Below are 65,684 nucleotides of genomic sequence, written 5' to 3'. Positions count from 1 at the left end.
CTCGGTTCTTCAATGAGATGACTAGAGAGGCAGAACCTCTAGAGAGAAGTCAAAGAAGCCAGACTCGTTTATAACAATTATATTTATACTAAAATCTTTTAATATTAAAATAATTGAGTCTCACTATTTCTAAAAAGCATTCATAAAAAAATAATTATAAAAACAATTTTTTTATATTTTTTTATAATATAAGTTATCTTTTAATTATAAATAATTACTTTAATTCAAAAGATTAGTACCTACAAGATAAAGTTATAATAATTTATATATATAATTATGTATCTGTAATTATCTATATCCATGTAAAAAGAGATATCTTATTTTGTTTTGGTGTTCAATATTTAATTTTCAATTTTACCTTATAATATATAGTTGTTTTCTTATCTTAAAATAATTATTTTATTATTTTTATCTTTTAAGTAATCATTTTATTAGATTTAACTGTTTCATTCATTTAATTTTTCTTTTAAATTAATTGTTTTTTAACAAAATAAAGATCTTAAATAAAATTAATTATCTACAAAATAAATAAAAATATTTATAAAAAATTTAAAAAATTATTCGTATTTATTTTTAAAATTAAAAACTAGTTATATATATAAAAATACTTCTCTTTAGTGTCTTCTTCTATTTTTTCAATTTTAACCTCCTAATTTCTACTTATTAAATTTAAATAACTATTAATAAAAAAAATATTTTTCAGTTTTATCATTATAGTAATTCTGTTTTTAATTTAAATAATTACATAATAATTTAAAATATTTATAAAAGAATTATTCACTCTTTTATGAATTTATTAAATAATTTTTGAAATTTAAATAATATTTTATATATATATATATATATATATAGATATAGATAATTTATTTTTCCAATTTTACTCTTTGTACTATTTTTAAAATTTAAATAATTTTTAAATATTTTAAAAAATACATACACGATGCTTGTGTTTATATTTCTCTTTTTTTTTGTACACATTTCCTTTAAGTAAAAGTTAATTTAAATTAAAAAACTTATTTTATCAATTTTATTATTTATGTGACTGTTTCTTTAAATTTAACCGTTTTCTATTTATTTATTTTTAAACTTAATAATTTTTAATTAAAAATTATATACAAAATAAAAAAATTGTAATAAAATTATAAAGATTATGTATACTTAATTTTATAATTATAATGATAACAGTAATAATAATTTTTATTTTTTATTTAAAATAACAATGTGTGGTGCATATAAAAAAATAATTAAAACAAAAATCCTTCCATAAATGTTATAGATAAAATAATATTTTTTTATGCACTAAATTCTATAAAATAAATTTATGAGAGTCAAATAAATAGCTATATTAAATTGTTTTTATTTTAAGAAAATAAAACGTTATATATATAAAAAACAAATATAACTTCGGTAGAAAAAAATCTAATAAATAGTCTAAAGTTAAGAAAGGAATAAGTATTAAAAAAAATGGTTATAAGTTAAAAACTAGCGTTTTGAAAAATAGATTTCCAAGTAAAAGTAACGTGTTGGAAAACACCACACGCTAGTCAAATTAGACGTTATATATAGAAAGTCTTGTTAAACATAACTATCTAGTTTTAGTTAGTTTCTTGTGTATATTTTAACTAGTTTTCAGTTTTTGAGATAGTTTTTTAAACCACTCTTTACTAAAAATAACCTAATTTGATTGACAAAAAAACAATTGTAGGGCTCATTTCATTATTATTATTCTTTTTCATGATATATATAGAAATCAATTTGACAACACATAAAATGAAATCTGGTGATCTACTTTTAATTTGATATTTTTGTTAATTGTTACTTATTTTCCACTCTCCCACATGGCAGGACCTACTTGTTGGAAAAGAAGACCTTTGACCTCTAATTTCTAAAGGTCACCAATGTGATCCATTAATTGTGCAATGAATGACCAGAATCTAATGCATTTCAGATATCAATAATCAACCTTCTACCCCCTCTTTCATACCACTCCTAATAAGAAAAATATTATAGATGAGGCTAAATTGTATATACTTTTATATAAATAATATATTTTATTTAATAGTTTTATGTTATATTTGTCTACCTTAATATTTTATATTTATTAGTGGGAATTAAATTTAAGGTTAATTATTTTTCACTAAATTGATTTAATTATTAAAGTTTGTCTCATTTATATATTATTATATTTATATATTATCATTGTCTAGTATAATATTTAATCGATGTAAGATTTTTAATATATTTGTTCATGTTGAGGACGTCATGTGTTCAGAACGATAGTGTTGAATATAAAAATCAAGAAAAACTCATAGCAAATGACATAATAGGTATTGTGTAAACAAAATATTGCAAAATGATATTTCTATAATGTGTTCATTCTTTTCTAGAATCGGAAAATCCATACATAAAATATCGATATTGGTTGTGCCTCTTTTCTAAAATGGCTCGACTCCTTTTTTGCTTCCTCCTTTAGTTAGGGAGTTTCCTTCCCAAGTCATGGAGTTTTCTTAATAAATAATGGGGTTTATTACCTAATCCACCACATATATAAATAGGGGTTTTTTCTTTTCTTCAAAATACACATTCACTTACTTACTTGCTAGTTTTAAGTTTTTTAATGTCACTTAAGAAGTTCATGTTTATTATTGGGAAGTTTGTACAATACACCATCAATAAATCCTTAACCTTGTGTGTTGGATAAAGAATTTTAACAATTTTAAATTTGAAATACATGGTATTTAAATTACTTACAATTGGATTCTTTTCATTTTTTAAATAGTTTGTTTGGATAAAGAATTTTAACAATTTCAAGAAATTGAAATACATGGTATTTAAATTACTTACAATTGGATTCTTTTTTATTTTTTAAATAGTTTGTTTGGATAGAGTAATTGATATATCTTGAATTTCAATTTTCTTGTTTGAAGGAAACAAATTAATTTATCTTTTAAGGTAAGATTCTATTTTAAAAATATTTGGTCGACCTTTGGATCGGACAGATTCGACTCGACCTTTGACTTAAACTGTCTCGTTTCGACCTTTTGACCACAATAACTCGTGTAGACCCTCAACCATGATCGACTCACTCATCTTCGTCTTGAACTGAATTGGTTCGACCTTTAGTGTTAAAGGTTGAGCTAAGTTAGTCCAAGTCAAAGGGTTGAGCCAAGTCGACTAGGGTGGAAGGTCGAGTTGAGTTGACCAGTTAGAAGACCGAGATGAGCCAACTTTGATTAAAGATCGTGTTAACTCAAACCGAGTTAGATGTCAAGACAACTTGATTTGAGCTAAAAGTTAATATGAGTCGACTTTTTGGACATGTGAACTTTTTTATCGTAACCAATGAAGAATTCCACAATTTGTGGAATTTCAATTTTCTTATTTTTCGAGAAAATTTCAAAATATTTTATGTTAGTTATTTGAAATACCTTATTAAATTTTTTTCAATTTCAATTTTCTTGTCCAAACAAATCATTTTACTTCAAAAAAATTTAAATTCTCCAAATAAATGAAACTAATCTCATAAATATCTCATCTAAACACAAAAATAAAGAGTAATAATTTAATTATATCTTAGGAACTCAATCTTCTTTGTGTTCTCAATTGAACTTTACTACAATAAGTCAAATTTTATTTTAATATACTAAACCAATTTAATAAGTTAAATTATTCTAAAATTGTACCACCTTATATTATATGTAAAAAAGAAAAAAAACTATATTTTCAATGTAAAATCTTGAAAAACATTACAAGAAAATGTCTCATTAACAACAAATTTTAGTGTAAAAAAGTTGTTAGTCACTATAGTGACCAAATTTAGATACCAATTAATAAAATAAAAAATTATTGGTTACTAAAATTGTCACTATTATGAATAAAAAATTATAGTTGGAGATTAATTTAGAAACCAATTCATTTGGTCGCAAAAACATTGGTATCTAATATTTAGTGACTAATTTTCTTTAGTAGCTAAATTTTAGAAACCAATTCAGAGATCAATTACAATGACTATAGTGACTATTTTACCAACCAATAATTTTTTATTTTGTAAATTAATGTCTAAATTGGTCGGGATCAATTTCCAGTCGCATAGCCTCATAATAATTCTATAAAGCTTCTGCATAATTTCCTTCAGATTGAGCTAACATCTGTTACGATCGTCATTCGGTTCAAAGAATCTCCATTCCAGAACTGTATGTGAGATTTACATCGCATACGACTCCTCCCTTATGTATGTAATGAAAAAAATCCATAAAATCAAAAAATATTCCAGTATTCTCATTTTCAACTGAACAAAGCTAGTGTTTTACAATGAATCTCTAGCCAACCTTCTTGTCAAAAATTATTTCTTAACATTAAGTATGACTAACAACTTTAACTCATTAAAATTAATTGTTAATAAGACATTTTCTAATAGTAAAATAAATTTGTTCATATAAGATATTTAAAATAAGGATTTTGTTATTCTTCTTCAATTTTTAGATTGTGTGTAATTCAAATTTAGAACAGGAGGAAGCTGTATACAAATACTTTCATTTTGTTATGAATTAATGGTCGTCCATTGATTTATACAATTACTCATATGATTGATAATCATATTATTCATTACTCTTTATGATGTAATATTTTGTATTTACTATTTGATTTTATATCCTTTCTGGGTTACCATATTGTACCTATAAATAGGACTCGTCCTATCAGTAATTAGACACACATAAAACCAGAAGTTGCTCCCTACTCTCTCATTCTCTATTCTTCCTCTCCTTTGTCTCTCTTATTACCTTTATTTTATAACACGTTATCAGCACGAGGGTTATCCAACTGAGCGTGAAGGCATATTTTTTTTTCTTTCTCCCTAAGAACAACGCTCTATATTCCTTAATCGAGGTTCTTTCTAATCTTTTTCTCATTCACAAACTTTATCTCATTTTTTTTTTGTGTAATGATAATTGTTTGATTTATTTTTCTCTGTCATATTATTATTATTATTATTATTATTTGATTTTAATAATTTCATACATGAAATTTGATTATATTAATATTTTATGTGCTAGTTCTAAAACATGTCAAATCTTGCAAAGCTTGAATTTGCGGCCCTTGATATTTCGGGGGACAATTATTTATCATGGATTTTAGATGCTGAGATTCATCTAGATGCAATGGGTCTGGGTGATGCTATTAAAGAAGGAAATAAAGCATCTGAACAAGATAAAGCTAAAGCTATGATTTTCCTTCGTCGCCATCTTCATGAAGGGTTGAAAATTGAATACCTTACTATAAAAGACCCTTCTGTACTATGGAAAAATTTAAAAGAAAGATATGACCATCAAAAGACCGTGATTTTGCCAAAAGCTCGTTATGATTGGATGCATTTACGGTTGCAAGATTTTAAAACTGTAAGTGAATATAATTCTGCAATGTTTAGAATTACTTCTCAATTGACTCTATGTGGAGAAAGAATTACTGATGAAGATATGTTGGAAAAAACATTCTCAACTTTTCATGCAACTAATTTGCTTTTGCAACAACAGTATCGTGAAAAAGGTTTTCACAAATATTCTGAATTGATTTCATGCCTTCTTGTGGCTGAACAAAATAATGAGCTCTTGATGAAAAATCATGAGGCCCGACCAACTGGTTCTGCTCCATTCCCAGAAGTGAATGCAGCAACATCTGATCCATATAATCATGGACGAGGTCAAGACCATAATAATAATCGTGGTCGTAATTTTGGCCGTGGTCGTAGCCATGGTCGTGGTCGTGGTCGTGCTATTAATCATGGTCGTGGACATGGTTATAAAGGAAATTTCAAAGAGAAACTTCATCAACAGAAGTGGAACAAGAATGCGAAAAAGGAAAAAGAAAGGGGTGAAAATAATGGCAAAAAGGCTGAAAATATATGTTACCGTTGTGGTAGTAAAGGTCATTGGACCCGTGCCTGTTATACACCAAAGCATCTTGTTGAACTCTACCAAGAATCACTTAAAAAGAAGAATGTAGAAACACACTTTGCTTATGAAGATGGTGATTCTGATTATGGTCATATGGATACTACTCATCTTGATATTGGTGATTTCTTTTCTAAACCCGATGGAAGCATTGATCACCTTATTGGTGATGGGAGTGTTAGAAAATAATTTTATTTTATGATTAATTTTTAAGACAATGTTTTATATTTAATTCATGTTGCTTTTATATGTACAAGTTTTTATGTTTTTATGAATAAAATCCTCTATTTTATTTTATTTTTTTTTCTTTCTCTCCTCTTACAAAGTAATCTCTAATATTGATATTTATGTTTATATGAAGAATGAATATTGGCATTAACACCAATGATGAGGATCTGTGCCTTGCTGATAGTGCAACAACTCATACAATTCTCAAGAGTAATAAATTTTTCTCTACTTTGGTAATGCGAGAAGTCAATGTTAGTACTATTTCTGGTACTACAAATATAATTGAAGGCTCTGGAAGAGCTACAGTACTTCTGCCAAGAGGTACAAGATTGCATATTAAAAATGCATTTTATTCTCCTAAGTCCAATAGAAACTTATTAAGTTTCAAGGATATTCGTCTAAATGGATATCATATTGAGACAAATAATGAAGGAGATGTTGAATATCTTTATATCACTCAAATTGAGTCAAATAAAAAATGTGTATTGGAGAAATTATCAGCCTTCTCTTATGGCTTGTACTACACATATATTAATGCGATTGAGACGCATGTTATTGTAAGCCAGAAGCTTACAAATAAGAATGAATTTCTTGTTTGGCATGATCGGTTGGGTCATCCTGGATATATCATGATGCGAAAAATAGCTGAAAACTCATGTGGACATCCACTTAAAAGTCAAAAGCTTCTTCAGTCCAATGATTTCTCATGTACTGCATGTTCGCAGGGAAAATTGATAATAAGACCATCACCAGAAAAAATTAGAAATGAGTCAATCTCATTTTTAGAACGAATACAAGGTGATATTTGTGGTCCAATACACCCACCATGTGGATCATTTAGATATTTCATGGTATTAATTGATGCGTCCACTAGATGGTCACATATTTGTTTACTATCAACTCGAAATCAAGCATTTGCTAAGTTATTAGCACAATTGATCAAGTTAAGAGCCCACTTCCCAGATTATCCAATTAAGAAAATTCGTCTTGATAATGCTGGTGAATTTACATCTCATGCTTTTAATGAGTATTGTATGTCAATTGGAATTGAAGTTGAACATCCAGTAGCACATGTTCATACTCAAAATGGACTTGCAGAATCATTGATAAAACGTCTAAAATTGATTGCACGACCTTTACTTATGAAAGCTAATCTTCCAATGACTACTTGGGGATATGCAATTCTGCATGCTGCAGTATTGATTCGCATCAGACCAACAAGTTATCACAAATACTCTCCTTTACAGTTGGTTTTTGGTCAACAACCAAATATTTCTCATTTAAGAATTTTTGGGTGTGCTGTATATGTCCCAATTTCCCCACCAAAAAGGACTATGATGGGTCCTCAAAGACGTTTGGGAATATATGTTGGATATGATTCTCCATCGATAATAAAATATCTTGAACCATCAACAGGTGACTTATTTACAGCTCGATTTGCTGATAGTCATTTTGATGAATCAATTTTTCCAACGTTAGGGGGAGAAAGAAAGAAACTGGAAAAAGATATTGGTTGGAATGAATTATCATTATCTCATCTTGATCCTCGTACAAAAGAGTGTGAACTAGAAGTTCAACGGATAATTCATTTACAAAAATTGGCCAACCAATTACCAGATGCTTTTACTGACACAAAAAGGGTAACTAAGTCGCATATACCCGCTGCTAATACTCCAATCAGAATTGATATTCCTGTTGGACAATCTAATATAGCAAATGAATCTCAAACACGCCTAAAGCGTGGTAGGCCTTTGGGTTCCAAAGATAAAAATCCTCGTGTGAGAAAAAGGGAAAAAAGGCAAGATGGCCTAATCGAGGGGGTAAAAGTCCCAAAAGATTCTTTTGACATAATCAATGATTCGGTTCCAGAAGAACCTCAGGTACCTGAAATTGTTGAAAATGATGAGATCTCAATAAATTATGTCATGAATCATAAAATATGGAATCGAAATAAAGTCAATATTGACGAGGTTTTTGCATATAATGTAGCAAAGGATGTCATAAGTGACAATGATGATCAAGAACCAATGACAATTGAAGATTGTCGGCAAAGAAATGATTGGCCAAAATGGAAAGATGCAATCCAAGCAGAATTAGATTCGCTTGCTAAACGAAAGGTTTTTGGACCTGTAGTTCGCACACCTGAGGGTGTAAAACCTATTGGGTACAGATGGGTTTTTGTACAAAAACGAAATGAGAATGGTGAAATTGTTAGATACAAAGCACGGTTAGTTGCTCAAGGTTTTTCACAAAGACCTGGTATTGATTTTGAGGAGACATATTCTCCAGTATTGGATGCAACAACATTTAGATATTTAATTAGCCTTGTTGCACAAGAAGGTTTGAATCTGCACCTCATGGATGTTGTTACAGCCTATTTGTATGGCTCTTTGGAAAATGATATTTATATGAAACTCCCTGAAGGATTTAATGTGCCCAACAAAGCAAATTCTAAAAAGGATTATTCAATAAAATTGAATAAGTCCCTTTATGGATTGAAACAATCAGAACGTATGTGGTATAACCGTCTAAGTGAGTACTTATTAAAGGAAGGGTATAAAAATGACCCTATTTGTCCTTGTATTTATATGAAAAGATCCGAGAATGAATTTGCCATAATTGCTGTTTATGTAGATGACATAAACATAGTTGGAACTCCTAATGAGCTCACAAAGGCAATTGATTGTTTAAAGAAAGAATTTGAGATGAAGGATCTTGGAAGGACAAAGTTTTGTTTGGGATTACAAATTGAGTATTTAAACAAAGGTGTTCTTGTACATCAAGAAGCTTATATAACGAAAGTGCTTAAAAAGTTCTATATGGACAAATCACATTCACTATGCACTCCAATGGTGGTGAGGTCATTAGATGTTGATAAAGACCCTTTTAGACCTCAAGAAAAAGATGAAGAACTACTTGGTCCTGAAGTACCATATCTTAGTGCTATAGGAGCACTAATGTATCTTGCTAATTATACTCGACCCGATATAGCATTTGCTGTAAATTTGTTAGCAAGATATAGTTCTTCACCTACAAGAAGACATTGGAATGGAGTAAAACAAATACTCCGTTACCTTAAAGGCACTATGAATATGGGCTTGTTTTACCCAAATGATTCAAAATTAGATCTAATGGGTTATGCAGATGCAGGTTATTTATCAGATCCTCATAATGGTCGATCACAAACAGGATATTTGTTCACATGTGGTGGCACAGCGATTTCATGGCGATCTGTGAAACAAACAATAACAGCAACATCGTCAAATCATGCAGAAATTTTAGCATTACATGAGGCAAGTCGTGAATGCGTTTGGTTAAGGTCTATAATTCAACATGTGCGACAAACTTGTGGTTTATCCTTGGGAAAAATGAAACCAACAACGATATATGAAGACAATAGTGCATGCATTGCTCAATTGAAAGAAGGATATATTAAAGGAGACAGAACAAAACATATTCTTCCAAAATTCTTTTTCACTCATGATCTTCAAAGAAATGGTGATGTAGAGATCCAAAAGATTCGCTCATGTGAAAATCTAGCAGATTTATTTACAAAGTCTTTGCCAAGGAGAACTTTTGAGCAATTGGTTCATAGGATTGGACTCCGCCATCTTAATGATGTAAGTTTACATGAGGGGGAGAAATTAGAAGATGCAAAGAACAATATTATATAGAATGATGTACTCTTTTTCCTTCACTAGGTTTTTATCCCAAAGGGTTTTTCCTAGTAAGGTTTTAACGAGGCACATTCTTTTATCAATGGACACCCAAGGGGGAGTGTTATGAATTAATGGTCGTCCATTGATTTATACAATTACTCATATGATTGATAATCATATTATTCATTACTCTTTATGATGTAATATTTTGTATTTACTATTTGATTTTATATCCTTTCTGGGTTACCATATTGTACCTATAAATAGGACTCGTCCTATCAGTAATTAGACACACATAAAACCAGAAGTTGCTCCCTACTCTCTCATTCTCTATTCTTCCTCTCCTTTGTCTCTCTTATTACCTTTATTTTATAACACATTTATGTTTATTGCGTTTTAGGAATGGAACATAATAAAAACTTGAAATTGAAAAACAGCCCTTTTACTGAAAAGGGATGAAACCAAAGATAGTGAAATACGTAAGGTTTGTTTGGTTTAATTAACTTTTTTTTTTAAATTATTTTGATGCGTGAGAGTTTGTGTCAAATTTCCTCTTAAAGTAGGAGTGATTCATATATTTTCATCTTTTTGTTGAAGAATAATTTAGAAAATAGAGTTGAATTTAGAAAAAATGCATTATAACACGCATAGCCACACAAAGAATGATGAGATTGTGCATTCACACCAAACCAAACAGTGTACACACAAATTCACCACATTAAGCGCGTGCGTGCGCGGACACGCAAAAACGACTTAGTGGGCATGGGAACACGTATAAGATTTACTATAAATACTTTATATTTAAGTAGCATACAAAGGCGCGACTGTTTGTAACTATTTTTTAAATATATAATATTATATTAATAAGTAATAATAATATAGTAGTGCTAAGTTAATATATAAAATAAAATTTATTTATTAAAAATAAAGTAAAATATATAAAAGAATTAGAAAATAATTGTTGATAAATAAAAAAAGAGTTTGTAAAAATAATGGTCATTTTTCAAAAATTTAATAAATAATTATATTTTAAAGGATATAATTAGTATTTTGAAAATAGTTAGTATAATATAATTATTTATTAAACTTTTCAATTTATCCTTTAAAATATAATTATTTATTAAATTTTTGAAAATTGATTGTTATTTTTATAAACTTTTTAAAACAAAATCGTCTATCTTTGCTTGTTTTCTTTTTCTTTATTTATCAACAATTATTCTCTCATCTTTTTTGATATATTTCATTTTATTTTTAATAAATATAATTTTATTTTATATATTAACTTAAAAACGTTACATTATCATCATCTACTAATATAATATCAGACATATTTAAAAAATGCGTACACACAGGTGCGACAACGCATGTGTGTACACTAGTTAGTATATTAAGAAAATAATTTATAAAATAAATTTTAAAAAATAATTTAGTATAAAAAAAAATTTAAATTAAAATCAAATTTAAATTAGAATAAAAATATATTAAAATAAATTTAAAATATTTAAATCAATTAATTATATTTCATTATTTTAGTTATTTATTTAAAATATAATTATAAATAAAATCTCCATTATATAGAAACTTTGATCAAATCTTGTCATTGATGGATAAAGTTCATTATGATTTTCTTTTCGTTTTTCATAATTTTCTATGTCGTTTTTTGTGCGTTGGGGCTTATTTTCTTTATAAACAATAAATTCAGGCATGTTTAAGCTTATCAATAAATAGCATTATTAACAATTTAACTTTGTTCTCTATTTTTGTTCCCCATTTGAGAAAAAATAGACTTGGTGTGAATTATTTGATGTTTAAGAAAAATTGAAATATAGAAAAGTTTAGGGATATTTTAAATTGTGTTAAAAAATATTACTCAAATAATACTACTAGTAATAATCAAAATATGAAATAATATAATAATAATTATTAGAGCAATAATAATAATGACATGTATCTGAATCAAAGAATATTAATTAGATATATAATACTATTAATAATAAAATAATAATAATAATAATAATAATAATAATAATAATAAATAATAGATAAAAAATAAATGAGGTGAGAAGTAGAAATAGCCTCGGTTGAGACATCCATAACATTATCCTTATAGAGAAAACACTCCTATTGTACAAGGCTAAATAAATACATAATTATATGTGTTTCAAATCATATGTGTTTCTCTCCCAAGATACAACAACCCATCAGATCGATCAAATGCAACGAATGATCTTCGAACCTTATGAACACCAATGTCTTAAAGATAACATAAAGATAATATAAAGAAGAAAAGAAGAACACATAGGATAAAACTCTAGTGTTTGTTATTCTTTGTCGTTGTGTATTTCCCATGCACCTAGGTGGTATTTATAGGTAGAAAAGGTAGACAAAGGAATAAATCGCAATAAAAATGTAGTCGTCAGCCATAAAAAACATTAACCCATAAATTAACGGTCTATAAAAACATAAGTAACAATAAGTTTTTTTATTTTAATTATTTATTTTTTAAATTGTATTAAAATATATCTAACACTACGTGATTTAGTCATTTTAACCAAAATTTGTTATGTTTATTTGACGTTTCAAATGCGTCTCATGATAGTTTTTTAGTTAAAACTAAAGCAAAAATGTGTCAAACACTGTAAATATCTCAAATACTATCATGAAATGTGTTTGAAGCGTTAAATAAACTTAATAAAGTTGGGTTAAAAGGAATAAATCCATGCAGTTCTAAAGTTGGAGGAATAAATTGTGTCAAAGTTTCGAAGATGAACTAATTCCAATTTTGACTAAAAATTGAGGGACCAAAAACATATTTAACCCTTTAAATTAGACATAGACAAACAGTAGAATTGGTCTAACATGTCAAATGATATATAGTAAAATGAATTCTATAAACTAAACTTTATTGGTATTAGGAATGTATTTGAAAATCAAATTGTAAATATTATACGAAACATCTTCACATATTAAAATAGATATACGGTAAATATAAAACTCTTATCCAAGCTAATTTAACATAGAAGTTTAAATTTAATTATCAAACTTAACAATATTCTCACTCAATTGCAAACCCTTCTAGATATAAGAATAATCTAATTGAAGAATTCAACAAGTCTAACGACTAAAATTTAAATATCATACTGGTTGTGTATATAAAAAAAAATCTTCAAATTAACTTTGATTCAACGGTTTAACATCATCAAAGGAAAAACACATCAAGTTCAATATTAGACCATTCTCTACTTTAAGTTTCCATCTCCAAAATGTTAGAATGAAATAACGTAACAAGACAAAAAGAAAATGTAAGTATAAACCTTAGAGTTTTACGTCAAACAAAAATACAATTATGATAACCATCACTGTTAACTTCTTATAAAACTCCTTGATAGAGAAATTTATAATTCTCACAAATAAAAAAGATAAAAGAATAATATGTCGTCTATTTTGTTCTTAAAAACCAACTTTATAGAACCTAACCTAACGGTTCTGGTGGATCGGTGTAGCACATGTCTAGACTAATCTCATTAATATCAAGTCAAATGACACACCATATCCCCCAAACCCCGCTAGGATAGTTACTTATATGATATTAAGAAGTGAAATTAAACATAAGCCATTCCTATAAAGTTGGTTCATAGTGTAAAAGTTTCTCTCACTTATATACCCAAAACTAACATTATTTATAAGCAATGTGGGACTTCCAAATACAATATATCAATTAGATGAAAACTTGATCATATAATACGTGAAAGATGGAGTTAAAATTAAAAATGGTAGTGTTTGGCGATGGCCCCGGATACTACATATTGATTAAAATTGGTAATTTTTCTTATCAGATTTCCTACTTTTTGTCTTCTGTAATTTCTAATTTCTAATTACTGTTTTTGTTTTTTTTTTAAAATTAAGTGTGTTTAATTAGTTCATGAATTGATTATTTATTGAGTAGAGGAGAACGTGTTCTCTACCTAGTAAATTTATGACATGGACATTCGTAAAAAGTGAAAGTTTCAAATGGAGCTGTAAATTATCAAGGCAGTGATTTTGAATGAGAACCTTTTTTTTTTATCACAGGAAGATAATTTATTTTCATAAAGAATTGAGGTTTCGTATTAATACGAGTAATTTTTTTTTTAATTTATTAAGATTAATTTTTTTGTTATAATTTATTTTTATTTTTATTCGATATTAATTAGTTTTCTCTATCAATTAATGTTATGAAGATAAATTTTTTCAAATAGATTTTTTCGATATTAGTCGTGGTCATGTTTTTGTTGATGTATGTCAATAATTTTTAGGATTTTTTTTATCTAATGTTGATTGAGAAAATTTTCAAGAAATATTAACTAGGATTGTTTTTGGGCAATATCAACAAAAGAAATCTTTTAACTGTCATTAACCAAAAAGTCGACAAAATAGACTCAACAACATGAAAATATCTCAATTGATGTTACTGTAAATAATTATTGTTAAGATCAATTGAAAACATTTCGAATCAATGTCAATGTAAAAAAAAGCTTCACTAATATCAATGGAAAAAATCTTGACAAATTTTAACTAAAAAATAGCATCAATTAAAATTGACTAAAAAAAATTATCAAAAATATTGATATTTTTGAACTATTAGCAATTTTTGGATATTTAAATAATTTTTACATTTAGTAATAATTATATCATTTTATAAAAATAAAAATAAATTAAAATTTAATACACTAAAAGAAAATTAATTTAAATTAAACATATATGAATTTACTATCTAAATGCAAGGCTAAGCATGAAGGTGTAGCTAATGTTTAATGTAATTGAAAATAAATATACATCTTTTCTTACAAAGAGAAAATATATTATTATTATTATTGGACACCAGAAACCATACATGTTATCGAATTAATGTTGTGAAAGTTACATTATTTAATTAGCCCCATAGAAATAAAAACAACAACATGAACTAACATAAATTCCAACCAAATCCCTGTCCCTACTTATGAATATCATTATTATGTCCATCAAAACTTAATGTAAAATTTCAAAGCTACCTATGAAAACAAAGTATGAAAACCATGATGGATTCATTCTTGATCCTCGACACTCTCCACTGCCACAGTTCAAGAATTCGTTCCAAACAAGGACACAATCACAATCACATCATTGTCTACTTCTTTTTAACTCTACAACACTTTTTATTTTTTCAGAAGAACCTCAAACGATAGTTAAATAGAGACAATACTACTTATGGGATATTAGTTTACATAGTGACTTTCTCTTGAAACTAAACATTAGGAGAAAAAAAAAACATTACTTTTGAATAATATATACACATTAACTTCAGAAAAATAGGACTATAACGTTCTTCTGTTGAAAATAAAAAAAATATATGATGATGATCTTCAACATGAATGATAATTTGGTCTGGTCCTAATTAAAATGTTTTCCATGTTAGTTGTGCATCCATCTTCAATTATATCAAGTTCTGTTAAATTTTGTTAAAGATTTCACATTAATTAGAAATAAAATAAATTTATAATAAATTAAAATTTAATTAATATGATTGGATTTCATCAAACTTACGTGTGTCTTGAAAATTTCATATTAACTAAAACAACGAAGTTATAGTATATGTTAATTTCACCTTATAATCTAGTTTTATAAAATTAAATTAAATTTAAAGTCTGAGTTTTTTTCGTATTTTTATTAATGTGAAAGATATTTATATATGTAAAAAGAGAAATTGACGAAGACATGAAACAGAAGTGATAGAGATGGAGGGAGAGAAAGAAGGGAAAGACGTTGAAAGTTCAAACTTCAAATATGTTGAATATGACTTTCATGGTTTATAAGAGATTTTGTAGTACGTTGTACACTCTGCACAGAATGAAAAGGAAAGGTAATTACTTGGTGATTTTTCTGAGTTGATTTGTTTGAAAACTTTTGACTCAAAAGTGTTTGAAAAAATAGCAGAGATGCACATAATTATGAGACTGGGTCCGAGAATGCAAATGATTATAATGATTTGGAATCACAAGCACAGGCAAAATTAGTGACAATCATGGAAGCAAATTCCACCATCCTCGCCAAAAGGAAACACACAACACTTATTATTATACCTTGTGTCTTTGTGTTGTGTGGCTCCAAAAGCAAAAGAAAAAAAAAAACAGACACAAAGGTAGACATTGATGCATGCTAGAAAATGAAAAAGGCTTAAGTAGGGTTTTGGAGGAGCTGGAGTTTGTGTTATTATAAGTGGTTTCATTGTCAACCGGCAACTTCCCATAATCATTCATGGGAAAGGTTCAAAGGTTCAAAGGTTCTTGTTGTGTATTTTATTCTTCAAATTATGTGGCTTAGTTCTTCATTTTCAAACCATGCATGAGTAGATGATGGTGATGATGTATTAGTTTGATGATAGGTCCATTTTTATTACTTTACATATTATATTAAAACACATTTTACAATAAGCTTTCCAACTAGAGAGATACAAAGAGAAAGGGAGAAGTGTGGGATAGAATAGTTTAAAAGTTATTAAGTATTTGATTATTTTAATCATTTTTTCTTACAAAAGTTTTTTATTTTATTTTTAGAATTGAGATGTGGTCCATTGCACTCACCAAATGATGATATCGAAAACTTTATCGGTCTCATTCTCTTTTGTGCAAGTTTAAATTTAATCGGTGATTTCTGAAATTCAAGAATAATGTTATTTGAGAGGCATATTATGACCGTTACATAGTTGTCAAATGTTTTTGAAAAAAATAAAAAGAAATGTGTCCCTTAAATTTTGTCAAACTATCCCTATTGTTGAATTCTAATTTGTGTGATTTTGTGATAATCTATTTTATCCCAAATAATGTAGTTGCTAAATATTATGAACTATTTTCTTTTTCGGTGGAAATAATCATATAAATCTTTAGTTATGTAATGAACCAAAATGTTGTACATGTTTTTGTTTTTTATGACTTTATCTCAATTTAACAATAAATGGAGGATTTTCTCTTTTTTTTTTATCAGTAAAATAGAGTTATTTAAATGTGAAGCATTTACGATTGCATAAATGTTTAAACGGTTACAACTCAGAACACTTATGATCAAGGATAGGAATGATAGAGTTTGGTAGGTAGTATTTTTTTTTTTGTGTTTAACAGAAAAAGAATGTTTGTTTTTGTAATTTGAAGAGAAATTAAATATATTGGTGGAAATTACCTTTAACTATACGACACAATATTTATTTTTTTGTAATTTTTTTTTATAATTTAATCATTAAACTATAATTATATATTAACTTCAAGTATCTAAAATATAATTTGAAGTATATATACTATATATTTCTTTTTATGTTATATCTCTCTTAACTATCTTTATAAAGACTTATATATATAAAAAAATACTATAATCATGAAGAATATACGAAACCACCTATCTATTTGTGAATATCTATAATACTCAACCTTTGGAAAACCATGTATTATATTTTCTCTAGTGTTTTTGCTAAAAAACATAAGTTCATATTTCATATTTGTTTATCTTATATGAATTGGGTATTAACATATTCTCTTTATTTATTGGGAGTGTGTACAAAGCCTAAAGAAACTATCATAAAAAGAATATTTGGGATTGTTGTTTAGAAAAAGAAGTAAAAACAGTCTCAATAGTTGAGACAAACCAATATAGTCTATTTTCTTTCTCTTGCTTCTTCAAGGAAAATTACCTTTAAAGAAAAAGAAAAAGTTATTTTGTTTTATCTTATTAAAGAACTAAGTAGATGAAATGTAATAAATGTTATTTAATAGATAATTTGTGAATAAGTTGGCAATATCACCTTTCTCAACATCTCAAAATAACTATTTTTTATGACTAATATAAAACACTTAAAAGACACGAAGAATAAATGTTTGTAGTATTCTTTGTTTGATAAGTCATGTTATGCAAGGTGTGGAAGTTTCCAATGATAATGTGATGTACTATGGGCTCGAAAGAGTGCTATGGCCCTTAAGCTTAGTAAGGATTTACGAGTCATGGTTTTGGTCTTTTTTCACTTGGTTGGGCTTAGTGATGTACTATGGGCTCGACTAAAAATATAACAATAAGGACAAGAGAACATAGTACACCAAAATAAGGGGCAGCTTCTTTTTGCACCTCCATATTTTCAATTGGGACTCCCTATAAATTTCAAAATTTCAAATCTATTTTCTAGTTTAGGGTTTTTATTTGTAATTGGGAATAATTTGTGAATAAACATATAAAAGAAGATAAAGAATAGGGCAGGGGACTGGTGTAGGAAGAAGAAGAGAAGAGAGGGATGCATATTAGTTTAGGAAGAAGAAGATTGATGGAGAAAAATAGAACTACTTAGGATTGCACATTAAAATAGATAGAGATGCAATTGGAAACTACCAAATAAAACCTTTTTTTTAATCTTTACATTTTAAACCTCATTTTAATATATATTTAAAAGTATTTTCAAATTTCTCGAACTAATCTCAGCCATCAAATTAGAAACAAAAATAACAACTGTAAAATTGTATCCGACGGTGGAAAAATATGTCTATGTCTCCTACCCTAGTCACGAGGGTTGGGCAAAGTTATTGTAACTGTACTAAACTACAGTTAACTGTACTGTAAAAAATTGAAAATAACTAAACTACTTATATAGTTAACTGAACTGAATCATAAATCAGTTCAGTTTTAAAAAACTGCACTGTTATTAGTTAATTAGACACTGAACTAAACTGAATTCCATCTATAATTTTTTCAAGTTTTCTTCGTTCGTGTTTGTGTTCTGTTTCTAGCTAGGTAACGAAACACTCCATTCTTGCGCTTCTTTCACCACCACTGTTGAGACAGAGCTTTTCATTGCCTTCCTTGTTGTTGTCGTCGAGACATACTTCTATTAGGTTTTCTTCCTAACCTTGCCATCTTTAATTTCACTATTGCTGAGCATCAATTGGTATTTTTCAAACCCTAACCTTAACATTCGATAATTCTCTTATCCATTTCATATATGTGTATTTATTTTGTCATGGGAATTGTTTAAGAGGGAATGGGTAGTATTTAGTTTTGTAATATATGTGTATTTATTTTGTCATGAATTTGCTAGATTCGAATAAATGTAACTGCAACTCCAAAAAACTATTTGGTTTTGTTACTGTATGATGGCTATTTTTTTGTGTTTGGGTTTGGGCTTTTGTTCATGGTTGAGTAATTTTCATTTCAGGCTTTTATGTTTGGTGCGGGGTTTGTTGAGAGCAAAGGAGGAGTAGGATCAATCAAAAATTGAAGGGTTTGCAAAATCTAATTCCAAATTCGAACAAGGTTCTCTGGTTTCTTCGCTTGATTAGCTAACCCAACTCCTAAAAAGGTGTCTCGAAAGGTATATTGTTGACATATTTCTTGTTTATTGTTTGATCAAGATTTTCTAGAATTCTCTTGCAGGGATATTGGTTGTAGTGTTTGTCATGTTCTGTTGCTCTCATTCCCTCTACATTCAACATTTCATTTGCTGTTAATTGTATCATAGATTTTGTGCTATGTTGAAAGTTTCTGTAATATTGAAAACTTAAGACACAAGTAGTAGTTACATGTAGTTAACTTAAATTCTTAGTAGGACGGATTTGTGAAGAAGCATTAGAAATTCAAATCTTTAGCTTAGGATTAGATGCAAGGCAAAAATTATATAATTCAATGTTTAATAGCTGTTTCGGCTGTTGTAACTTTTAGTACTGTTTATTAGTTTGCAGTAGGATTAACAGTAAAGACTTAATTTGTCAAAGACTAACTACTCTGTAAGCTTAACTATTAGTGTACGTGTGGCATATAGAATACATATACATATGAGAAATTCTTTCATTCAATTATAAATTATAATAGGTTTATGATTTTTCTAGTTATATATTATTCCTTCATTCGGATGTGAGAAATTCTAACAGTAAACAAGTTCATATAAAATCATAAGATCACTTTTTAGTCAAACCTTAAAAGTTAAAACCATCATTATCCAAAACCTTTAAACAATTCTTTTCACTTACACATTAATCATATTCATTTTTGTTCAATATAAAACTTTTAACTCATTAAATTTCTAACACCACATCTAAAAATCATCCAAAACCGTAAAACCTTTTACTTTTGCTCTTGTATGTAGAATCTAACTATTTGTAAAGCTTTCATGGATATCATATTTATAAGCTATTGTGTTGAATTGATTGAGATTATTTTTTTAATATTTTGTCTGCGTATTGTTGTCAGAAGCTTACAATTAAATATTCTATGCATATTGTAGGCATTGATTGAGAATATAAGAACTCAGCATGATGATGGAACTGCTACTGTCTTAAGTGTAGTATTGGAGGCAACAAAAATTGTAGAGATAAAAGCGAAATTGGAGAATTCAGGTGAACCAAATTCCTTGCTTTATGATTGGGTTTTTTTCCCTTGTAGATATGTTGGATCATGTAGCTTGTTCCATTGATTCTCTCTCCCTTGTTCTCTGTCTTATTCTTTTGTTAAGAAGGATTCCATACTTTTGCTCTTGCTTAATGCAAACCAATAATTTTTTTTCATTTAACCACAAATCAAAAAGGTCCTGATATGAGAAAGAATGTTGCAGGCGGTACATCCGTCTTCCCCAAGCTTTTAAACCCCAGAATTTACAACATACAACTTCTACTAGAATCAAAGTCTTTAAATTAATTCTTTTAATCATAGTAGCATTGTTTTTTATTTGTAGCAGGGTAACTTCTAGCTTTAGAGGTTCCCAAACCCTCATTAATTATCACATGGATCAGATGGATTTTACATTGCCAGAAACTGTCGAAACTCTCACACCACCTACTTCTGGGATTGATCCTTTACCTCCTTGTATGGCTACATTGTCAACTGAGCATAGTAAAGGTCGGTCAGATGTGTGGGGGCATTTTACCAAACAAAAACCTTATTCTGAGAAGAAGGCTAAGTGCAATTACTGTGGTGATTTGATTAAATATTGGCTGGAACAAGTGGGATGAGGAATCATTTGATAAGATGCAAGGAAAATCCTAATAGAGAAGCATTCAAAAGGCAAAAACTGTCATCATCAACTACAGAAGGGGCTAGTGTTGGCCCTTCACCAACTATTTCTAAGTTTGACCAGAATGCATCTCGAATGAAGTTGGTGAAGATGTTTGTGAAATCTGAGCTTCCTTTTCGATTTGTGGAAGATGAAGACTTCCGTGACTTTGTACGATCCTTGCAACCACGATTTGAGGTCCCATCCCGCACTACATTAAGGCGTGAAATGTGGCAATTATATGAAGAGGAAAAAACAAAGTTGAAAATTTTTCTATCAAAGCAGTGTGGGAGGGTTTGCTTAACTACAAACACATGGACTTCAATCCAAAACCTAAACTACATGAGTTTAACAGTTCACTTTATTGATGATGATTGGAAGGTTCATAAGAAAATTTTGAATTTTTCTCAAACAACAGGTCATTCAGGGGAGCTCATTGCTAAACATGTTGAGGCTTGTTTGAATAATTGGGAGTTGAAGCGAGTCCTTAGTGTCACTGTGGATAATGCTACAGCAAATGATGTTGGGGTCCAATACCTCAAAAGAAGGATGTTATCATGGAATTGTCTTGTCTTAAAGGGAGAATATGTTCATATGCGTTGTTGTGCACATATATTAAGTTTGATTGTGAAGGATGGGTTAAAAGAGATAAAGGATTCAATTTCAAAAATTTGAAGTGCAGTTAAATATGTGAAATCTTCTCCAGCTAGATTTGCTAGATTCAAGGCTTGTGTTGAACAAGAGGGAATTTCTTATAAAGGTCTTGTTTGCCTTGATGTTGAAACCAGATGGAATTCAACTTATCTAATGTTAAAGGCAAGCTTGAAGTACAAAGATGCATTTGTCTTGCTAGATATACAAGATAAGAAATTTGGTGCTGAAATGGCCAAAAGTAGTGGTGTGCCATTAGAAGAGGATTGGGAATATGCGAGGTCTGTTCTACCATTCTTAAAGATGTTTTATGACTCTACCATGCGCATTTCTGGTTCTTCTTATGTCACTAGTCATATGTATATGAAGGAGGTGTTTGGAATTGGTAAAAAGATTCGACAATATTCTGAGAGTAGTGATGTGAGCATAAGATCGATGGCAATGAGGATGAAGGGTAAGTATGAAAAATATTGGGGAAATCCCAATGGAATTAATATACTATTATTGATTGCTGTTGTGCTTGACCCTAGGAGTAAGTTGGATTTTGTTAATTACTTCATTGACTATATATTTGAATCTAGCATGGCCAGTGGATTGAAATCAAAATTATTGTCATCTTTAAAAGCACTTTATGATCAATATCAAGGGATTGAGGAGGGTTCTCAAAGTAGCCAACAAGAATCCCAACTAGATGATGAAGATGATGATCCTCATGGCATGAGTTTCTACCTAAGAGCTACAGGACGTAGATTTGATTATATATCAGAGCTTGATAAATATTTGAGAGAGGATCCTGAACCTTATACAAAATCAGTTGAGCTTGATGTTTTACATTGGTGGAAGGTCAACTCAACTAGATTTCCTATCCTTGCAAACATGGCTCGAGAGGTGTTAGCCATTCCTATCTCTACCGTAGCATCAGAGTGTGCATTCAGTACAGGAGGAAGGGTGGTTAGTCCTTATCGGTGTTGCCTAACGCCTAAAATAGTGGAAGTACTTGTTTGCACACAAGATTGGTTAAGAGGAACACCTTTCTTTATACTTTTTGATGAGGATCCTAAAGAGCTTGATGAATTTGAGCAAGGTGAGTTTATATGAAAACTTTATATATTTTTTGGTTGATACTTTATATGAAAGCCTAAAATATATATTTTTTTTGTAGATATAACTTCTCAAGACGAAGTGGGACCTTCAAGTGCAATTAATTTAGATGATTGAAGATGTATTAAGATGTATTAACATTTTGATGTTGTTTATGAGAGAACCTACTGAAGAACCTATGTATTAAGATGTATAAATATTTTGATTTTGGTGTATTGAAGTATGAGGCTTATTTCAAGTATTATTTCCTAAGCACTTTCAAATTATAAACTTTATATTATTATTGCGTATTACAATCATATGTAATTAGTGCAATTCGGTTCAAAAACAGTGCAATTCAGTTTAAAAATAGTGCAATTCAGTTCAAAATCAATGCAATTCGATTCAAAAATAGTACAATTCGGTTCAAAAATAGTGAAGTTTATTCAAAATCAGTGCAATTCTATTCAAAAACAGTTCAAAAATAGTGTAGTTAAGTTAAAAATTAGTGTAGTTCAATTCAAGAATAGTGCAGTTCAGTAAAAAATAGTGCAGTTCAGTTAAAAAATAGTGCAGTTCAGTTCTAATATAGTGCAGTTCATAAAACAGTTCAGTTTATAACAGTTCAGTACAGTTCATATTATAGTGCAGTGCAGTTCAGTACAGTGCAGTTCAGTCCAGTTTATTTTTCAGAAAAACAGTTCAGTTCAGTTCAGAGTTCAGTGCAGTTCATACGAACTGTTTTTTAGTTCAGTGCAGTTTTTGGTAGTTCATTTCAGTACAGTTATTTTTGCCCAGCCCTAGTCACGATCACCCAACATAAAATATTTGCAAACTTATACCACACTGATTTAAAATTCATTACAATAAAATACAAGATACTCATAACAAAGAAAAAACAATTTGTACATATTTATATTTATATTTACATTTATATTTATACGACTTTTAAGAAAAAAAAAAAACTATCTCAAAGAGGAGCGTTTAAGAACGACCCTTTTAATTTCTTAGGAGAAATTCGAACTTTACTTCTCTAAGGTAAGAAAACTTATAAAAAAAAAGTTAATGTTGTTGATTTGAAATGATTGAACGAATAATACACTTTTTTGCATTACAAATATATCTCTGGATCCTCTCTTGTTCATCATAAACAGAATTATTTAATAAATCCTACCCATTTATGTTTAAATCAAATCCAGTGATTAAAATAATAAAAATAACGGAAAATATAAATGCCTAATTCAGTGGGATAATTAGTTGATTAGTTTTTATTCCAACAATGTATATTAACTAGAGAGAATATCGCAATTCTTTAACACACTACAGATCATATCATAATGAGCTAACCTTTAAAAGGTAAAACCTTTTAACAATTAAATTTTAATACTTACATAGCGTTTGGGTTATTGTAAGTAGAACTGAAACAACTTAAGTTTAACACTACAAGTTTAGTCTTAATTTATTTAGCTTTCATCCTCTTTTGGTAAAGGATTAAATATGTTTTCCAAAATTTAAAATTTTAGATTAATTTAGTCCTTCATTTTTCGAACTATATGGATTTAATTTTTTTAATCAAATTTTGTTAAGTTTCTTTGACATTTCAAGCGTGTTTCATAATAATATTTGACTTAACAGTAAAGTAAAAATATGTTAAACAGTATAAACAACTTAAATACAATCCCAAAATGCGTACGAAACATCAAATAAACCTAACAAAATTTAATTAAAATGACTAAATTTACGTATTTTGAAAGATAAAGGATTAAATTAATTCAAAATTTTAAAATAAACTAATTCCAAAATTTACTAAAATTAAGAGATAAAAAACATATTAACTTTTTGGTAAATAATACAAAACCCATAAAAGAAAGTGATAGAATGGATGAGGGCTATTGCTTCCTCTACTCCCACGATTACTAACCGCATTTTCATACTAATAGATATGGGAAAAAGCTCGTTTCCGAAAGCTTTTTCAAAATGCATTTCATGTATTCCAGAAAACTTTTTCTAAAACGCATTTCATACGGATGTGTTCCAAAAATTTCATTTCAGAAATCTTATTTCAAAAATTTTGGAAAGTTTGTTCTGAAGAATTTCCAAAATAAGAAATCCGAAGGTCACCTTTGCGGAGGATAAAATTATCATTTTAAAAATTTAGCAGATGCACGAGGGGTGCAAGAAGTAAAAGCCATGAATGAAAATAGTAGAATATCGACCAAAAGAAAATAGTAGAAGAATGGATTAGTGAAATGATGAAAATAACTTTGTAAGCAGTAGACTTTCAGTAGATGATATCTAAAACATATTAAAAGTTTTGTAGTTATATTTCGGAAGGGTACCAAAAAAATATAGTTCAAAATAAAGATTTCGATTTTGGAAGGCATTGTAAAATCTGTAATCCAAAATTGATTATTGTGGACTACTCATTTCAAAACACTCCACAGTAATAATCTGATTTGTGATTTTATCTACATTTCTCATACTCTTGGTTTTCTAGTCTTTATATTTTTATGGTTGCTTTGGTTAATTTTAACATCGGTTAACTAATTCTATATTAATGTGAGATTGAACATTTCTTTAATTTTTGTTTTTATGAGTAGATAATGGACACCATATATATTATAAGATATATATATATAAGATATAAAGTGGACCCAAATACAATATGTGGTGAAGCAGTGATACACGTGGGTGCATGAAACAAAGGGAAGGGGATGAAGACCAAGTTCCTATTAGTCCAAAATCTATCCATGAGAGTTTGAGATTTGTTCTACAGATTTCATTGGCCTACTTGGCCTCCTCTGAGAGTTCCCTCAGATTTTCTCCAACGTCACATATAAACACCATATCAGTATGTGCATGCAAGCAAAACTCCAAACTAACCTCAGTTTCCACCAGTAAGCAATAGTAAGGTAAAAGAGAGATATGGCAGTTGCAACATCTGGTGCTGTGTTAAACAGGTTTGGATCTCAGTTCTTGTGTGGAGGAAAGAGGAGTGAGGCCTTGCTTGCTTCTGGCATTGGACCCATAGTTGGTGCTGCTGTTACTCCTAAAAGACTTATTGTAGCAGTAGCTGCTGCTCCAAAGAAGTCATGGATCCCTGCTGTAAAAGGTGGTGGGAATTTCATTGACCCAGAATGGCTTGATGGCTCGTAAGTCCTCTCAATTTATCTTTTCTTTCTTACATTCTTTGTTGGAAACACAAATGCTGAGAAAGGAAAAGTTGAAAGAGTATTCGGAAAAGTGTCAACATTGTTTTGGTGGATTCATTTGGTGTTGAATGTTGCAATTGCAGGCTACCAGGTGACTATGGTTTCGACCCTCTGGGACTAGGGAAAGACCCAGCATTCCTGAAATGGTATAGAGAAGCTGAACTGATTCATGGGAGGTGGGCGATGGCTGCAGTTGTTGGCATCTTTATTGGGCAGGCATGGAGTGGAGTTGCATGGTTTGAGGCTGGAGCTGATCCTAATGCTGTTGCTCCTTTCTCCTTTGGTTCTCTTTTGGGCACCCAGTTGCTTCTAATGGGATGGGTTGAGAGCAAGAGATGGGTAGATTTCTTCAACCCAGATTCTCAGTCAGTGGAATGGGCTACCCCATGGTCAAAAACTGCTGAGAACTTTGGCAACTCCACTGGTGATCAAGGCTACCCTGGGGGAAAATTCTTTGACCCTTTGGGATTTGCTGGCACAATCAAGGATGGTGTTTACATTCCTGATGCAGACAAGCTAGAGAGACTCAAATTGGCTGAGATAAAGCATGCCAGGATTGCAATGTTGGCTATGCTTATTTTCTACTTTGAAGCTGGACAGGGCAAGACTCCCCTTGGCGCTCTTGGCTTGTAAACAAAATAATGTACACTAGGGAGACAAGACAACTTCAATCATTGTTCTATAGAGCCAAGTTTCTCCCTTGAGATGTTTCAGATTCTATCCTCTAATCTTGGATGTTTTCACCATGTATGTGTATTATAAATATTATGATATCAGTTATATGAATTACTTGCATCTATATTTCATTTCCAAACCAGATGGAGTGAAAATTGCAAGTTGGGTTTACTTGTCACTTCAGACAGTAATTATCTTGGTACTTATTTGGAATGAGGAGAAATGCTTAGCATGAAATTTGTGTTTGAGAAGTACATAGATCGAATGACTCAAATGGTGTTCATGTTCTTCAATAAAAAAATAATCTAAGGTTGAACTACCTGAAACACGAAAGAAGTGAAGCAGAATCAACTTTTTTTTTTGGGGTGGGTTTGTCTTAGTTATTCACTTCCTGTAGCCATCAAAAACTCTCCCTCGCACACAACTTCACCTCCAACATATGCTTTCCCCTCCATCTTTGCAATTCCAAATCGCTTTTGCAGTTTACTAAGTATCATTCTCATAACTAATGTGTCTCCTGCAATCACTGGCTTTCTGAATCGCACTTTGTCTATTCCAGCAAAGAAGAAATTCTGACGGGAACCTCCAACTTCAGGCTGCAACATAACCAAGCCACCTACTTGGGCCATCGCCTGCATCAAGTATAATTCAACAGAACCTTTAGAATATAACACACACTTGTTATGAATCTCAACAAAAAATCTGTTTCTAAGAGTTGCATTGGATCTTATGCAGCAGGAAAGTGAATATAAGTATATGAGCTAGAAGTCTAATGAAAGTGTAACATAAGCTCTTGAAACCAAACAAACAGATATCCATGGATTATAAACAGAGAATTTTGCACTTACATAATAAAATGAATGCAGGCCAGAAGACAAGTCACATAAATGGAATATGAGAGGGTTGGCCCTGGAATCAGCACAGTGTTCACCTCAACCATGAGAACACCAGGCATGATTGGTCTTTCTGGAAAATGTCCAGGAAAGAAGTTATCATTTATTGTTACATTCTTTATGGCCACTGCAGAAACTCCAGGATTGTATTCAATCATTCTATCCACTAGAAGAAATGGAAACCTGAATGACACGCCCACCAAAAACACCAAAGAAGATTGGTTTAGAAAATAAAGCAAACACAAAAGGCACAATCAAGGGATGCACCCAACAACACTTACCTGTGTGGCAGAATTGCCAGAATCTTGTTGATGTCCAACGATGTTGGAAATGCAGGGTACCCTATAACAACAGCAAAATCCAAAAAGCATGCGAGTAAGAAAATGGAACGTGAAAGAATCCAAGTATCATGAGAAAAAACCAAAACTGCGTACTGAATTCAATTGGGGTGTCTTGTTTTGGAGCATTTGCAGCATCCAGAGAACAAAACGTTGTAAAGCGTGTTGCTGATATCGTTTTCCTCAACTGGGTAGCCAGAGGCTGAGATCTGGAGATGGAAAATCTGAGAGATGAGAATTTGGATCGATGTGGATGAGAGACTGGGAAAGAGGGAGAGATGAAGGTGTTGGAAAGAGCACAGAATGTCATTGTTTGAGCTTGGCTCTGAAATGTAAATGATGTTTGTGTGATATGTATTGATTATTACGTAAGATGTTGTATGGGCGTGGAGATAATCATAATTTAAAAAAAGAACATCTAATTATTTTTCGGAAATGATGTGGGAGTTCTTGATAATTTTAAAAGAGTATTTTATGCAAAAATGAAATTAAGTTATTTATCAACAAATTTAATTTTGAATTTTTTAAAAAATGAGATCAATTCAGAAGTATCTTTTGTATTTTTTATTTATTTAAAGAAATTCAATAAATGTGCAAATGTTTTTATTTTTTAAATAAGTGTGTATTCATTTTAAATTTTTTTTTAGAACAGACAGAATTTAATGGGTCTAATTCAGAACCATTCGAGAAAATAGAATCTTATCTATCTTAGGGATATATCAAGGGAGAAATAATCGGCCGGGTTCTTATATGAATTAGGGATAATATTTAGAATTAACAATCCCACAAATGCAACCGCTAATGGAGGCTATTCGTGGTTGGAAGTTTTTTGTTCAACTATAACTGTAAAAACTAAGTGCTCCTTCGTTCTTGTTTTATGTAAATATCTTATTATTTAAATTAGTTTTTAGAAAAAAAAATGTTTTTAGAAATATATTTTTTATAAAAATAAAAGTCTATTTATTTATTATTTATATTCAATAAATTAAGATTGATATAATTTTGAGGATTAATGTTTTCTGAATATATATTGAATAAGTTTAATGTAATATTCTATTTTAATAGCTTAATACTACTAAAATAAAACATTTCATCATAAATATTTACAAGACAAATAAACCAATGTATAATGTAAATTAGTGCAGTCTTATAAGATAAGACTATAGTAACATTACACTTTCTTAGAACAGAATTTACAATCATTTTCACCAATATTTCCACTTTATACACTACTCGTTATTATAATATAACTTTCCCAAATGAGTTATCAAGATTTCAAATATTATAAATAACATCATTTCAACACCTTAACATGACTTACTCTGCATATCATACACATTTATCATTCTTAAACCACGTACTTTAATATCAAGATCAACCCAAGACCACAACATTACATAAGAACCAACTAACTTATCAAATAGGAATATCCATCATAAAAAATAAACCTAAAGTATAATGCAAACATGAGAAATTAACTGGTCTAACTATAGACTTGAAATCAAAGATCCCACCAGTAAAAGTGAAGAATCATGTGTTTAGGGTCAGTTGTCAAAATTTTAGCTTGATCCGATGGTTAACAAATAAGGAATCTCATTTTTCTGAATATGGCACAAAATAGAAAAATAGGGTGGCACTCGCCTCTGGAAAAGTGGTGCCCACTGACTTATAGCGCATGGTGGTCTAGAAGTGGCGCTCGATGACACCAAGTCAGTAGCCTATCGTCCCACAACACTATAACGATGCCCGACAGTGCATCAGAAACATCAATTTGGGGGAAAATTGATCATGTGCAATCGACTAATTGGACTTCTTTCCTTTAGTGTTATTGATTCCAAATGGTTTTAGAGAGTTCAAAATCGATACCCAATCACTTAAAACATAGATTCAAACTTTTCCACCATCAAATTTGTGCCTTCTTCTCCTCCTTTCACTATTATAAAAGCTCTCGGATGAAGACCTCATCATTCTCTTCTTTTATTCTCTAAGTTCAAGTATCTGGATGTGCTCTTGAAGCATGATCTCACTTTGTCTCCTATCCACCCTTAGTTGGTCAAATGTCTTCCTTCTACTAATCTCCCTTTCCCTAAGGATGTGAGCAAGGGTTTGTCGTCATTTGATTGGATAATAGGCGTCATAATTGGAGGAGAGTATGATGAAGGTGACTCATCTTCTTCTTCTTCCTCCATTATGGGATCCAAATTCATCTTTCCTAAAAAACAAGCTCAAAGTGGAGACAAAAAGATGCAATTAGTGGTTAAAATGCAGTAAAACCCGAGACGAACATGCTTCCAAAATAGTCACCCAAGTGTTTAGATCACATTCCAAAAAAAAAAAACAAGGCAAGGCTAGCACTCAAAGTCCACAAAGGAGTGACGAAAACACCTTACCAACTTTCCAAAAATCTTTTAAAAGCAAGCAAAGTGACTCGACCATAACACTCAAGGAGTTTCAAGAAAAGAAAACTACTAAGACAAAACAAAAAAACACTTAGTGACAAGCAAGAAAAGCACAAAACAAGGAAAGCTAAACTCTAAAGTGGGAAAAATTTGAGACAAAAACTTTCAACAAGACTAACACAAGAAAAACACATTAAAAGACTTTATGGAAAAATACTTGAACATGGAATATCAAGTCTTAAATCATGCATACACCAAGGAAAATAATAAAAAAATGGTGTGAACAAAATTTTCCAAACAAGACATAAAGTTCATGCAATATTCAAATAGTTTGAATTACAATAACAAAAAAAAAAAAAAAACTTCAGAAGAACATATGACAATGGACTCAAAACAAGACTAAACACATTTAAAGACACTTTTTAGGATGTGAAGAAATTTTTTTGGCATGGTAACATCAAGGATAGCTCTTGGTCAAACATAAAAGAAGCACCAAATTTCATGTTCTCACTTCACAAAGCAACATACATCAAGAAGACAAGGTTTTAGATACTTAACCCTCTTGTGAAGTGGAAAATTTTGTTCACACCACTTGAAACACCAAGAATGTTGAGAGGTCTACCAAGCACATAACATAAGAAAACAATGGTTAGCACATAAAAAAACACCATATTCAAGATAACTTGGGCTTTAGATACCAAATGATGAAGGATTGAGTTGGTTCCTTTTATATTTTTGAATATGGTGATGAGTTCTTTAAAAAAACCTAAAGAAGATCCCCAATGGACATTAGGATAACAAGCTATCTAGATGTGAATTTTCACTTCTAATGGTTCTAGAAAAAGAGAGAAATGGATTAATTCAAGAAATGAAACAAAATGGACATAAGCATATTTAAACTGAATTGCAATAAGAGAAAAAAATTAGAAAATGGAAAGCATAGAAGATGATAAGAATGGAAGTGAAGCATGTCACTCATAGAGGGATCATAAGGTTAACCAACTCTAGAGATGAGTGAAGGAATGTCACCACTTGCTAGGCAAGATAAGGCCAAGGTGAAGACTCCACCCCTATGGAGGAAGCTCATGGTTTTTGGTTGAACAACAAGTGTATAATACTTAAATTTATCAACCCTTTTACAAGCTAAAGAGCATCCCTTATATAGAGAGTTATAGGGGCCTCTAGGAAATATACATAAGTTCAAAAGGATGACTTAGCAAATAGAAAACCTTATATTCTAGAAGGTAGGTCAAAATGGTGCAACAAAAGGAATGTTATGTGCATTTCCATGAGGATTCTTGACCAAGGAAGCCTCCATGTGGTCCAAATGTACCACCATGGTACACTTGCTTTTGCATTATGCTTTTACTTTATACCTTTTGTCTTTCCTCTCTCCTCCACATAGGCTCCACATCATTTCCACTCTCCAATAGTGTTGTACCACCTATCCCATGCTTCTTAATCCTAATTAACCTACAAAAATAAATAAATATTGATTAGCATGTTGGCTTAAGTCAAGTCAACTCTAGTCAACAAGCCAAACCTAGCCAAAGGTCAACAAGTCAATTAAGATTAAGTTAACTTAGGGAAATCACAATAATGAAATGCAAAATAAAGATAAAGATGAAGGACTAGAAGTCTCCCCTTTAGTCATGATCCTTGTGATTCGTCTTGGGAAAGCTTCCATGGCATCATGTGTGGTCAAGCTTTCATCAGAAATTCATTGGCAATGACTCTATATAGTAGTAGAGGCCACCACAAGTGCACAACTTGCCAGAATCGCATATCAATGCATGTATCCGAATAATTGAGTCATATATGAGTTTTCATATGAACTAGGATAGTATTTTTTCATGACTTTATGATTGACTGTGTATGATCAATTGATTTTATTTTTTTAAATGATTTAACCTTTTTGTACATTCTTACCATTTTCTTTGTGTTCCTCTTGTCTTGTATTTTTATTTGCAATGATCACTTGCTGATATGAGTAGATGAGAAAATTGTAGTTGGACTTGTTCATGGAGAGGATGAGGTGACTAGCTTGTGTTTAGAATTCACGTGTATATACATCTTTTTCATAACTCTAAATCTTTAGTTGTCATGTATAAATCTATATATCAATATATCATTTGGATGATTGTAATAAAATAATTACATATTAGTACTCTATGCTTATGATTTATCAATATGGTATGTTTTGTTTTGTAATTACTTTATGGGTTAAATATGTGTTTGGTCCCTCAAGTTTCAGTGAATTTTGGAATTGGTCCCTCTTCGAAACTTTATATCAATTTAGTCATTCATCTTTAGAAATGTGTGGATGTAGTCCTTCTTACCAAATTTTGTTAAGTTTATTTGACATTTTAAACTCATTTTATGATAATATTTGAGTTAACATTAAAGCGAAAATGTGTCAAGTGTGAAAAATTCAAATACTATCATGAAATGCGCTTAAAACGTTAGATAAACTTAACAAAATTTAGTTAAAATGACTAAATTCACGTATTTTTAAAGAAGAAGAACTAAATTGTTCGAAAGTTTTGAAGAGGAACTAATTTCAAATTTCACTAGAACTTGATCGACCAACAACATATTTAACCCTTATTTTATTAAATGTGATGTTACATAAATTAATTTTATTGCATTTTAATTTTTTAAATTTGGTATGCGAACAAAAATTATATATGACTTATTATTTGAATAAATTTAATTTATAAATAAACTTTTTTATATTATTTTTTATTTGTTTAATCATATATCAACTTTTACTCATACTCATTATTATTAAATTTTTAACAGAAAATATTTCGATAGTTTGTTATATTATTTAATTAATTCACATAAATTTAGTCGATCATAATATTTGATTGACACAATACCATTATTCTTTTATCAATTTAAACAAACCTCGTTTTTACCTTCGTTTCTCCCTCTTCTTTTATTCCTTCGTCCAAACAGCATTACAATTATGGTTTGAAATATCATCTATAATCTCAGATATGACCACAATCACAACAACAACAACAACAACAGTAGAAATTTAACCAATAGCTCACCAAATATCAACCTCCTCCATTCAAACACATTGAATCTTCTTTGAAGGAATTCACCAAACAATCTTCATTCATTTCATTTGAACTTGCATACTCAATTTGACTAATTAGCTACCACTGTTAATCACTTGTAGCAGCAAAACTTCAGATAAACCTTTCTTCCCAACTACTTCTACATCAAAAGGGAAATATAACTGACATTAGATTAAAGAGTGGTACAAAGTTGGAGCAGCCTTAATAATCTTCAACCACAAACCCCACTTCGATTAACAAAGCTAGAAACAGACACTCACCTACTTGATTCAGTAAGTATTTGTCTGCTCTAAATGGAGTGTTAATCTAGTTAGGATCATATTTTTTGTTTTTTAAAAGAACATAAAATATATGATGAAAATTTGAAAACTTTGTATACGAAAATCTAAAATCCCAGAAATGGAAAATTGAATTGAATTACGGTGTGTGATATGATATGATAGAAGAAGGATGAAAGAGGAAAAGGGAAGTTGAGAAGATGAGTGATTTGATTGGAGAGTGGGTATTAAATAGAGGGATGAAGGGGTTTTGGTGTGGCAGTTGCTTTGTAGAGAGAGAAGGAAAAGAGCGAGTGTGAGGGTGAGTGAGAGAGGAGCATGGAGTTCCACCGCAGCGATTCATCGTCGTCGCCGTCTTCGTCCATGCCCACACCCAACACCACCGATCCCAAGAAACCTTCAACCGACCCAATGCACTCCTGGTGGGAGTCAGTGTCCAAGGCTCGTTCACGCATCCACGCCCTCGCCGCCATCCTCCCCTCCTCCTCCCACGACCCCCTCTCCTCTCTCGCCGACTCCGACCGCCCCGCCCTCTCCCTACTCTCCTCCTCCGCCGCCTACTCCGCCGTCTCAGCCTCCCTCTCCGGCTCCCACTCCGACCCCCTCTGCCACTGGCTCTACGACACCTTCCTCTCCGCCGACCCCCATCTCCGCCTTGTCGTACTCTCCTTCGTCCCTCTCCTCACCGGTCTCTACCTCTCCCGCATCCACTCCCCTGAGCCTCCTTCCCTCGCCGGCTTCGAGGCCGTCCTCCTCGCCCTCTACGCCGCCGAGACCAGATCCCGCAACGGCAAACCCCTCCTCGTAACCATCCCTGACCTCTCCCACCCCTCCATCTACCACGCCCCTCTCCGGAAACCCCAATCCCTCTCCCCTCCCTCCGTCGGCCTCATCTCCCCTCCCTTGGAACCCCAACTCGGCGTCAAATCCACCAAACGCCCCGCCATCGTCGGCGTCGCCCTCCACTCCTTCTTCTCCCAGATCTCCCACATGCCCGCCTGGTCCAAGCTCGACTTCTGCCAATTCGCCGCCGCCTGGGCCGGCTCCGCCCCCTGCCCCTGCCGCAATCAGTTCGACGACGCCACGGTTCCTGAACACAACGAGATTCGCGACGCCAAAGGCGAGAGAATCCCTCTCCCCTGGGAGATTCTCCAACCCTCGCTCCGAATCCTCGGACACTGTCTCTTGGGGCCGTTGAACTCTCAGGACGTGAAGGACGCGGCTTCCTTCGCGGTCCGCTGTTTGTACGCTCGTGCCTCGCATGATTTGGTCCCGCAGGCCATTCTCGCCACCAGGAGTCTCATTCAGCTCGATGTGAGGACCGCTGAGGCTGCCAAGGCTAATGCTGGTTCCAACTCCAATTCCAACACACCCACCAAGGTCAAGAAGCCTGAGATTCTCTTGGTTTCCAAGTGATGATGATGATGAGTAGTAGGAGGAGGAGGAGAAGGATAAGCGTTGCTGCTGTGTACTATTACTGTAGGTCTTCTTCATACTGTAAGCAGAATTCGTGTTTGTATAATAGAAACATCATAGCTGCATTGCCGACTTTTTTTATATTTTTGTTTTGTTTTCTTTTTGCTTCTTCTAGGTTATACATGTATGTTAATTTATTTTTTCCTACCGAGTGATTAGGTAGCTGTATTGACTTTCTTGATGGAATTATGCTGTGCTTCGGATGTGTGTGCGTGTGTGTGTGGCTTGTCTGATCATAATTTTGTAATTTCAATGTGGTGTGTGTGGTGCTTCTTGCCTTTGGCTTATTGCTGTACTCTCTGAAGATTGAAGAAAATTAATGGGGTCTTACAAATGAGTTGTGATCTTCTTGCGGTTGGTTTTACTGGAGATTTCAGTTTGTACCTTTGATTATTATGATGGCCTGTGCTCAGTAATCTGGTATTATTCAATTTATGCTGACAGTGTCAGTTATGCCTAGAATTAGAAGATTATATGTGAATCATCATTTATGTTATACGATTTTCCTGCTGCAGCTGTTGGTTTTTGGTATCATAGGTTGTCTTTTAAGATTCTTTTGCATCAAATCTGGGATGTATTTTATGCTAGGATAAAAGGAAAAGTTAGAAGGGAATCAATCCCCTTCGTGGGAGCAAGGGAACTGTGACCTCGCTTACCACTTAACAGCTTGATGCACATGCGGCAGCAGGGTATGTGGTGTGCAATGGGGCATTTTGGTTAGAATGCAGGAATTAAATAAAAGTGACGAGAGAACAGAACAGGATAAGAAAATCTTGGGATTATTTTTGGTTTGGAAGAGAGTAGGCAATCTCAAATTTTCTGTTCTGTCCCTGCTTCTTCCTGATTGGGCACTACTTGTGTACTCAAATTTACCTCTAATTTCTGATATTATCCGGATATCATTTAATAGATATGATCTTATTAAAAAAAATACAGTACCACCGATGATTTTCTGCTCTAACAGGATGTGGAAAAAATAACTTTTAGAGTTTGTTTGATTCTTGCCATTAGGATATTGTTACATTTGACAATGTCAATGAATCTATAGTAGTACTCATTAGAAGAAATGAGAGAAAGAATTTTGTAGAATGATACTCCCTAGGATAATTTGAACTCCTTACTGTCTAGCGATTGTAGGTTTAGAAGTGTCAAAGTTTAAGAGAGTAATCAGTTTTACAACCGTTTTTTGTGCTGCAACTAGGAACTTCATATGCTCAATTCTGGTACCCTGTTATATTTAGATTGATGAACTCTTGTATTCAGTATTGCAATGTAATTTGGCTCCTAAACCCTGGTACAAAATAATGTTTTTCATTCTTTTTGTCTATCATTGAAGGAGACTTCAGAGTTTTGTCCTTTTTATCAGATAATGTTTCGGTGCTTATGTATTATCAGATAATCTTTACTTTATACGATCTCTTGGTTCGTTATAAACTAAAGTTTAGTCAGTCCATGCATGGAGTTATTGAGCATGTGGTGGTTGTAGACAAGGAAATTATATATTGGAAACGGATTAGGCCTAGCTTATCCCAAAAGCTAGTTCAAGGAGGTTAAGATTATGGCAGTCTTTATTGTAAGAGCTACTTTGGCCATATTCTTGGCCTGTGTCGGATATTAGCACACACCTCCACACCTTCCTCTTGCTCAATAATCATCATCTGAAATGTTTAGTTTGTTAAAATAATAGCCTTTTTGCCTCCATTTATTTAGTACCCGTTACCTCTTTCATCCTTCTTCTATCAAATAAATCTTCCTAACTAGTGCTGTGCTGTACACCAAATATGTAAAATATCAAAATTTCTTATGAGATAAACAGAACAATCCTTCACTTATTTATAAAAAAATTGCTACTGATATGTTCCTTTGCATTTGTATTTCAGGATGGAAAATATATAATTTAGCTGTATAAAAATATTTCATGTTCAATCATTTCTGATATAAGGTACCGGATATTGATGAGTTCAAAATATGTAACATGTTCAATGAAACTTGTGGCAAATTGACCCACTCATTCGGTCCACTTCTAACAAATTATTCATTTGATCCAAATTCCACCTTTTTGTGAGCGAATCGTTTGTAATTGGGAAGGGAATGGAAGATTGACAAACAAAAACATTCATTATTTAGATTTAAAATTTATCTTTTATGATTAGTAGCTTGAAACTGAGTAAGCCTTTGGTTTGACTACTAACGCTAATTAATTGCGACCTGCAAAAGGCAATAAGTTGGTTTGCTGACAGGGTTTGGACAAGAAAAAAGTTAGTCCCTCTGATTCTAAAGCTTATAAATTATTCTGAAAAAAAAAGTTATACGTTAGGTGTTAATAAACCAAAATATTCATTCAGATATCATTCTCTTTCCTCTTGGGAAAAAGAATATTAATTAAGTTATTTCTAAATCTTGCAAGATTGGCTCAAAGACCATTAAAATTCAAAATATGGATTGGTGTGAAATTTTAACTGGTTTGAAGGTTTGAATGCGGCTTTATTACGCACATATTTGGTTATGTGTTGAATTGAAGTAAAATTGATTATAATTGATTTTCTAACACAAAAATCAGTGTTTAGTTTTTAAAATTAATTAAAAATTAAAAAAATTCTAGTTGAAAGAGAAACAAATAATTATTGCTTCTGAATTGGATAATTGATTCGGTTAGAATCTATTTTTCAATGCTAAACCAAACATATCCTATATGGATTAATTTCATGATGTATCTGACACGTTGATATGTTTATTTTGAAAATAATATAATACAATACGTGATAAATAAATATGTTGACATGTTTATTTTAAAAATAATATAATACAATACGTGATAAATATGTAATATATGAATATTAAAATGTATAATAATTCTTAAAAATATAACAAATATATGATTGTTATTGTCTGAATTCAAATTAAACTATATGTATTAAAGTTGTTAACATAAAAATATATAAATTATTGTTATCATAAAAATACTACTATAAGAAAACTCTCAAATAATGACAAATTTGAGTAATAGATAATATGTTAAAGACAAATTTCCTAATTAGAGATCAATTATTTTGGTAGCCAAAATTTTGGTGGTTAATGTTAGTGACCAATTTAGAAACTAATTATTTTGATAGTTAAAATCTTGGTAGCTAATGTTAGTGGGCAATTTAGTAACCAATTTATAATAAAAAATATTTTAATTATCAATTTAGAGATCATTTATAATTTTTTGAAACTATTTCAGTTGTCAATTATTTAAAGTTTTTAAATTAGTAGTTAAATTGGTCACTAAATATATAATTATATTTTGTCATTAAAATTGGTTACTATTCAAAGATTTTTTTGTATTATACTACTACGATTTTATGAATTAGATACTCCATTAATAAAAATTGATAAAATATTAAATATAAATACATGATCCATGTTAAATTATCGATGTATCATAATTCATTTAAATATAAGCTTAAACAAACTACTCTCTCATTTAGATAAAATATTTTCATATGAAATTTTTAAAGAAAATGACAAATCAAATTAAGTCAGTTAGTATCCCGGCATGTCAATTTGGCAATTGGATTAAAAGTGTATTAAAATATTTAAATATAAATTTAATTGGAAAAATTCTTTAAAATTTAGAATGTGTGTACCTTATATCTTATTTAAAGTCTCTTTTGTCTACATATTTTGTCTACATATTAAAGTCTCTTTAAAATATACATATTTTTATTTAAAGTCTCGTTTTATTATTCGAAAGACTTAGTTTCTCATTAACATTTTGTGTTTATACATTTTAAGTAAATTATGCAACAATAATTTTCTTGGCCAAAGTCTTTAGGGAGATTTTAAGTGATTATTGTATCATGTTGAGTTTTCTTTGAGATTCCTTATCTATTTATAGACATATCACCCAATGTCATCAAGTAAAACTTCTTTCAAATATTTTCTCAGAAAAGCACAATTGATCTTGGATAGTTCTTTAAAATTAGTAATAATGGATGAGAAAGAATTTCCAAGTAAATAATTTGACATAAACTATTTAAAAAATAATGTTAAATGATAAACAATGAAATGCAATTGCGTAGATAATAAGAGATTTATTCTTGATTGTGGTGTCTTCTCCATATTCTTATCCTCTTCCACTTTTCTATTTTCTTGATAGTTCAATGGAATTTGTCTTTATTCTCCCTAATCCTTGACTTGACTAGGCTTTCATCACAGTTCAACCTTAATTACTTCTTAATCATTAGAATCCAAAATGGTGTTTTGCCCACATATTAAGTGCAGACTTTGGAAGATGTGATGATGAGCAAAAGCAACAAACTTCTGTCAAAGTGTTTTGCTTTCATCATGAACAGAACCAAGTTATAACTCACAGGGTATTACGATGTTCTTCTCACCATATAAATTTTATTAGTGTCTGTGTCTGCATAGAAATTTCTCAAATGGAGGCTTCTTTTGAGTCTTGTCTTGTCTTTGCGTGTTCATGCAAGTGTCATTGACACCTTATACCGTTGATGAGTAGAGTAGGGTACAGTTTCTGGCTTTAAAGTGATTATGTATGCTGTAAAGTTTCTATCATTCTCACTCTCCTACTCTTTGCTTAGCTATTTTAGATGGGTCTTCAATACTATTTATGAATGAAACTTTTTAGTTTTTTATTTTAATTTAAATCTTACTTGAATATCATTTTAGTTCTTATAAATTGGGTATTCGATTATTCAAACAAAACTTCTGTAATTATTTTAACCCTATATATCGTTTATATATCTTTTTTTTTTTCTAATTTTCTTAGATTTGTTTTCATTATTTTAATAATAATTTTAGGCTTTGTTTGTTTTAGATGATTTACTGTAGATCTAGAAAGAAAGGCGTGGAGTGTTATGCTTTGTTTATGTTGATTTGCAATAAAAGAAAGATGGAGTATGGGTGGGAGGCCCCCTCCTAAAAGAAAGAAGACTCGAAGATATATAGAGAAATTTTTAATGGTGCGTTTGAACGATCTAATAGTAATTCATTAATTTGAAGAATTTAAAATTCTTCTAAGAAAAATGACATGTTTGGATGAGAAAATTAAAAGAAAATTGAAATTGAAAAATTTTAAGGAAGTATTTCAAATAACTAAAATAGTAGATTATGAAATTCACTCAAAAAGAATGAATTAGAAATTTTTCAAATTGTGTAATTGCTCATTACTTAGGACAAAGAAAGTCCATAGGTCCAAAAAGACAAGTCGGGTCGAGCAAAAGGTCGAGTTGAGTAAGCCCATATCGAAGGTCGAGCTAAGCTGGCCCGTACCGAAGGTCTAGTCGAGTTGGCCGAAGCTTGAGCTAAACTAGCCCAGGCTGATAGTTGAGTCGAGTCGGACCTAGGCTTAGGCCGAAGACCAAGCTAAGTTGGCCCAAGCCAAAAGGCGAGCGGAGCCGACCTAGGCTGAAGGTTGAGTCGAGCCAGTCCGAGTTGAAGGTCGATTTGAGCCAACTCGGGCCGAAAGTCGAGCCTAGTTGGCTTGGGTTGAAGGTTTAGCTGAGTCGACCCGTTTTGAAGGTCGAGCTAACCTAGGCTAAAGGTCGAGTTGAGTCGATCGCAGGCCAAAAGTCAAGTCAAGCTAGACCGGGGTGAAGGTCGAGCTGAGCCAACCTAGGCCAAAGGTCTTTATTGTTTTTATTATCCTTTTTTTAATTAAAAAAATTTAAAAAATTAATTTTTTTATATTATATTTTTGTATAAAGTTAAATATACAATACTATTATAATTTAACAATTAATACTTACAAATTAAGTCTCATTATTAGTTATAATATAGTAATTTACATGTAAAATAATAATTAGAAAAATATTTATATAATTAAATATGCTCTAAATATTTTTTTATAAGTATATATATATAATTATAAATGAAAAATTTAATAACTAATTTCTTTAAAAGAAAAGTGGTTGACCAGCTTGTCAGCTTGTGAGCTCGCCCTACGGAATGGATCTGACCTATTTTTCAATGACTAAGCAATCCAATTCAGTTTGTTTTTAGTAGGCCAAAAACAAAATAAACTAAAATAAACATAAAAGGGTGATGCAAATTCGAAAGTTTTCCCCGATCTTGAATCGCCTTCTAATTCTTAAACACTATGTATTTGTAAATCCATTAGCTAGCACAGAAAATAAATGGAAACAAACATAGCATAAGTGTTAGTTTTAAACAATTCTACACTTGTATTACATGTTTACACCTTTTGAACAGTTTGTAACTGTAAAATTAAATATAGTATTCCCATTGATAAGAACATAATCATAATACAATTGTGAGATAAACAATGGTGGTAAATTAATGAAATACGAGACGTTAGGAGATTGATTTGGATGAAATATTTGAATTGTGAATTCTTATAAATCATTTTCTTTTGAAATTTTCTATTTTAGTTTTAAATAAAAAATAAATATATGAAATTTTTAATGAAAAATGAATAATTATTATTATAATAAATTATAATTTTATATAGTACCAAAAATAAAATTTGAAAACATCTAAAATTTATAATCATTAAAACTCAATTTTTTCAGGGTGTGCATGGATCCAATGGTCAATGTAGGGTTCTGAAGAGTGTTATCTGTCTCTAGGGTTTGCATGCATATTGAGTATTGAGATGTTATATTCAGAGTACTTACATAATGACATGTACGTCACAGGGTTCAGCTTTTTATGATTATGTAAATTTATGGTTCCACAACCTCTTTTGCAACACGGTTTGCATGTATAACTTAGACCATAGAGGACCTGCAACTGCACCATCTCATCTTCAAACCTCTTTTGCATACTTTTGTTCCTTCTCTTTCCCTCCCTACTTTCAACTTTTTCAGCTTCGATTAATTCATGATTGTTTTTAGATGCTTATTATCTTTTGATTACTTATTTAAATATTGCATGTGATTTTATGGAGGTGTTCTCCGATAGATAACTTTGTCTAGTATTTCTTGACAATATTAGGGTTTAAAGTATTTATTATAATTTAAAAATAAAAACTAAATTATCCTATTGTTATTCGTAAATTTATGGTTAAATGTTGTTAAGATTTAAATAGCTTTTTAATTTTTATTGCACTTATTATAGTTTAATTAGATTTATTATTATTTAGGTTTAAATAATCATTCTAATTTTGGTTAACTTTTTCTAAGTTTAAGATTTCTGTTCAATGTGGTCTTAAATTTTGTAAATTTCGTTTAATTAAGTTCTTTTTCTTAACTTCATCAAAATAGTTAATAGAATAGTGTCCAGGGTGGATTATCACTGTGACGTGGTGTACTATTGAATGACATGACTATTAATTTACTGTAATGCCCTTTGTAATTTTAATCAGAAAGGTTTACGATTAGAAATTGATCAACATTGGGTTTAAGGTTTCATTAACAATTGGGGATTTCATTCAGTTGAAGATCTGAGGAGGTTGTCTAGAAAGGTTGTGTGCATTGTGCATTCACTTCCATCGAACATTGTTGTTGTGAGTCAAAATTGTTAAGCTTTGTGAAGATCCTTTCATGGATTTTATGCATCTTCATGGTAGAGGTTAGTTTATGTTTAGGGTTTGTGATTAATTTTTATGATTAGGGTTTTTGATCCTCCTTTGCCTAACGATAATGACATCTCTTTCATCAACACCATCTTCGTAGCACCATTTGAAAAAATTACACCCTAACACATATTCACCTCGTCTTTGTTCAATAGAAAAACAACAAAAAAGATATTCAAATACCATAAATCCCGTTCAATTTAAACCTCATATTAAAACACTAAAACAAACCTTAACACTGTGTTTACTTGAGGGTGAGTGGTTTATCGAAGAAGGAAATTAGAGTTTTATATATGTTCGTTTATGAGAAGTTGAGAGGAAGGTATAAAGATGATTACAGGGATGAAGAAGATTATCCATCTCGTCCATTATGCGCTGATTTGCGTAGATTGAGTTGCTTAATTACAACTTTACCCTCTCCTCTCTCTCATGTGGAGAAGTGATTTGATCCCGCTATAACCAGAGAGACAGTAAGAGACCTGAGCTGAGCGTGGAGAATGGATTTGATCCCGCTATAACCTGAGACAATGAGAGATCTGATCCCAGCTTAAGTGGATCGGATCTGGCATGTGAGGGATCCAATCCCATTTTAATGGATCAGATATAGGGCTTTTCAGGATTCGATCCCTTTCATGGAACATATCTATGCTTGGTTAAAGTTAACAAGATCCGAACCACGAAATGCAGATCCGATCCTAACTAAGTGGTTAATTCGTGGCTGCTTGGTTTCGTAATAGTATTTTATTATTTTTGTTTTTATGTGCAGGAGGTAATTAGATTGTTTAATTGGGATTTATAACATTATTGCACCTCAAACAAAGTGAATTCTACAATATTGTTTCATGTTATTGCAAATTATAAATGAAAAAAAAAATGTATTTGAGGATGCTTAACAACATTGATTACACGTTACAAAACATTTATTTTTGTTCGTTTGCAGTGTTTAAAAAATATTATGAAAATAAATATCAATTTATAATACTTATTAAACTAAGGGAAAAATAGTAATCTCATTAATACTTCTATTAAAACATATTTTTTAATCTATCACATCAATTAAATCTTTCACAAACTTTCACAAAAATTACTTCTAAATTTACTTACCATCACTTCTAAATCCCTTAAAACAAACAACACAAAATTCACTCTTAAATCAACTCAAACACATCCGCTCACTCTCTCTCAAATACTCTCCTCCAAGTGAACACAACATGAAGTTCATACAGCCCCAAAATTGTTTACCCAAGTTCTTTATTGTTCTTGTTGTTCACACAACTGCAATCTCTCTGCAATCACAAATGGGGGGAACGCCTGAAACCCTAGAACCACCACCATGGCATGAACTACAACTTCATTGTACCCAACTATTACAAGAAGAAGACGATTCCACACGAGACATACCTTTTTAGCTGAAAGTGGATGGCAACCATATTAGAAAAAGGAGACCAAACTGCAACACAAACTGCAACACATGAATAGAAATGAAAACCTTAGCCTATCCATTGCAATCTTTGTTCTATACACACATTAGAACGACCATGTCATTCAATAGTGCACCATGTCACAAGTAACAGTCCACCCTGGACACTGTTTTGTTAACTATTTTGACGGAGTTAAGGAAAATGGCCAAATTGAACAAAATTTACGAAATTTAGGACTACATTGAAAAAAAATATTAAACTAGGACCAAATTAAAAAAAATTCACCAAAACAGGACCAAATGACTATTTAAGGCTATTATTTATTATTATTTATGCTTTTCTACATATAAGTTCAATCTATCTCTACTAGAAAAAGATAACAAACACAACAACTTACATAGAAGTGTTTTCACTATTATGTTCTATATTATCTTTTAAAATATTGATAATCATAAGGTTTAGAGATTTTTCCTTACACACGATCAATTTGACGTGTTGTTGTATATTGGAATTGAAAAAGGAGTGCATATTGTTTTATTTGCCTTGTGGGGATATTTTCTCTTTAAGGATAATACTTTTCGTGCCTTAACCTATACTCTTTCTAATGCTTTCTTCATTTATAATGTTATCCTATATTGATATTCTTTGTTATAAGAATTGTTTGGCCTAATCAATCTTATTTTATCCATATTTATACCATGTTATTATAATTGTTATTATTATTATTATTATTATTATTATTATTATTATTATAATTATGATTATTATTTTTTAACAACTAGTACTTCTCAACCTTAGTACTCCTTGGCAAGATAGATACTTCTCAGCCTTGCCTAGTACGTGTCAACAAGAGTAGTATGTTTCCGGTTTGTTTAACGTTTGACCTAAACCTTATCGCTTTTTGAATCGTGTAGTAAATTAGCCACCAACCTTAAGTGTATAATGATGAGTCTTGAAAGAAAATTTAATTTCTTTGTTTAGATGTGATCATATACATACGATATACTGGCCCTTGAGACTCAGGTAGGTGAAATCCTATAAAGAATCTAAAACGTTTTGGGAGCATCTTAACGAATGTGCATAATAAATATTGGTGACATTATGGAAATGAAGTAATGCGTGATCATAACCATCATACGCATTGCGGAAGAATCAAGGGAGTAGGCTAAGAATGATTTTTCCTTAAAGATGGTTATGACTAAGAGGATCCTCAAGTTCGTAAGAATTTTTAATATGGCTTGCTTTTGTGACTAAGCATGAAATAATTTGATAAGGTTTTATAGGGGTAATTTATGTCAATAAGTTGTTCTTGTAATTAGTGGTTGAGTTTGTATGTGATAAATTGTCATAGCTATGCATAAATGCTCATGGTATCCTGTAATGAGATGTTGCTTCCTAATATTTTCTTGGTAAGATTCATGTGGAATGGGTCACCTTACATTAATATGTTATTTTTGCATAACCATATTGATAAAGATTCACATGGAGTGAAACATCCTACATTCAAAAAGTGTGTTGCTTTGGAAGATTTTTCAAAAGGTTCACATCGAGTGAATCATCTTGCACCAGAAAGGAGTGGCTTTGGTATAACCTCCTTGGTAAAGTTCACAACGTTCACATTGAGTAAATCATCTTGTATTGAAAAGGTGCGACTTTGGTAGTCTTCTTGGCAAGGTTCACATGGAGTGAATAATCTTGAGAATGTTTTGTTAATTCCATCAATAGACCAACATTAAAAAATCACAAAGATCGTACATATGAATCATATTCATCAAAGATATTTAACAAGCAGAATGTTGACTCACATCTTTTGAAAACTCATATTAAGTACGTCTTATCAAAAACTAACATATGATCATCTCGAAGAAATTAATTTACAAGCAAACCTATGAATCATGTATCAAGGTAAGTCCATTATAATCCTGGTTTACACATTTACACATGTCATGGTGTGTAGGAACATAAGAACTCCCCCATCAACTTCTTACCACTTGATATCATAGTTTGTGTGACCCAAACCATCACTAAAGTTAGAAGATCTCTGTTACAATTGGCATCAATACTTAATCGAAAATTCAAACAATGGCTCATACATTATCCCATATATGTATGACCTCAAATTCATATAAATTCCATCAATCTCAATAAACATTATAATACAATATAATTTATTTAAATAAAATCATAATTAAATCACATAGGAATTAATATTTAATTTTTATTTATAAAAAAAACATTGTAATTTAATGAATTAAAAGAGACTAGAACAAAAGGGAAACAATTTTTTTTTCTTTAGCTTGAGCATAAATATTTTCGCTTGAGTAAAAACATGCTCGCTTAAGCAAAAATCGTGCAAAAATCAAGCAAAAAATAGGTTAAGTTGTAATATTATTTTTGCTTGAGCGACAAATCTTTCACTTAGAGCAAAAATAATGTAAAGAATAAGGGTTGAGTCTCTATTCCATTTTTTCTTTAGCGAAAATCCTCTAAATGAGTGAAAATATTAGAGAAATTAGCCTCAATAGAAAAATCAAACCAGTTTTCAAAGATATTTTCAAAAATATTTCAATGCTCTAAAAAAATTCAAATGATAAATCTAAATCTTGGTTTGCTTAAGCATCTCTTCCACTTATAACAATTCAACCTTAAACCCTTAAGTGAAAGTACTTTTATCTATGCTCATATCAATTTCATAAACTATAACAACAACTCAAATTAAGGAAACTTTACGATTAACTTGCATAATCTAGTCTTTAAATCAACATATTGATAAAATTATCCAATTTATAACATTTCAAATAGTTATTCATCAAGCAAAACTCAATAACATTCAAATGTGTTTTCAACCAACTATAATCCTTGTGTAGTAGTCAAAATCTAGTGACCTAATCACCTTTACATTCTTGCCATCTATACTTGTCAGGTTTTACAGAGGGGGTTTCACCGACTCTCAACCCAAAACCTTAAGGCAATGGGTTTATGGGTCTTTATTCTTATATAGTGCTCTACTTTCTCATTTCTGGTCAATGTGGGACTTAGACTCACACTTGTATTCCTAACAATCTCCCCCTCAAGGGTGAGTCCCTTCAACCACATTGGTACACCCTCCTCCAGCGGAAGCTGCCCAACCACGAGTACTCCTTTTCTGCCCTTTTCTGTACCGCCGTTATTCTTAACGGAGCACGCAGTGCCTTGAACCCAAATACATTACCGACAATAGAAGTAAACATGTTAGTAACAGAACCTTCTTCAAAAAGGTCTAAAGGATAAGCTACGTAAGCAATATATTGATTTTCTTCCCCAGCAACAGGTTCGATGTGATAGCATCGTCCTTTGTAACGATCAAGACTGGTAAGCCCATCGGTCCACACAGTTGTCCATGTACCAGTAGAAGATTCGGCGGCTACCGCAGCACCTGCTTCTTCAGGTGGAACTCCAGGTTGAGGAGTTACTCGAAATGCTGCCAAGATATCAGTATCTTTGGTTTCATACTCAGGAGTATAATAATTCAATTTCTAATCTTTAACACCAGCTTTGAACCCAACACTTGCTTTAGTCTCTGTTTGTGGTGACATAAATCCCTCCCTACAACTCTTGAATTAAGAATTCTTGAAACAATAAGGTCTACTCGATATGACTTAGGAGTTAATGAAATCTTTTACAAAAATCAACTACTATTATCAATTAATCCCAAAGGTTCGTTATGTTATTATTAAATTAAACGATGGTATTTGATTTGTCAAATACATCATTATTGTATACTCTTTTCTATGTATGGCGCAACCCAATCTTTTTTTTTTCAATTTGATCTTATTTTTTAATTTTGAAATCGAAAGATCTAATCTAAATAATAATAATAATTTATTCTTAATCTTGACAGTGATATATGTTGTCTATGTAAATCCTAGATGTAAAAATAGGCAGCTTTCTCCCCGGAAAATAAAAAAAGAGGTCAAAAAATAGGGAAACAGAGGGTAAGTCTAAAAAATTGTCTACTGAGGAAATACGAAAGCCAATGATAAAAAAAATGAATTCTAAATTAAGGTACAGGTTCGAATTCCATACAGAATATAGATGATATTTTCTAGAATGATAGAAAAAAAGAAAAGACTTTTGAAAGATTTTATCCAATTGAAAATTTCAAAATAACTGCAGTAAGCTTAAGAATTCAATAATTGAATTTGAATAAGTAAGTAAACAGTTAAAGAGGATTGATGGAATAATACCAAAAAAATGGAGTACTAACTCCCATTTCTTATTTCTTTTTGAATTAACCGATCAACTTGCTTTCTTATCGAACATTTCTTTTTGATTTAAAAACTTTTTCGGAAAAAAAAATTGGCTTTTGATATGCGAATAAATCCTCCTACTTCCGGTCCTGAAGTTTCTTCGATTGAAAAAAAAAATCTGGGACATATTGACCAAATAATTGGTCCGGTACTAGATGTAGCCTTTCCCCCGGGGAAGATGCCTAATATTTACAATGCTCTGGTAGTTAAGGGTCGAGATACTGTTGGTCAACAAATTAATGTGACTTGTGAAGTACAACAATTATTAGGAAATAATCGAGTTAGGGCTGTAGCTATGAGTGCTACAGATGGTCTAATGAGAGGAATGCAAGTTATTGACATAGGAACTCCCCTAAGTGTTCCAGTAGGCGGAGCAACTCTAGGACGAATTTTCAACGTGCTTGGAGAGCCGATTGATAATTTAGGTCCTGTAGATACTCGTACAACATCTCCCATTCATAGATCTGCGCCTACCTTTATACAATTAGATACAAAATTATCTATTTTTGAAACAGGAATAAAAGTAGTAGATCTTTTAGCTCCTTATCGTCGTGGAGGAAAAATAGGACTTTTCGGTGGAGCTGGAGTGGGTAAAACAGTACTTATTATGGAATTGATCAATAACATTGCCAAAGCTCATGGAGGTGTATCTGTATTTGGCGGAGTAGGTGAGCGTACTCGCGAGGGAAATGATCTTTATATGGAAATGAAAGAATCTGGAGTAATTAATGAACAAAATATTGCAGAATCCAAAGTAGCTTTAGTATATGGTCAAATGAATGAACCACCCGGAGCTCGTATGAGAGTTGGTTTAACTGCCCTAACTATGGCGGAATATTTTCGAGATGTCAATGAGCAAGATGTACTTCTATTTATCGACAATATCTTCCGCTTCGTTCAAGCAGGATCTGAAGTATCTGCCTTGTTGGGTCGAATGCCCTCTGCTGTGGGTTATCAACCCACTCTTAGTACTGAAATGGGTTCTTTACAAGAAAGAATCACTTCTACCAAAGAAGGGTCCATAACTTCTATTCAAGCAGTTTATGTACCTGCCGACGATTTAACTGACCCTGCTCCTGCTACGACATTTGCACATTTAGATGCTACTACTGTACTATCAAGAGGATTAGCCGCCAAAGGTATCTATCCAGCAGTAGATCCTTTAGATTCAACCTCAACTATGCTCCAACCTCGAATCGTTGGTGAAGAACATTATGAGACTGCGCAACGAGTTAAACAAACTTTACAACGTTACAAAGAACTTCAAGACATTATAGCTATCCTTGACTTGGACGAATTATCCGAAGAAGATCGCTTAACCGTAGCAAGAGCACAAAAAATTGAGCGTTTCTTATCACAACCTTTTTTCGTAGCAGAAGTTTTTACCGGTTCGGCTGGAAAATATGTTGGTCTAGTAGAAACAATTAGAGGGTTTAATTTGATTCTTTCTGGAGAATTAGACGGTCTTCCTGAACAAGCCTTTTATTTGGTAGGTAATATCGATGAAGCTATTGCGAAGGCTACGAACTTAGAAACGGAGAGCAATTTGAAGAAATGACTTTAAATCTTTGTGTATTGACCCCCAATCGAATTGTTTGGGATTCAGAAGTGAAGGAAATCATTTTACCTACTAATAGCGGACAAATTGGAGTATTACCTAATCATGCGCCTATTGCCTCAGCTGTCGATATAGGTATTTTGAGAATACGTCTTAAAGACCAATGGTTAACAATGGCTCTGATGGGGGGGTTTGCTAGAATAAATAATAATGAGATAACTGTTTTAGTAAATGATGCGGAAAAGGGTAGTGACATTGATCCACAAGAAGCACAGCAAACTCTTGAAATAGCAGAAACTAATTTGAATAAGGCTGAAGGCAAGAGACAAACAATTGAGGCAAATCTAGCTCTTAGACGAGCTAGAACACGAGTAGAGGCTATCAATGTTATTTCATAACAAGTTGAAATTGATGTGTCCCAATATCCGAAAACAATAAAAAGAAAAAAGAAACAGTCAGAAGAAAAAAGTAAGTAGAAAAGCTTATTAGATACCACAGTCAAAGGTATCTAATAAGTTATAACTATACCTTACCTACTATTGGATTTGAACCAATGACTCCCGCCGTATGAAAGCAATACTCTAACCACTGAGTTAAGTAGGTAATTTAGGACTCCTCCTCAAAAAAAAAAGAAGAAGAGTACCCATCTATCAGATTAATTGATTATAAATGTAAAATTACTGATAAGCAATACCAACCCCCGTTCAAGGGATTCGATCATGTAATATTCATCTTGACAAGCAATTATCTTCATACTATGATAAAATATGTATCAAAAACACAAGGGCTGTAGCTCAGTTAGGTAGAGCACCTCGTTTACACGAGCGCCAATGCTTTTTTTCAGAGGAGTTCATCTTGTAATTAAAAAAGTTTATCTTATAGTAAGAAATCGGTGTCTTACTCCATTTTAAGGAACAAAACAAGAGAACACTAGCCTAACAAAGGGTTTAGCCATAAAATCGAATCCATAATTGATTTGAGATATTGATAAGGTGAATACCCATTTCTCGTCAATGCTAAACATAAAGGGTATAGGGACCTAAAAAAGATTATCTTTTCTTCCTATTTTATGAACTTTAAGGTGTATGAAGTGTCATTTCTTATCTTCTATTTTAATTTTAGTAGGTGGATAAAGAGTCCATTTAACTTAAGTTGATCTAGGCTAGAAGCAGACCTACGTCAAGATAATCCTTCTTTGAAACACTTTGGTAGTGCTCTTTGATTGTTATACAAATAAAAAAGAAGAGCATAGGGAATCATCTCTTTATTCTTTACTGTAAAAAAAAAAAGATGGTGGACTAACTAATATTTTTATCAGTTAATGAAAAAGCTCAATGCAAAAAAAAAAAAAATGCATGTTGGGTTTTGAAAACAATTTAAATCATTTAGATAATAATTAGTTTGATCTGTTTTACCGAGAAGGTCTACGGTTCGAGTCCGTATAGCCCTAATATTCCTACAGATACTAATAATATTAATACTATTTTGGATCGAATAGATCTCATTACTAAGACTATTACTAAAAAAAAAACAATTTGTAACTTTCTATTCGAACATATTCATATTCGATAGCTGGAACCCTTATCTGGGACTCTTGCCAGGAAGACTTTCGATACTAGGACCATACTGGTACTGCACTCGTCTGAGCCGGCATTAACCATCGGCTCTGATACCACTTATTAGGTTTTACAGTACTGCACTCTTTATTCTTATATAGTGCTCTACTTTCTCATTTCTGATCAATGTGGGACTTAGACTCACACTTGTATTCCTAAGAATACTAATGTTTTATCAAAAGCTTAAATGGCTCTCTTATCTAAAGTACTCAACTTCAATGCAATTTCTTAATTCTACAAGATTATTCCAAAATATAAGGATAAAAAAAGTATCCGAAAAGAATAAAATTTAAGTACGTAATAAAATAAGTTGAGAGAATCAATTTTCTCAACTGATCCCACCAAGACTTATGATAAAATCATAACTTTTGAGTAAATAAAGACTTACCGTATTTGGAAAACTGATTGGATAGATTTAATCTTCAGGTCTTCAACAACAATGAGATATGACTAAGATATAGGATTTTAAATTTGAGAAATTACCACATTTATATTTTACAATTATAAAAATTTAATTTGAATCTTTATTAATAAAATAATCACATTAAATAAATAAATTTATAATTAATTATTTTAAATATTTATTTATATTCATTCAAATCAAAATTCAATCAAGAGATATTTTTAATAATTTATTACATTAATTAAATTAATTTTTTTTATCAAGTTTATAATTTTTTTTTTCATTTTCTTCCTCTTTATTTTAGTCAAAAACAATATCATTTTTCATTTTTTTTTCGCTGCAATCGGGGTAAAAAGAGGAGAGCATAATAGAAAAAAGAAATGGTTTGTTTCAAGGTGAAATGATATTGTTATGTGATTTAAGATTTAAGTTTCTTATTCTGTAACAGAGAAAAGAGGACAACTCTTGAAATTGCTCTTCACAAATTGTCAATAAAAAGGTTAAAGAGAAGGAGAGAAAGACTATGATATTCATGTAACATTATGTAGTAATTAATACATTAATTATAATTATAATAAATTAACCAGAAAACTGTAAAGTAAATGATTACATATCTGTTGAATGAATTGAAGAGAAAGAAGAGAGCAGTGGTAAAATTTTTAAAAGTTGAGTTGTTGTAGTCAAAATGATTACATCTCTGATGTCACTCATGTGCAGACTTTTTTTTTCTGTATTTTTTAATTTTATTTAAATTTAAAATCAATAATAAAAATCTTAATTTTTTATTATTTTTTCTTTATAATAGTAGTATGTTATGATTGTGAAGGATTGTTTTTCAGTTCCTATATTGAAGATGAATTGTTAGGTTAGTTATATGGTTACAAATATTTTTAAAAGTTGGATTTAAGATTCAACTACCACTAAATCCTATTAAGGTTAGAGAGAATAGGAAAATAACATTTAAGCTTGAAAATATTTACTATTGATCGAGAAACGAAAAGAATAATTTAAAGGTGATATAATTATTTATTTTTGCGAAATTGAGGGAGAGGAAAAAAATTGAAAAGGGTGATTTTCTATTTTCTATTTTTCTATTTTTTTTTATGTGATGATTTAAGAGGATATCAAGTTAGCAATATGACTTTTAAAATTATATTTATAATTTAATATTAAAAATTTTAAATTGTTATAAAAAAGTTATAAAAATGTTTAAAAAATAATTATTAATTTTAAATTTTTTATTAAAATATTTTTTATAAATATATTTTTATTAAAATATGTTATTTTAATTTTTTATTTAAATATTTTTTTCTAAAATAAATCTAACTCATCTAAATCTAATTTTAAATTACTTTTAAAATCAAGAAAAATTTGATAATCTTATTTTTCTTTTAATTAAATATAATTTTTAATTTATACATTAATCAAATATTCATAAAATTTTACAAATTTTACTTTTAAATTCATTTATTTTCATTTATAAATCTTTTAAAATGAACAATAAAAACTTCATCCTTTAATCTACTCAAATCATTCTTTTTCTCTATCTCAAATCTATCGTTACACGTAAACACACCTTAACGGACCTTAAGATCCTTAGGATGTATCAAAGATACTAAAAATGGTTGGTGATCTCCCTTTGATTTAACAGATGCATCAACAGCCTTTTAAGATATAAGTGTTTGATGAGTTCCAATTTTTATTAAGGAAATTTATGTTAATGTCTTTGGATGACATTTTTATTTTCCGTAGTAATTCTTACGATGCTCACTTACATCATTAAAAAATGGTACAGCAAGTAATACAAGGTTGTATGTTAAATTTCATTTGGAAAACTATTGTGATAAACTATTTGAGTCATACCATTATCGGTTACCACATGGACAAAGACAAGGAAAAAGTGATGTTGTAATCACACTAAAGAATACCAAACAATTAAAAAGGAATTCATTTATACCTTTATGCCTTTATATATAAAGGATATTTTCATCTTTGATCTTCACTTTTTTTTTTCTACTTTTACCCTTACCATTTTATTTAAATTTAATTGATTTTTTTAAAATTTAATCATTTTTTCTGAATTTAATCATTTTTTAAAACTAAATAAATAAAAATTACCTACTAAATAAATAAAAATCATATTCTAAATACAGAAAAATCATCTACAAAATAAATAAAAAATATTTATAATTAAATTGTAAAAAATTATTTATATTTATTTTTATAATTATAATTACATTAGTTTTTGTTATCATAAAAAAATGGTGCATGTGTTTTCACTTGTAGGCTTAAAGGATATTATAAAAAATTTATTAAAGGTTATATTTCAACTACAACATCCCTCATTTGTTATAGAGAAAACTTTTCAGTAGTTTTTGTGGTGTTAGGTCCAATACCAATTGGATTAATGGTGGAAAAAATTTGAATTTATTTGACATTTATCGAAATGGTTATGTAGAAGATAAAAAATTTGGATGATAAATATGTGATATTAATAACGAAAAATGAGATTAAATAGGACGATTGAGTACAATAAAGTCAGGAGGAAATTTAGGATATTCAGGAAGATAGGATAAAAAGGACTTTAAGAGATAAGAAAATGACAAACTACTTTTAATGCTTTTGATTCAGGGAGATATGATAAAAAGGACTCTAAGAGATAAGAAAATGACAAACTACTTTCAAAGTTTTTGGCTGATTGGTGATAAGTACCTTTCAGCCAGAAAAGTCCTTAAAGACTGAAAAAACTTTTATAAAAATGAAACAAGTCATCACTTTAGAAGCTCTGTATTAGTCATAACTAGTTTTGAATTGACATTTAAAATTGAAAAAGATGCTACATGTATTGTCATTGGTGTTGTCCTTATGCATGGAAAACATCTCATCAGCTACTTACCTAAGAAAATGTCTTGTAATATGTAACGATAATGAGTTTACACACGATAATTTAATTTTGTTATAATAAAAGTTATTATCAAATTCAAACATTATTTGATGAAGAGGAGGTTCATCATTAGAATAGATCAAAAGAGCCTTGAATCACTACTAAATTAAATTCTTTCAACCCCTAAACAACACAAGTGGTTGCATAAGCTTTTGGGATAAAGTAAAGTCAAGGATGCAAAATTCTATAAGTTATGCTCTCTCCACATGTTTCTTTGTTGTCTGGTTAAGTTCTCAATTAGATTGGTTGCAAGGATTAACAGATGACAACAAATTGCTAAAATATTTTGTGCAACATATTATAAAACTTCATGGTTTTCCAAAATCAATTGTCTCTAACAAGGTCAAAGTATCCATAAGCAAATTATGGCAACATCTTTTTAAGCTTCAGGGAAAAAAATCTTGCTATAACTTAGCTTGTTATTCACAAATGTATGAACAAAGTGAAATATTGAGCAAGACATTGGAAATGTATCTTAGATTTTATTGCTTTGACAATCCAAAGAATTGGGTGAAAATGTTATTATGGGTCGAATGCTAGAATAACACATCATATCACACTAGCATAAAAATGACATCTTATAAGACTTTGTGAGTTAGTAACCCCATCATTCACCATGTGTGAAATTTATTAAAAGGATGACTTGTCACTACAAGAAATATTGGTTGAAAGAGAGATTGTTAGACCAATTGCAACCTAATATGATTAAGTCTCAACAATTCATGAAATATTACGTTGGAAAAAAGTTCTTAAAGTGCAATATATCATTCGAACAGAATTGCACAGAGAAAAAAAGTGTAATGAAAATTGTGATTATAGAATAAGTACATTGGAGATTTGAGTGAATTTTGTAAGTTTATAACTTGGACCACCTGACACCTAAACAGGTCATGGAGTAAAGCCATAAAATGAGAGGTTAAACAACATTTCTCACACATTGGAACTAGTTCCATCAAGGAGAGAATTGATTCCCACACATGCATGGGTTCTTGGAATCAATACCAGAATCGATTCTCTTCCCCTTTCTGACTTATACAATCAGTTCCACCATACCCATAACTAGTTCCCAATGCAACCATCTTGCATCCATGCATTCCACAACCACTGTGCCTTGATCACCGCGAAAGTTGACAACACATCCCACTTGTGCTGTTACTTGGTTTTCACCATCAACCATGCATGTGAAACGTGATTTAAACGAGGGTAGTACTGTCAAAGCTCATATATCATCCTCAGATCTCCTTACCTCAAGTGAGATCCAAAAAGGTTAACATCTCGTTAATCCACTCTTTCAATCGCCTTCAAATCTACAAATATGAACACGAATCACACTTGTAAATTCACTCATCACAAGCACTCTCAACAGGAAATTCTTAAATGAGAACACATCCAATGATAGATTTGAAAGAGAATGAATGGATTTGAATGTGAAGTTTGTGTTATTTCTTTTAAGAATTTTGTTGATGAAAGTGAGTGTATTTAATATGAAGTTTGTGAACAATTTAACTAAAGGGACAGATACAAATAATAAATTAAAATATAATTATTATTTTATTTCTTATAATAAAAATTAAATTATAATATATATATATATATATATATATATATATATATATATATATAACCGATTACAAACCAATTCCGACACTCAAATTATCATATATAGAAATATTATCGATGGTAAAAATCTAACTTATTTTCACAAATCCCCTATTTTGACAAGATGAGACCAGAAAACCATCACACAAATCCACATTCTCTCTCTCACGAGTCCGTGGAATCAAATATTTTGGACACATGCAAATCTGAGCTTGGAAATCCCTCCACAGTAAATTAGCATAATCAAACACTTTAATAATAAGTTTTATTTTTTAATATATATTTTCTAAAATCTTTCTGTAATCTTATAAAAAATTAAAAATAAATTTGAAAAGTAACTTTTGTGTCAAATCAATCGTACACAATTGTGTTTATAATCTTTTAGAATCAAATTTTCAGATAATACAAGATCTTTTATCATATTTTATTTCATGTAGAAAATCTAACTCAAATGTATGATTTAATATCTGCAGTTGTTTGATAGATAACAGTTCCATAACATGAAAAGTCAACTAGAGCTCACTGATAGATTCTATGTTTCTCATATGTATAGTGAACTTCAACTTTCCTCTCCATACTAAAACAATGATGATACAATGTCTCCTATTTATCAATTATTACATCAGGTACCAATACATAAATGACTCTGTCACCTCAACCTACCATTTTTTGTTTTATATGCATTATTTTTTTATAATTAATAAAAATATCTTTCAATTATCTCAAGTTATTATGTTTTTATTTATACATGCCTATTTAATTCTTTAAATTTATTTATTTTAATTCGAAAATAGATATTTAAAAATATCTATTTCTACTGAATATTTGGTAACATACAGTAAAATTTAGTTTAATAATAACAAATTTCATGTTATTTAATGTAAGTATATATAAAATAAATATCTAACACAAACTAAACTAGTAGTATTTATTTTTAATAATTCCTAAAAGAATTACTAAAATAAGTTTCATGAGTTCTGATTAAATTAAAATTGACCTCAATTTTATTTATTTTGAATGAAATGTACTGAATTAAAGATGCTCTTCACCAACCAAGTACAACCACTATAATTCAACCTGATGTGCAGGCTTTACCAACTCTTTTTTCTTTTGGAACAAAAAGTGTACAGTCTCAGCCTATAAAATATACTGTTCTGGTACAAGTTAATTCATTTTATTTGTTGTTTAGATTTGATTCCGAGGACACAAATATGCAGAGAAAAAAACCACTGTCAAAATTATATAAACTAAAAGATGTTCTCTTTTCAAAAATATAATCTCATTTTTGTTCTTATTTAAAAAATTATGACAATTGATACTTAGCTTCTAACAATTTAAAAAAATTATTGAATCTGTTATGTATACAATATTATAACTATGTTTTTTTAAACCATTTAATATAAACTAATTTTTAAATTTTATAATTAGATTTCAGATTGATTCGTTTAAATTTTATACGGTTAAAAACCGGTCTACGAATTTGGTTATATTATGTATGATTACCCAAAAAAACACTTTTATTCATTAATATTACTATAACCAATGATAAACTATGCATGAAAATAAATTAGTAATTACAGAAATATACTTTTTTCCAGTTTTAATAAATTTTTGGTAGTCTAAATAATAATCTTGGAACTTTCAATAACTAAATTGCAATCTACAGGTTCAAAAACCAAAATACATATTTATTTTAAAAAAAAATTAGCAGTGGGTACATGACAGAAAACAGAGTATAACAATTGGGGTACACCTGTCTGAGCACAGACACCGAAGGGCTAAGGAGGAGGACACCTGTGACCTGAAGACTGCCCTTCGGTTTAAGGGTAAGTAACCCCTGCCCTCTCCTGCATCTCCATGCCTACATAGCCCCACACCCTTCTCTCTCTCTGCACTCATTATGTTACTTTCATGTGATATACCCTAACGCTCCCATCCTCGTGGTCTAACAAAGAACCAAAATTTTCCTTCAAATTTTGCTCCTTTCGTCGCCCACTGTCACCAATGGGAGATGGGTGCGTGATTCAGGCCACACCCAGTTCCAACAAGAAGAACAACAAGAAGAAGAAGAAAAACAGGGGTGGCACCAAGAAGAAGATGACCAACGATCAGGTTCTCGCCTTCAAGTTCGTGAGTGAATGGGTTTTCTTGGATCACCCTTCTGCTTCGTCATCTTCTTCTTCTTCTTCTCCTTCTTCTGCTTCCTGTGTTGTGGATGATTTTGGGGTGCAGAAGCCTGTGGGGAGAGGTGGGGAGAAACTCGTCTTTGAATTGCATTCACACTCCAAATTCAGTGACGGGTTCTTCTCCCCTTCCAAGGTTATTGAGAGAGCTCATATCAATGGCGTAAGTTTCAATCTTGGTCTCACTTTTCAGATGGTTTTTTTTTTTTTAATCTTTTAAAGTTGTGTTTTTTATATTGTGCTAATTTGGTTTAGTGTGACTGGGAACTGTCTTTTGGAACAAACTTCCAAGGCAGTTAGTTACCTTCCTATGGGATTATTTTTAAGGTAGGTATTGTTCATAACCAGAAATAGGACTAGATATTAGAATGAAGTCAGATGAATTTGAGTTTGTGAGTTCTTATTTCCCTGACAGATGAGAATTAGGTTGTGCTCTCTCTTATTGTGTTTTGCACAAACATTTCTTTTTGGCATTATCCCCAAACTGAAGAATCAGAATCAGGCCCATTGATTAGTGTTTATATATTATCAGAGATTTCTTGAAATATGTGCATTTTTTAACCAATATGCTTTCTTGAGAGATGGTATATGGATGATGAAAGTCAACTGGAATTTAAGGTCAATTTCAGTTTGTTTATGGATTGTGTTTTTTCAGTTAATTCAAAATCTCTGTTGCCCATGATAGTAAAAGAGGATTGCCTAAGGTATCCCCTGCTGTTCATAGGGTTTCCCTTTTTAGAGGTAGGCACCTTTTTAATTAATATTATTTACTCATAACAGGTGAAAGTTCTTGCTCTGACAGATCATGACACTATGGCAGGCATTCCTGAAGCTGTAGAATCAGCTCGTAAATATGGCATTAAGATTATTCCAGGTGTTGAAATTAGTTCCATATTCTCTCCAAGGTAATTTTTATTTTTAAAATTACATATTCTTGATGCTTGTTAATTGAATCGGCACTTATGTTATTCTGTCTTTTTTATTTTCAAATATTACATATTCTTGATGCTTGTTAGTTGAATTGGCACTTATGTTATTGTGTCTCCTCCCTCTATAAAGAGATGGAAAGAACAAAATTTATAAACTTAAATGGTCAAAATCAAATAAAGGTTAATATATACATCTCTTCTAATACATGCTAATCCACTGGCAGAGGAGACTCAGAATTAGAGGAACCAGTTCACATTTTAGCATATTACAGCAGTATTGGACCAGCAAGGTTTGAGGAGCTGGACAAGTTTCTATCGAATATAAGAGATGGACGTTTTCTTCGTGCAAAGAACATTGTCTTAAAACTGAACAACCTCAAATTGCCTCTTAAGTGGGAGCATGTTTGCAGGATTGCTGGCAAGGGGGTTGCCCCTGGGAGGCTTCATGTGGCCAGGGCCATGGTTGAGCAAGGTTATGTAGAAAATCTCAGACAAGCCTTTTCTCGGTATCTTTTCGATGGAGGACCCGCTTACTCCAAGTAATGTTGCATTACTTGCTCTTGTAGGTTGTTACTAATTTGTGTGGTTAGGGAAAATTGTTAAGGATGTGAACATTGTTGTGTTTTTCAGGGGAAGTGAGCCTCTGGCAGAGGAAGCAGTAAAAATGATTTGTCATACTGGGGGTGTTGCTGTTCTGGCTCATCCATGGGCATTGAAACATCCAGTTCCTATAGTCAGGAGGTTAAAAGAAGCTGGTCTTCATGGGATGGAGGTCCACAAAAGTGATGGAAAACTGGCAGGTACATGCTCTGTAGTAGAAAACTTTCCTCATTTTCTTAATCATTAAAATGATGTTGTTGCATAGTTTAAGGATTATTAAGATATATTTCAACTGCCTTATTCATCTGAACCACCTAGCATGAAGTTGATTTCGCTATGGGAGAGAAAAAATCATCACTCTGTTAGCACAAGAAATTGTAGTCTAACTGACAAACTGAAGGTTATCCACATCTATAAGACAAACAGTATGAACACTGAAAGCATTCATTCATTTACTGTTGATTCTTACCAACTGTGATGGGAGTTATATCATTAAGTGCAAATAGAAGCAAAATCTTATTAGACTCTTGTATGTTAATTTTTGGTGTTGGTTTCCAGCATATAGTGACTTGGCTGATGCTTACGGGCTTTTAAAGATTGGAGGGTCAGACTATCATGGAAGAGGAGGGCACAATGAATCTGAACTGGGAAGTGTGAACCTTCCAGTACTAGTGTTGCATGATTTCCTTAAGGTAGCTCGACCTATCTGGTGCAATGCCATCAGGGAGATAGTAGAGTGTTATGCTGAGGAGCCTTCTGATTCTAACCTTGCAGCAATTACAAGGTTTGGGAGAACCCGCATTTTAAAGGGAGGTTCACCCTTGAGTTGTGGACAGGACTTGATTGATCATTGTTTACCTCTCTGGTTATCTAGCCAGGAGATGGAAAATGCTGAGTTTGAAGCTATCAAGTTAAAGCTTTCCAATGTTTCGGTTAGTCAGGGAGGAATTCAGGTTCTAGTAGAGACTAAATAGTAGTTGTGTAACTTGTGTATGCGACACATTAGTTATTCTCATTGTTGTTGTTGGTTAATCTTAACATTAATTTTGTTAGTCAAGCTCAGTTTGTCTATTGATTCTTTTGAAAATTTTCCATGATCGTTGATCAAACATTTCTCATATTATTGTCAAAACAAGATTGTGTGTACGAAAGTTGAATCAGGAGGGATTCTTGTTCTGAATAGTTTGTGTAATCTTTTAATGAACACGATGGCAGCAAGTTTTGAATCTGTCAGAAAGAAAAAAAAAAGCACGACCAAGTTGTACGTTCAAGTTACATTAAAGGAAGTTTTAAATAGTTTGTGTAGCTTTATTGGTCTTTAGCAGTTTCTAAAAGGTACCTTCAAGAAGCAGAAGATGATCGCAACATGAAGTACTAACCATTTTCGAAGGCAAAAACGTGAAGTAAAACTTCTAAGTCACGAGAGCGTGAGTAAGAAAAAAAACGCATATGTTTTAATATATAGGTTGCATAAAAGATAAAGATTCGAAGACGAGTCCTTATGATATTTTGTAATTAATTATAATAAATGGTAATTTTTTATTTTATTTTCTTACCTACTTTTTTAAGAACGTAAGAAAAATTCACTTACTATTTTATTTTTATCTAAAGTTGTCAATTATCTGAGATATAAGATATCGATCAGTTTGAAGTTTGAAATTTCTCTTATGATTTTGTTATTAAAAGTTATTTTAGAGAGTTCAATAAGAAATGTATATTTAAATTATTCTTAATTTCGACTACTAAATGATGTGACATTATTGAGTATATTGGAACAAGTTGCTCGGTTGAGAGTTAAGAGAGTTTTCATTTCCGGACACAGTTTTGATGTTTTGGCCTCAAGTTTGTTGAGATAACATTATTAGGGTCAACTATCGCATTTGAGGTATTGTTAACTTTAGAGTCTGGAATTGATGTCATGTTTTTGTCTTCAAAAGGAGTTTTGTAGGGTCGAAAGGAAAGAATGTGTTTTAAGTATTCTGTATATTGACTCTTAAAGTATGTGAGACTATTAAATATATTAAAACACTTTTCAAAAGAAAATGGAAAGACATTTAATGATTTTTTTTATCGATAAGTAGAGAGTGTTTACTTTCTCTAGAAGAATAAAGTATAATGGTTAGCCGGTATGTTTATATATATATATATATATATATATATATATATATTAAAAGAGCTTTAGGGGTTGAGAAAAGAAATAATAAACATTTTTAAGTTTGTAATTAAGTTTTGAATAGAATCAACGTGAAAAATAATTTATAGGTTTAGAAAACTAATAAATCGATAAAAATGTAAAGAGTAGACTTCGTAAAAATAGAAATGACAGAACATGTGTAAATATGTAAAGTAGAGTTGTTAAGAATACACGTCAATGTATGGATAAACTGATCTAATATGTATTGATAAACTCGTCTAATTAGTATTCCATAGACTCATTTAATATGTCTTGTTAGATTTTTCTAATCAGTATATGGACACATTGGTCTAATGTGTACTTCTAGACTCATTTAATCGGTGTATGGATAGACTAATCTAATATGTATTAATAAAAACTCGTCTAATATGTTTATGAACAAACTTTTAATATGGACAAACTCATTTAATGTGTGTTGCAAGACTCGTCTAATCAGTATGTTGACAAACTCGTCTAATGTGTATTCTAAGATTCATCTAATTAATGTATGGAATGACTTGTCTAATGTTTTTTGCTAATCTCCTCTAATCAGTATATGCACAAACTCATCTAATATATATTACTAGACTTGTCTAATGTTTTTTACTATACTCATCTAATCAGTGTATGAATGAACTTGTCTAATGTGCATTACAAGATTCACCTTATCATTGAAGGGACAAACACGTCTAATGTGTATTAATATAGACTTGTGTAATCCGTGTATGGATAAACTTGTCTAATGTATATTGTTAGACTAATCTAACAATATATGAATGACTAGTATAATGTATATTGTTAGACTAATCTAATTAATGCATCAAGAGACTCGTTTAACCAATGTATTCCTAGACTCGTTGTATCAATGTATGGAATGACTCGTCTAATATTATTTCTTATACTCATCTAACTAGTGTATGAACGGTCTCATCTAATGCGTATTACTAGACTCGTGTAATATTGTTTATTATACTCATGTAATCAATGTATGGGAAATGGGAAGACTCGTCTGATGTTTATTTCTAGATATTTCTATTTAATGCATCGAAAGACTCATCTAATATATATTGTTAGATCCATCTAATTAGTATATAGACACACTCGTGTAATGTATAACTAGATTTGTCTAACTAGTATATGTTCAAACTTATCTAATATGTATTTCAAGACTTGTCTAATCAGTGAATGGACAAACTAGTGTTATGTGTATCAATAAACCTGTTTAATTTATGTATGGACAAACTTGACAAATGTATATTCTAAACTTGTCTAATTAATATATAGACAAGCTCGTCTAGTGGTTATTGCTAGAATCGTTTAATCAACGTATGGACAAAGTTGTCTAATCAATACATGTTTAGACTCGTCTAAAGTGTATTACAAGACTTATCTGATGTGTATTACAAGACTCGTCTGATGTGTATTACAAGACTCGTCTAATTAGTTAATGAACAAATTCATCTAATGTGTATGAATAAACTTGTCTAGTTTATGTATCGACAGACATATCAAATGTTTCTTTTTTATACTCGTCTAATCAATGTGTATTGTTAGACTCATCTAATGTTTTTTGTAATATTCGTCTAATCAGTGCATGGAAAAACTTGTCTAATGTGTATTGCTATATACTCGTTAATTTTTTTGTTTTGTATTCGTTTAATGTGTGTTGTTAAACTCATCTAATCAATTTATATCTAATATATATTTCTAGACTCACCTATTGACAATATAAAAATACGAATGATATATTTTAAGACAATATTTTATTAGGTTTTACCTTTTGTTTCCTTCTTACTAAAGTCATAAACTCTTATATTTTGAAATTGAAAATAGTAGAAAATGAATTTAAAAAATATAAAACAAAATTTATAATCTTAATAAGTGTGATTTTTTTATTACAAATATATATTTTAAACATTTGAAATGAAATATTAAGTACAATCTTTTAATTTAATGTGTCATAAATATAATACTAGTTTTTATTAAATAATACCAGTTTAATTTTACGTACTAAAAATATGAAGAATATTTATATTATAATTAAATTTACAAATGATAAATGTAATTTTTATTCACAATTTTTGTTAGACAATATATTATAGTGTAAACAATTTGTATATTATTGTTTAAAATAATATTATTTTAAGAAGTAAAATATATGTAAATACAACCTATGAAGGTTTTAATGATGATAACAAAAGACAAAAAACATAAAAAAGATTGACAAATGTTGATCAAGCTTAAACAATAAAGGAACAAGCAAATCAAACACCATGGAAAAGATTCATTAGATAAATTGAAAATTTGCTTAATCTATTGTTAAAAGAATCTTTACCTTTTACTTAAGTGTTGGCCTTAAAAATGAAATTACATGAAATCTTTTTTCTAACTATAATCGATTCAAAAATATTAAAATATTTTGAACTAATAATCGATTACTAGAGCTACGTGAAAAATGTGTTCGATTTTTTTGAACCGGTAATCCATTACAGTCATGTTATAAGCGATTATTTTAATTGATTACAAGAAGTGTCTAACCGTTAAAATTCAAAATTTTAAACCAGTATGACCAACGATACAAATTTAATCGATTACCAGTAATGTGTAATTGATTACCAACGTCCAAATTTTTTGAAATCTTACAACTCTTTTAGAAAACTTGTAACTCTTCCAAAGAGACACAAAGGTTCAAAATTTTCATTTTATATATGTGTTCTCACTTCAGAAAAGATAAGATTTTCATATTGTGAAATATACTACTCACAAAAACTCTTGGTCAAACACTTGAAAAATTATTGAGAATTCTTACATGTTCTTCAACTTGTATTATCTACTCTTGAAGAGAATTTATTTCTATGAAAGTTATTCTATTGTAATCAAGGGTTCACTGTGTGTGTAAAAGAAACTTAAACACAAGAGAAAGGGTTCCAAGGTGATTGTGTGTTCATAATTTGTAAATGATTTATAAATACAATGAAAATCTCAAGTGGGTGACTTGAGGATTTACAATATCAATTGAGTTTTCACTTTTTCTTCCCTATCTTTTATATGCTTATTCTTTAAATTACTTGTTAACAATCATACTTCATGCATTGCTCATCTTAAGAAGAAGTTTAATTAAGTTGTTTCTTATAGAAATTAAACAATAAAATTATAAAAAAGGTAGAAAAAATTGTTAACTTAATTCTCCACCCCCATTCCCCTTTTAAGTTAATTGAGGCCACTTGGCCAACAAGTAGTACCAGAGCTAGTTTCTTGTATAAAGCTTACAAGCTTCAAGGATAAAAATGGCCTCATCTAACTTTCTCTTTCTTGAAGGAAACTCTATTAATAGACCTTCCATCCTTAATGAAGAAGGCTACCATTACTGGAAGTCTCGTATGCAAATATTTATAGAAGCCATAGATCTAAATTTGTGGGAAGCCATTGAAATAGGTTGTTTCATTCCTAAAATTCAAGAAGGAGATA

At 30.8% G+C, this 65,684-nt stretch overlaps 6 protein-coding genes across 7 annotated transcripts; 5 read left to right on the top strand and 1 right to left on the bottom strand.

The window, feature by feature from the left end:
* The first annotated feature begins 5,063 nt into the window (after positions 1–5,063).
* LOC114175038 lies at positions 5,064–20,829 on the top strand. The gene is made up of 3 exons (XM_028059795.1): positions 5,064–5,396; positions 20,106–20,217; positions 20,630–20,829. Exons 1-3 carry the CDS (start codon positions 5,064–5,066, stop codon positions 20,827–20,829), a joined length of 645 nt encoding a protein of 214 aa, XP_027915596.1.
* Positions 20,826–22,542, top strand: LOC114175037 (zinc finger BED domain-containing protein RICESLEEPER 2-like). Its single transcript, XM_028059793.1, has 3 exons — positions 20,826–21,468; positions 21,577–22,409; positions 22,510–22,542. Exons 1-3 carry the CDS (start codon positions 20,826–20,828, stop codon positions 22,540–22,542), a joined length of 1,509 nt encoding a protein of 502 aa, XP_027915594.1.
* Positions 22,543–25,395: 2,853 nt separating this feature from the next.
* LOC114176046 (chlorophyll a-b binding protein CP24 10A, chloroplastic-like) lies at positions 25,396–26,725 on the top strand. Its single transcript, XM_028060949.1, has 2 exons — positions 25,396–25,753; positions 25,897–26,725. Exons 1-2 carry the CDS (start codon positions 25,527–25,529, stop codon positions 26,444–26,446), a joined length of 777 nt encoding a protein of 258 aa, XP_027916750.1. The 5' UTR covers positions 25,396–25,526; the 3' UTR covers positions 26,447–26,725.
* Positions 26,726–26,827: 102 nt separating this feature from the next.
* LOC114176047 (3-hydroxyacyl-[acyl-carrier-protein] dehydratase FabZ-like) lies at positions 26,828–28,066 on the bottom strand. Of its 2 annotated transcripts, none has more exons than XM_028060951.1 (4): positions 27,816–28,066; positions 27,663–27,723; positions 27,337–27,564; positions 26,828–27,120 (listed from the first exon to the last, which is right to left on the bottom strand). In XM_028060951.1, the coding sequence occupies exons 1-4, from the start codon at positions 28,027–28,029 to the stop codon at positions 27,105–27,107; spliced, it is 519 nt and encodes a 172-aa protein (XP_027916752.1). In that variant the 5' UTR covers positions 28,030–28,066; the 3' UTR covers positions 26,828–27,104. The 2 variants fall into 2 exon arrangements, with proteins under 2 accessions (XP_027916752.1, XP_027916753.1); XM_028060952.1 differs by having other exon boundaries at positions 27,420–27,564.
* Positions 28,067–33,490: 5,424 nt separating this feature from the next.
* Positions 33,491–35,298, top strand: LOC114179348. Its single transcript, XM_028065667.1, has one exon. The coding sequence runs from the start codon at positions 33,804–33,806 to the stop codon at positions 34,899–34,901; it is 1,098 nt and encodes a 365-aa protein (XP_027921468.1). The 5' UTR covers positions 33,491–33,803; the 3' UTR covers positions 34,902–35,298.
* Positions 35,299–58,100: 22,802 nt separating this feature from the next.
* Positions 58,101–61,348, top strand: LOC114179562 (3',5'-nucleoside bisphosphate phosphatase). The gene is made up of 5 exons (XM_028065943.1): positions 58,101–58,677; positions 59,295–59,419; positions 59,668–59,982; positions 60,074–60,243; positions 60,602–61,348. The coding sequence occupies exons 1-5, from the start codon at positions 58,336–58,338 to the stop codon at positions 61,015–61,017; spliced, it is 1,368 nt and encodes a 455-aa protein (XP_027921744.1). The 5' UTR covers positions 58,101–58,335; the 3' UTR covers positions 61,018–61,348.
* Positions 61,349–65,684: the final 4,336 nt, after the last annotated feature.

Source organism: Vigna unguiculata, chromosome 3 (genome assembly GCF_004118075.2).
Source record: "Vigna unguiculata cultivar IT97K-499-35 chromosome 3, ASM411807v1, whole genome shotgun sequence".
NCBI classification, from domain to species: domain Eukaryota; kingdom Viridiplantae; phylum Streptophyta; class Magnoliopsida; order Fabales; family Fabaceae; genus Vigna; species Vigna unguiculata.
Note: the sequence above shows the minus strand (reverse complement) of the source record. Positions and strands in the feature narration are given on the sequence as shown.

Bases quoted from the DNA above. Each gene is read 5' to 3' on its own strand.
- LOC114175038 (XM_028059795.1), top strand. From the start codon at position 5,064: ATGTCAAATCTTGCAAAGCTTGAATTTGCGGCCCTTGATATTTCGGGG. The intron at 5,397-20,105 runs GTAAGTGAATAT...TGCATATTGTAG, and splicing joins GGTTGCAAGATTTTAAAACT to GCATTGATTGAGAATATAAG. The intron at 20,218-20,629 runs GTGAACCAAATT...TTACATTGCCAG, and splicing joins AGCGAAATTGGAGAATTCAG to AAACTGTCGAAACTCTCACA.
- LOC114175037 (XM_028059793.1), top strand. From the start codon at position 20,826: ATGAGGAATCATTTGATAAGATGCAAGGAAAATCCTAATAGAGAAGCA. The intron at 21,469-21,576 runs GTTGTTGTGCAC...AATCTTCTCCAG, and splicing joins GGGAGAATATGTTCATATGC to CTAGATTTGCTAGATTCAAG. The intron at 22,410-22,509 runs GTGTTAGCCATT...CGCCTAAAATAG, and splicing joins TTGCAAACATGGCTCGAGAG to TGGAAGTACTTGTTTGCACA.
- LOC114176046 (XM_028060949.1), top strand. From the start codon at position 25,527: ATGGCAGTTGCAACATCTGGTGCTGTGTTAAACAGGTTTGGATCTCAG. The intron at 25,754-25,896 runs GTAAGTCCTCTC...TTGCAATTGCAG, and splicing joins CCAGAATGGCTTGATGGCTC to GCTACCAGGTGACTATGGTT.
- LOC114176047 (XM_028060952.1), bottom strand. From the start codon at position 28,029: ATGACATTCTGTGCTCTTTCCAACACCTTCATCTCTCCCTCTTTCCCA. The intron at 27,724-27,815 runs GTACGCAGTTTT...CTGTTGTTATAG, and splicing joins AGACACCCCAATTGAATTCA to GGTACCCTGCATTTCCAACA. The intron at 27,121-27,419 runs GTGAACACTGTG...TACTTGATGCAG, and splicing joins CTGGTGTTCTCATGGTTGAG to GCGATGGCCCAAGTAGGTGG.
- LOC114179348 (XM_028065667.1), top strand. From the start codon at position 33,804: ATGGAGTTCCACCGCAGCGATTCATCGTCGTCGCCGTCTTCGTCCATG.
- LOC114179562 (XM_028065943.1), top strand. From the start codon at position 58,336: ATGGGAGATGGGTGCGTGATTCAGGCCACACCCAGTTCCAACAAGAAG. The intron at 59,983-60,073 runs GTAATGTTGCAT...TGTGTTTTTCAG, and splicing joins GGAGGACCCGCTTACTCCAA to GGGAAGTGAGCCTCTGGCAG. The intron at 60,244-60,601 runs GTACATGCTCTG...GTTGGTTTCCAG, and splicing joins AAGTGATGGAAAACTGGCAG to CATATAGTGACTTGGCTGAT.